General features: G+C 34.7%; 7 protein-coding genes across 10 annotated transcripts; 5 read left to right on the forward strand and 2 right to left on the reverse strand.

Annotated features, from left to right (window-relative positions):
• Positions 1-22884: 22884 nt before the first annotated feature.
• LOC140887003 (protein ABCI7, chloroplastic) lies at positions 22885-26889 on the forward strand. The gene is made up of 3 exons (XM_073293993.1): positions 22885-23945; positions 25949-26208; positions 26480-26889. Exons 1-3 carry the CDS (start codon positions 23061-23063, stop codon positions 26793-26795), a joined length of 1461 nt encoding a protein of 486 aa, XP_073150094.1. The 5' UTR covers positions 22885-23060; the 3' UTR covers positions 26796-26889.
• Positions 26890-28755: 1866 nt separating this feature from the next.
• On the forward strand, positions 28756-31198 carry LOC140888984 (pentatricopeptide repeat-containing protein At5g46580, chloroplastic). The gene has a single exon (XM_073296682.1). It carries the CDS (start codon positions 28949-28951, stop codon positions 31064-31066), a length of 2118 nt encoding a protein of 705 aa, XP_073152783.1. The 5' UTR covers positions 28756-28948; the 3' UTR covers positions 31067-31198.
• Positions 31199-31734: 536 nt separating this feature from the next.
• Positions 31735-35410, forward strand: LOC140880801 (DEAD-box ATP-dependent RNA helicase 47, mitochondrial). 2 transcript variants are annotated; one of them, XM_073285580.1, is made up of 3 exons: positions 31735-31827; positions 32147-33956; positions 34794-35410. In XM_073285580.1, exons 2-3 carry the CDS (start codon positions 32305-32307, stop codon positions 34873-34875), a joined length of 1734 nt encoding a protein of 577 aa, XP_073141681.1. In that variant the 5' UTR covers positions 31735-31827; positions 32147-32304; the 3' UTR covers positions 34876-35410. The 2 variants fall into 2 exon arrangements, with proteins under 2 accessions (XP_073141681.1, XP_073141690.1); XM_073285589.1 differs by having other exon boundaries at positions 31775-31827; positions 32228-33956.
• On the reverse strand, positions 34172-35795 carry LOC140880810 (CASP-like protein 4A4). The gene is made up of 3 exons (XM_073285602.1): positions 35291-35795; positions 34872-35007; positions 34172-34461 (listed from the first exon to the last, which is right to left on the reverse strand). The coding sequence occupies exons 1-3, from the start codon at positions 35542-35544 to the stop codon at positions 34276-34278; spliced, it is 576 nt and encodes a 191-aa protein (XP_073141703.1). The 5' UTR covers positions 35545-35795; the 3' UTR covers positions 34172-34275.
• A 2043-nt stretch (positions 35796-37838) lies between these two features.
• LOC140875284 (uncharacterized) lies at positions 37839-43039 on the reverse strand. Of its 3 annotated transcripts, none has more exons than XM_073278936.1 (9): positions 42930-43039; positions 41992-42144; positions 41431-41494; positions 40975-41032; positions 40316-40410; positions 40117-40220; positions 39892-40020; positions 38496-39677; positions 37839-38192 (listed from the first exon to the last, which is right to left on the reverse strand). In XM_073278936.1, exons 2-8 carry the CDS (start codon positions 42114-42116, stop codon positions 38501-38503), a joined length of 1752 nt encoding a protein of 583 aa, XP_073135037.1. In that variant the 5' UTR covers positions 42117-42144; positions 42930-43039; the 3' UTR covers positions 37839-38192; positions 38496-38500. The 3 variants fall into 3 exon arrangements, with proteins under 3 accessions (XP_073135037.1, XP_073135039.1, XP_073135038.1); XM_073278938.1 differs by having other exon boundaries at positions 37839-38202; XM_073278937.1 differs by having other exon boundaries at positions 37839-38205.
• Positions 43040-57516: 14477 nt separating this feature from the next.
• Positions 57517-58466, forward strand: LOC140875007 (protein P21-like). Its single transcript, XM_073278516.1, has one exon. The coding sequence runs from the start codon at positions 57603-57605 to the stop codon at positions 58305-58307; it is 705 nt and encodes a 234-aa protein (XP_073134617.1). The 5' UTR covers positions 57517-57602; the 3' UTR covers positions 58308-58466.
• A 3063-nt stretch (positions 58467-61529) lies between these two features.
• Positions 61530-62572, forward strand: LOC140888387 (protein P21-like). Its single transcript, XM_073296068.1, has one exon. It carries the CDS (start codon positions 61601-61603, stop codon positions 62279-62281), a length of 681 nt encoding a protein of 226 aa, XP_073152169.1. The 5' UTR covers positions 61530-61600; the 3' UTR covers positions 62282-62572.
• Positions 62573-72089: the final 9517 nt, after the last annotated feature.

Below are 72089 nucleotides of genomic sequence, written 5' to 3' on the forward strand. Positions count from 1 at the left end.
AATGTATTCATCGACTTGGACAAAAAACAAACTCGTATCCAATTTTCTTCAAAAAAATTTTAAAAAATGGATTATAAAATGAAATCAAAACTTAATTTCTTAAATGATAGTTACATATTATTTCTTTAATTCTTTTGATTATATATATAAATAAACATTTTTAGAATTTAGTTTAAGACTCTCGCTTAACATGTCTTTACTAACTATACAGAAAAATTGATTTAATGAGACAATAACATCTAATTGCTACAACAATATTATTTGATACTTCATCAGGTATATTTTGTAAAAAAAAAATATTGATCTTTATCTTTTGGTAATATAGTAATATTAACATACTGTCAAAAAAAATATTAATATTAACTTTATATATTATATTTATTTTTATTTATTGTATTCTTATTATTGAGAGTTATAAGTTTCAAAAAAAAAATTATTGAGAGTTATATAAAAACATATAATAATTATTTTTAATATTGTAAATACTGATTGACCCCTCCTAATGTAAACTCCTGGATCCGCCCTTGTTTGCACCCCTAACTTCAATAGAATATTTGACGATGATCAATTATATTGTGTCTACATTAAAAAAGAATAAAAGTTCATAACATCAAAAATTCGGTGAATTTGAATTGACTTCCGGTTGTTTGAAGACATATATAAGGTATCGGAGGTTCTGAACAAGATACAAATAGTTCATCGTGTGTTCCAATGTTTTACGATAATTGTAAAAATTTAATATAATACTATGAATTGTAAACTTATTAATTTAACTTAATAGATTTAAATTGTATATATTATTTCATATTAAATAAATTAAAAAAATAATTTGATATATATATATATATATATATATATATATATATATATATATATTGGCGTACATTTGATATATATATATAATTATTAAAAATTTTACCCATTAATTAACACAAATTCGAAGAAGAGTATATAAAATTATTAATTACATTTGAATTTAACAAAAAATTAAAATTACTTAAGTTAACATAATTAATTTCTTAAATGCCTAAAATCAAGAAATATCCATAAATAAGTCCCACATCACCAAATGCTGTGGAAGGAGCACAGTAGAGGATCTCTATCTCATAAATTACTAACTAATTTTGGCACGAGTTACATGCATTTATGTGGAAAAAAAATCACAAAATTCAAAATTTTGGATAACGATTAAAGAAAATATTTTAGAAGTTTTTAAAAATTTGGAAAGTAGATATGACATGACAGTGAGAAAATAGTGCACAATTATATTTTTTTATTCAACGAGGATAAAGTATATATATTATTCTATACTATTAATAAAGTAAGAAGGGTGTTATAAATCATAATAGAAATAGAGAGATGAGTAGAGAGAATTAATTAGAGAAGAGATAATTCATATAAGTCAATACTCAGGTGCAAATTTCATTGAACTCAATCACCCCTATTTATAGGAAAAGATTGCAAGATACAAATCTGTATAAATATTATTTTTACATATTTATCTTGATCACATATCTTTAATAAGATAATCATCTATAATAATAATATATTTATAACACTCCCCCTTAGATGATTATTTGCACAATCAATCAATTATTCAAAATCTCCATTTGGCAAGATGTATGTTTGGGAACTTCATCGGGACTCAAGTGCTGCCTCGTTAAAACCTTGACAGTAAAACCCCGTGGAAAAAATCTGAACGAAGGAAAAGAGTACATCAACATATACTTTCTTTAGATGTCTTTCCGATAATAGATACGCCTCGTTAAAACTTTGTCAGGAAAAACCCAGTGGAACAAAATCCTAATGAAGGAAAAAGAGTACGACATCTCGCGATATATGTTAATTGTCTCATTATAAACTTTGTTATGAAAAACCACGTGAGAAAAATCATAGACAAGGGAAAAAAAGTACAATTTTAATTGATCCCCCTCTTGCAAGCATCACTTTCAATTATTAACTCTTAATATTTCAATCTTATGCACTGTTTTGCCAAAAATTGATTCAGATGCTGATTTTTCCATAGGTATGGTACTTCAAGACCAAATATTTTTTCTTATTCTTTAAGTTGGCAAAAATAATATTTTGAGCATCGAATCTTTCGAGGATGTTTCTATATGTATCACCATCAAATCAATACATTCATGACAAGTGCAAATATTTTCTCATAATCCGCTTGAAATATTTTGAGAAACTTTGCTAATAGCAAAACGGGCTAATTGCATCCACACCCCTTGTGAAAAGTCTAAAAGACATAAAACACCCTGTGTAAAATTAATAGCATGTTAGACCCTATGTTTTAAAAAAATTAGCATAAAAACCCCTATGAGAGGGTATAAATGTGCCCGAGTTTGTATAACATAGGGGTGAAATATGCTACATTTTAAAAAACTGAGGGATGCATTAGCCTATTAATATTTTTTAGGGGGTTTTATGATTTTTAGACTTTTCATATGGGAGATTAATGCAATTAGCCCTAGCAAAACACACAAATGATTAAATCATTTCGATCCCAAATAATTTGTGAAATATCATATTTTAATATACTTGTAATTCTTTAGGAATAACATAATCCAAATTGGATTCATTGAAATAATTGGTCGTTCACACTTCTAGCGTCCTTTTTCATTTACTTGCAAGTAATATAAAATATGGTCCTGCAGGACGTCGATTTATTTCATTACGATCAGTCTCCATTGTTTTTTTTTTTCACATTGAGATGTTCACTCATTTTTTATATAATCACTAAAGACGATTTATATATATTGTTCAACTTGAACATAAATGAAGCTAAACGATCTTATACACAAGATTAAATAATGTATTTGAGATTTAAAATTTGAACATCATGTTCACTTTATATTTCATTTGGATCGATCTCAAATATTCTTGTAGCTTTTATTTCCTCCTCCTCAATGTTGAAAACATTATTTTACAAGAATAATAAATGAGAATTTCGCGTTATAAAGTCTCATTTCTCAAGATAATTGATCATAAGATTCAATTTATTTCCAACATATTTACAATCTCTTCAAGAGATTTATTGTAGTGCATTGCTCGCACAAACATTAACTTTCAGTACATGAGCATTTGACATAATATTTATAATATATCTTTCAGATATCCCCAAATATGACGCATTTATTTTCATGGTTTAATAGTTGATTGGAGGCAAAAGAAATCAACTAAACCAACATATTTATAATCATAAAATTGATATACATATCCTCTTTTGATCAAGCTTGTCTTGATTATATATTCTGAAAGTTTTTCTCCATACGTATTTTCGCAAACATCAAGTTGCGCTTCATGGGCCCACACTATTTATTCATTCCAGATAATATGGGGATTCTCTACCAATTTGAGCTAATGATAGTGATATCAAATTTGATAAGCCAATAAAAATTCATAAAATCTTCTGGATCTTTGATTCAAAAGCATCCATATTTATCGATCCAGTAACTTTTGGCTTATTTATTAACAACTTTGTGCACTATCAATAGTTTTTCAACTATTTATATAATTTGAATGCTCAATTCAATCCATTATGCCAAACTCTGAAAGTATTTGTATCAATGATATTTTTGGAGCTCTTTAGCTCTTCTAGAAATATTTATTTATAATATACTATTTAAACAAAATCAATATCTACTAGATTCAAAAATCTATATACGTCAATATCGTATATCACTATTTTATAATATCAAGCACATCATATCAATTTTTTTTCATCGTCAATCATGCGATCTTATAGATCTTTCAAACATACGATGAAACATATGATTTGGATAGACATCAACGGTCTCCACAAACTTTATATCTTGCTTGATAGATAACAATAAATTTTTTACGTACTTCATGTATGATAGTGATATGAGATACCGATGTACGTTTAATACAATATTTGATTATGACGTATATCTCAATATTTTGTGCCGAATTTATGATTTATACATCGCTTCATACAAGATGACATATTCTTCCTTGAAGAATTAAACTACAGTATATCAAGTGTATTAATTGGCACTGTCACATTCACTTAAAAGAATGGACCACATTAACCAGACAACTTTCATAATTGTCTTTCCTTGAACAAAATACTATAAATAAGATATTATAATAAAAAAATTGAAATTAAAAAATCGAACGTACCTTTCAAATACTTATATGCATCAAGTAGATCTTTTACCTTCAACAGTAACATTCGATCTATCACGAATATCATTTCACATTGAATTTGTATTCCTTTTCAAATTCTTGTACGCAACAAGTAGATCTTTTACCTTCAATAATGATATTCAGTCTATCACAAATGTCATTTTACATTAAATTTATTTTCCTACATGTAATATAATAACATGTGATAAAAATACTCTATCATTCATTTAAAAAATGATAGCTTAATCAAATGATTGAAAAAATTTAAAATTTATATCCACAATCAAAATTGAGGAATTTAAAATCCATAATCAAAATTTATGGCATAAATATTTAACAACCCAATATATCCTTAAACTATAAAAAAAAAATCAAATTAGAAATTTTTTTACCAAATTGCATATTCAGTTAATGCAATAACTCATGAAATATATTGATAGAATTTATAAACTATAATCAAAAGTTTATATAATATCTAAAATATATATAATCAATACATTAGGATTCATACTTCGAATACAAACATGAATCAACCAAATAATAAAATCAAATATGGAATATAAGATATAAACACGATCCATTTATGACATGATATATATAATTATTATCATTGAATATCAAATCATGATCACTTTTCATAAAAAGTGTGACAAATAATAGATAATGTTTCTTCTAGAACATTAACAAATATATGATTTGAATTGATATTTATTCAATATCTTTTGATATATATCACACATATATCTTTAATAATATTTTCTTTTGGATATTGACAATTTTAGATCATATATCGATATTCTTTGAGAAATTGTACTAAATTTCTCAATTCATAAGATTTTCAACAACCAAAAGGACATTATATTCTTCGAGAATATTTTCAAATCTTGGATCTTATATTAATATTCTTCATGAATATTATCAAATCTAGCATCTTTTTTATCAATATTTCAATATTGATACAATCTTCCATCCTTTTATCAATACTAGTATTCCACATGTGCGATGCACAATGTGTTATTTTTATGTAATTTTTGGCAAAATTAATAAATATGTTTGTTTGAATAAATAATTAAAATACAAATAAATTAAGGTTGAATTGGATTAAATAATTTAAAATTTATCAATATAAATGTGTCTTCATTGTTTAGATAACTTTTTAAAAATAAAATAAAATTTATCTTAATATTTATTACTCTACAATTGAGATGATCACAACGGATTTCAAATCCTTAGAGTATTGGAATCAATTTAAATTCATTATGGTTGGAGGGGTGTTTGACGGAGTTTATAAGTTTAATAATTTATTTGAAAAACTATTAGAAAACAGTTTTAAACAGTTGATCGAGTAATTGAGATAAGCTATTTGACATCCTTTAAAATGTTTTTATATATATAAAATATTTTTACACCCCTATTTTTTTAGAAATGTCTTATTTTAATATCTTAATTCTTCATATTACCTTTGTATATTTAAAATTTTATTATTTCCTAAGTAATTTATTAATCAAACAATTATAAATTTGATTCATGCAATATTTGTATTCTATACAAAAACAAAATAGAAATTTTTTAAATTTTAAAAATTTTAAATTTGAAATATCAAAATAGAAAAAAATAAAAAAATAAAAAAATAAAAAAAAATATAGATACATAATATTTGGATTAGATAAGTTACATTAAACTCTGTAAAATTAGTATAAAATATTCTTTATATTAACAAAAATTAATATATAAAGTATGTTGAATCCGACATTTTGGTGATAACAAACAACAACTCATTGTATAGGAATGTGCTGCCAATCTTTTGTATTTCAGGAATCTACTACAACTCCTACCGCAACCGTCTAAACCCTTCAAGTTATCTACCGGAAGCTTGTCAACCGCCTTTGTCTCTCGACCGGTTGCAGTCACAAGCCTATCGACTGGTTATTCAAACCAGCAGAGGATAAATCTATCTACCGGTAGAATGTCAACTGCTTATCAAGATATCTCAAGACAAATACTTGTGACAAGACGTTCATTGCAAGATCTTTTATCAAAAGCAGAACCGGCGTATCAGAAGATCTATTGACTCTTGCATCGAGACAACAGGTTGCACTAAAATGGCAAAAACGCAGAATGGCTACAGATAAAGCATTCGACCGTTTATACCAGTTTTGGACCCTGGAAGTTGTCTGCATTTAAAGAAGTGTACGATCTTCATGCAGAATCATCAATGCATGTATGAAGCATTAAATGTGCATTCAATGCAGCATCAAAACGTTCAAAATAAAGACGTTGATGATTGACCTATATAAAGGGAAGATTGCTCAAGAAGTGACAAGAAGACAAGCAACACGAAAAATCTCAATCAACTCAATCACTTGAATACTATCAGAAGTCCTCATCTGATATACTGAAGCAATACTTGAGCACACTTACAAGATCATTCACTTGCTGCTCAAATAAACCCTCGCCTACAGTTTACATATCTGATCTTCAAGGATCATCCTAGGGTTTCCAAGCCTCTCGACCGCTCTGCAGTTTGAGAAGCTCAACCGGACTGTATTCATTATTGAAGAGACCTGAAGCTACTCTGAAAGCTTCCACCAGTCTGATAAGAACTGAGAATCTTATCTGTGTAAATCTAGGAGTTTCGGATTAGGCATTGGATAAGTCCTAAGTCTGAAGTGGGTGTATTGCAAGACGTTGTAATAACCAAAGTCTTCTAGTGAATTCCTTCCTACGTGGAAGAAGGGGAGACGTAGAAGGATTAAGCCTTCGAACTTCCATAAATCGTGCCTTAGTCTTTACTGCATATTTATCTTATATATTGCTCATACATCGTGTTATAACTTGCCTTTGCATCACTAAAACCTCTGAACTATTTCCGCACTATTTAAGTTGTTCAAACCGTTTTAGAAGTTGAGAAAACAGATTAAGTGAACTAAACTTCACTTGATCATTTTGAAAAGAAAGAAAATAAGTTTCAGAGTGTATTCACCCCCCCTCTACCCTCTGAACCGATCCCAACAAGTGGTATCAGAGCGGGTTCCTTTCTCAACTGTTGATCTAAAGTTTTAAAATCATGACTTCTTTCAAATAAATTCCTATGTTTTCTAAAGAAGATTATGATGACTGGAAAATTCGCATGCAGGCACATCTTGTAGCACAGGACGATGACATGCTATATGTCATAACAGACGGTCCTATCAAAATCATGAAGGTCAACCCAGCTCTAACCGATGGTGCAGGACAAATGATTGAGAAACCAAGAGCTGAGTGGACTACTGAGGACAAAAAGAAGGCCAATCTTGACAATGTGGCCCGGGACATCCTATACAAAACACTGGACAAGAACATGTTCAGCAAAATCAAGTCATGCTCCACAACAAAGGAGATTTGGGAGAAGCTCACTCAGCTGTGTGAAGGAAATGACCAGACCAAGGAAAACAAGCTCACCATGGCCATTCAAAAATATGACAATGCCAAAATGAAGCCAGGGGAAACCATGGCTGAATTTGATGAACGGTTCAGTAGTATCATTTGTGATCTTATTGCTTTAGGAAAAACTTATACTAACCGTGAAATTGCTGTGAAGGTTATGAGAGCTTTGCCCAAAGAATGGGAGATCAAGACAGTGGCCATGAGGGAGTCAAAAGACTTAAGCAAGGTTGAACTGCATGATCTCTTTGCAGATCTCAAAGCCTACGAGTTCGAGCTCAACATGAGGACAGAAGATGAACCATCTACCTCTCAACCAACCAAGGCCTTAACCTCAACGGTGATGCGTCCACCAGTCGAGGAAGCTCCAAAGAGATCAGCTGAGCAAATCAGCAACGAAGCCATGACACTCTTTGTCAAGAAATTTGGTAGATTTATGCGTAAAAACAATTATAAATTTAAAAATTATCATAAATCGGACCATACAGACGATGGTCCTACTTGTTTTAACTGTGGCAAGCCAGACCACTTCATTGCAGATTGCACCAAGCCTAAGAGCAATGATCAGAAGCAATTCTTCGAAAGAAGAAGGGGCAAGGAGGACAAGAGGACGTTTAGAAAAGGAAGAGACCAAAGGGTTCTAGTAGCAGACGAAAGCAAAAGCAAGTGGGCTGAGTCTGACTCTGACAACCCCAATACCGGAAGCTCTTCAGATGACAGCGATGATGAAAAGGTGGAATGCCTTATGGCTGACATCGAAGAAGAAGCTGAGGAGGTATTTGACTTTGGTTCATTTGAATTTACTCACAGTGATCTAGTTACTGCTTTACACGAAATGGCTAATGAATACAAAGCATTATCCAAGGAATTCGAGGAGGTAAAGGCAGAAAGAGCTGACCTAAAAGATAAGTCAAGCGAATCAAGCTGCATGCAGCGAAAAGAGCTTGATGGTCTTAAGGTCAAGCTAAGTCTGCTGGCTACTGAGAATGACACCTTGAAAAGAGTGTTCCAAGCAACCTTGACTGAGAACAAAAAACTACTTGAAACAATTAAGGCTTGGAATAAATCTTCTGTAACCATTGACAAGATTCAAGAAATCCAAAGACCGACACATGACAAAACCGGTCTAGGGTTTGGAACAAATGAACAGTCTATGGAATCTTGTATTCAGTCAAGCCTGGACAAAGGCAATCTTAACAAAATAAGATTTGTCAGGTCCAGCACGATATATGAACATGATGAGTGCAGCTTTGACAAAAATCAGAAAGTATCTAACGAACGAAGCTCTAAGCATAGAGGGCTGGGATATGTGGATCCCCAGATCTCTAATCAAAGAGGAACTTGGATTAAACCAAAACCTAATGAAAGAAGAAAGGGAAACCAATCTAATTTCAAAAGGCCATGGAATGAGTCTAACTACTCTAAGAGAAGATGGTCAAAGGAGAAGCCTTACCAGTACTTTAATTGCAGGCCAGTTCAAAAGAGGTACAGGCTAACTGATAAAGATCAAAAAGGCAAGCAGCACACAGCAACCTCACAAGCACACACATTTACTGCTTATCGACCGCACAGATTTCTGGACACACACACGGGCAAACCTGTAAGGGTGTTCCAGGTGTGGGTCCTGAAAGGGCTAATCCGACCTGGACCCTACTAGATATGGGTACCAAAAGTTCTTCACTTTTTGCAGGTACTAAAAGTCCAAACGGGCGAGAAGACCACTTCTATCAAGGACACTACCTGGTACTTAGATAGTGGTTGCTCACGGCACATGACAGGGAATCCAGAACTTCTAACAGAAGTTGTGCTGTGCAAAGGACCAAAGATCAGCTTTGGAGACAACTCCAAAGGTAAAACCGTGGGTAAGGGTAAGATTATCCATAGTAACATCATTATTAAAGATGTGTTGCTTGTTGACAAACTGTGCTATAATTTGATAAGTATTAGTCAACTATGTGACAATGATCATTTGGTCGAGTTTCACAAACACACTTGCATCATCAAAAATGACAAAGGTGAGACTCTTATGACCGGTGTAAGAGACCTAAACACCTACAAGGTAAACTGGTCTTGCTCACATATTTCTTCACATACTTGTCTTACTGCTCATCATGATAAACATTGGTTGTGGCATAAGCGGTTAAATCATCTAAATTTTAAGTCCATCTCTAACTTGAGGAAGCATGATTTGGTTTCTGGTCTGCCTGAAGGAGATTTTATAAAAGACAAAGTTTGTCCTGCTTGTCAACTAGGAAAGCAGGTTAGAGCAACCTTTAAAAATAAAGGGTGTATGTCTTCTTCCAAATGCTTAGATTTACTTCACATGGACCTATTTGGTCCTATACCAGTAAGAAGCATAGGGGGAATGAGATATGCTCTTGTTGTTATAGATGACTTTTCTCGATTTACTTGGGTCATCTTTCTCTCTTCAAAAGATCAAACTGCACCTCACCTGATTAAGCTTTTTAAACGCTTGCAAAATGAACAATCTACTGTGATAGATAGAATCAGGAGTGATAGAGGGACTGAATTTTTAAACACCACTCTTATGACTTATCTAGATGATCAGGGAATCAAGCATGAGTTGTCAGCTGCTAGATCCCCACAGCAAAATGGGATGGCTGAAAGAAGGAACCGTACTTTAAAAGAAGCAGCCAGAACTATGATTGCTGATTCAAATGTTTCTCAAAGGCTTTGGGCAGAAGCAGTTAACACAGCTTGCTATACTCAAAACAGATCTATGATTAATAAACGATTTAACAAAACTCCATATGAGATCTGGAATGGCACAAAACCTGATATTTCATACTTCAAAATTTTTGGGTGCAAATGCTTTATCCACAACAATGGCAAAAATCATTTGACAGCCTTCGATGCCAAAGCAGACGAAGGAACTTTTATTGGTTACTCAGCCGTTAGCAGAGCTTATCGAGTGTTCAATCAAAGATCACTAACGGTCGAGGAAACCATTCATGTTATTTTTGATGAATCTACTCTTTGTACAGAACAAACTCAAGGGAGCATAAATAATCTGAGTCATAGACTGAAAAACACAAATCTACAGGAAGAGAGTAACAGTGATCCATATCCTCCAAAGAAGGATGATCCAGTTCCCTCTACCGTGTGTGATCAAACAAGGCCAGAAGAGGATCCACCGGTTGATAACGATCCTCCTGCCAATGATGATCCAGTAAACGAGGACGTTCGTCAACCAATTGATGACAACCCTTTAGGGAATTATTTTAGGTGGAACAAAGATCATCCACCTGGGTTGGTCATAGGTGACCCTTCTGCTCCTCGAAAAATACGTGGTCAAATGATTAATGAATTCTTGCATGCAGCTTTCATATCTCAGGTAGAGCCCAAGAAGATAGATGAAGCTCTATCAGATGCCAGCTGGATTGAAGCTATGCAAGAAGAGTTGAATCAATTCACCCGCAACAATGTTTGGCATCTAGTTCCTCGACCGAAAAATCAAAATGTGATTGGAACTAGATGGGTGTTTCGTAACAAGCTCGATGAACATGGCACTGTTGTGCGTAACAAAGCTCGGCTTGTTGCACAAGGATTCAGACAAGAAGAAGGCATAGACTTTGAGGAATCCTTCGCGCCAGTTGCAAGACTAGAAGCAATCCGCATCTTTCTTGCCTATGCAGCTTTCAAGGACTTTAAAGTTTATCAAATGGATGTCAAGTCTGCATTCCTCAATGGTCTACTTCAAGAAGATGTGTACGTTGAACAACCACCAGGTTTTGTCAATCCTACTCATCCTCAATATATCTATAAACTTGACAAAGCCCTCTATGGATTAAAACAAGCACCGCGTACATGGTATGATACATTACTAAAATTTTTACTGGAACATGATTTTCAAATTGGAACGGTCGATAAGACCTTGTTTAAATTTGTAAAAGGTGATCATGTGTTACTAGTACAAATTTATGTTGATGACATTATATTTGGGTCAACTAACCCCAAGTTGTGCTCAAAGTTCTCTAAGATGATGCAGGAGAAATTTGAAATGAGCATGATGGGCGAGCTAAATTTCTTTCTCGGATTGCAAGTGAAGCAACTTGAAACTGGAATATTTATCAATCAATCCAAGTATGCCAAGGAATTGGTAAAGAAGTTTGGAATGGAACAGTGCTCAACTGTATCTACCCCCATGAGTGCACCAATCAAGCTTGATAAAGATGAAAGGGGAATCCCGATCGAGGTAACAATGTATCGAGGCCTTATTGGCTCATTGCTTTATTTGACTGCCAGTCGACCGGATATCATGTATTCAGTTTGTTTATGTGCTAGATTTCAAGCAGCACCTAAGCAATCTCATTTCATTGCCGCCAAACGAATAATTAAATATATTAAAGGAACTACTAATGTGGGTCTTTGGTATCCCAAAGATTCAAATCTTAATCTTATTGGCTATTCAGATGCAGATTATGCAGTTTGTAGAATTGATCGCAAAAGTACAAGTGGCACATGTCAATTCCTTGGAGATAGAATAATTTCGTGGTCAAGTAAGAAGCAGACATCAATTGCTACCTCGATTGCCGAAGCAAAATACCTTGCTGCTGGCAGCTGTTGTGCTCAAATACTCTGGATTCAACAGCAGCTTAATGATTATGGAATCCGGTCGAGTGAAGCTCCAATCTACTGTGACAATACAAGTGTCATAGCCATCACTCACAATCCAGTGATGTACTCTAGGACAAAGCACATTGATGTCAGGCATCACTTTATCCGAGATCATGTCTTAAAGAAGGAAATCAGGCTGGAATTCATCTCTACCGATCAGCAAGCAGCAGACATATTCACCAAGCCTTTACCGGACGCTAAGTTTTCATATTTTCGAAATATTCTTGGCTTAGTAGATCTAAGTTAGTATGCATGCTTTTAGGGGGAATGATTGCTAGTATGACTTTAATAGCTTAACTGTTACATTGCCATAAATGTTGGCATATCATCCGCCTTTAGCCAGTCTCTGACAGGCTCCGTACTAGCAGCTTTGTGCTTTGAACCAAATGACATTGATTGGGCGCGGTGATTATACTCTTCAAAACTTTTTGAATTTCAAAAATACTTTTCATGACATCACCATATGGCCCATAGGTTCCTATATATACTTCTTTACACTCGTATATCAACCTTTCACCGTTGCTAAAGCTTTCATATTGCATTAAAAGTTCTATCGTATTACTATCAAGATTTTGCTTACTTTCTGCTCGAGTTCTTATCTACAGCTATCATGTCGATCCAGAAGACTTGCCTTGCAATCAACTTTGATTCCGTTATTGAGGCAAACAATGCAGGAATCACTGAGGTCTTCACCATGCTTGAAGCCTATGGACTGAAGAAGTTTTTGGGAAGCAGCGCCATCTGCGATCTGCCTGTCTTGAAGGAGTTCTTTGCAACCGCTCAAATCGAGCATGGGACTGTCAAATGCTTGATCCGGACAGAGTCCTACTCCTTCAATCAAAAGTTCTTCGCCAGCACATTTGATCTGCCCTCCAGGGGTTTGACAAAATGCACGGATCTTCCCGATGGTAACTGCTCATACTGGTTGAAGGAATTCTCAACCACTGATGCTCCGATCAAACTGCCGGCTCAGAAGACATCTCTTAAAGCTCCATTCAGGCTATTGACCAACATCGTGGCCAAAAATCTTCTTGCCAAGGCTGGATCGTACGACAAGGTGACGATGGAGAAATTCCAATACATGGCTTGTATCGCCTCCAAAATCAACATCAACTGGTCATACATATTGTTCACTACTTTATGTGAAATGATCAAGGGAAAAGGGCAATCCGAGGGGTTTGCTCTGCAAATTTGCCACATCTTGAGCGTCCTTGGAGTAGAATTCTCCAAGACTGAGCCTCTGCATCCCACCAAATGGCTCAACAAGTCTACCATCTTCAAATTTCTGAACAAGAAAGAGGTTGCGGTCGACACTCTGCCTTCAACCGCAAGTGTAGTTGCTGTCACTCAACCGCTTTCAACAGTCCCGGTAGCGGCCAAACCAGCCCATACCAAGAAATCTGCCAAGCGTCAACTTATCATAGAGTCTGACTCTGAAGAAGAATCATGTGAGAACGTTCCACTGATTCAAGCCTTCAGCAAGTCATCTCCTTCTGTCTCCAAAGCAGCTGTGCCATCCACGCCTGCAGGCGAGAAGAAGAGGCAGCACAAGAGGTTAAAGTCCCTTTCTGGACTTGCTCATACCATTCCAACACCAATTCTGCCAACGGTCGAGACTACTACCACTACTGCTACCACTGCTCCACGTCCTACCAAGGGTGTGATAATCAGGGAAGGTGCCTCATCAACTCCAAAGGTCACTCTCGCTGATCCCAAGGACAAAGGGAAAGGTGTGATGATCTACTCACCTAAGGCTCAACCAGCAGCTACTGTAGAGCTCAACTTGATCATCTCTCACGTTCTCCGCACTGTCAAGCGTCACCTACAGCGCTTTGACAGATGGCATCATTCCCGTACTCACCTGACGCTTGCTCAAATATTTCCTAAGTGGAAAGCTCTGAACGTTATTGAGCAGAAGATGCTTCTTTTTGCTGACACTGAAGACATCGTGGAGGCTCTGGGAAGAAGACATCTCATTGACTTGAAGCTTCGAGGAAGCCTGATATCTCTGTTGATTACTGAGCGTGTCAATAACTTCAAATCCAAGAGTCCTACCGCCGCCGATGACTTTGTGATTTTGACTGGACTACAGAATAGTCTACGTCAAATCACTCAACTACTTCAGCACTTCCAAGCTCTTAACAACGTAAAGACGACAGCTTCAGCAGCTTGTTTAAAGGCTTATGGACTGGAAGCACAGGTGATGATGAAGACTTTTCTTACCCAAGATCAGGGTGAAGAAGACGTCTCTGCTATTACTCTTTCAGATGGGATTCTGACCGGTCTCATCACTGCTGACCTGTTTCAATCATCCGCTCTAAGATCGAGTGTGGCAGCATCTTCATCGGTCGACCCCGCCTCAACCGCAGTCCAAGCAGTAATTCAACCGGAAGCAGCTGTGACTGCTCACTCATCTCCAGCGGCGACCGCTCACACCTCTCCCAGTCGTCTACAAGATTTTTTAGAAGTGATTGAACAAGAAATTCCTGTCACCTCTGTGACAGAGGCTCCTTGCAGCAGTGAAGCAGTAGTGCCCCCAACAGAGATACCAAGCACTATTGTATCACTTGCACCTCCCGAACAGCCAGTGACTGATGCTGGCCCAGCACTTCAACCGTCTCCATCTACTAAAAAGTTTGTGGAAGATCTCCTAATGGATGAACCGAGTGCTGATCCTGCTACTCCACCAACCATCTTGGCTGCAGTCGAGACCCCTACATCTCCAACTGTATCACTATTGGAAGGTACATCAGCTAGCTCACCAGCCAGATCACCAGCACCACCTCATCTTGAGTCTGGCCCGGCTTCACCAAGGAATGACACACAGAGTCAAATGCTTCAGACTGATGACTCATATATTGAAGCCATGGCAGCAGCTCTGGATCACACATTGATAAATAGGCTTCATGGGCTCATGCAAACAGTTCGATCCTTTTCACAAGACATCACAAACACATCCTCATGGGTTGACAATTCACGCAAGACGATGATTCGGCATTTTGAGACCGTGTCTAGAGACCTTGCTCATCTGTCCAAAGAGATCACTGCCCATCATCGCACTCAAATCCAAACGCTCTCTACCGTCTCCGAACAAGTTGTCAGATCCGAAAACCGCCTTCATAGGCAGTTGAATGATCGGATGGACACTATGCAAGCTACTCTAATTGCTCAACTAGATGCAAAAATTGATACTATGCAAGCCTGCCTTGACACTCAACTCACTGAGATCATCCTTCGACTCAACCAAGGTGATGCCAAAAAGGGGGAAGAAGAGCAATGAAGATCAGCAGAGGCAAGAAGACGTGAAGAAGAATCCAGAAGAAAGGAAGAAGCCGACAGAAGAAGAAGAGAAGGCGATAGGTCAGGAGGAGCCAGTTGGTTCAAAAGATGAACAACTTGTCTCTTCTTTACTTATCGCAGCTGTATCTCATTTTGTTTTTCTTCAGTAGGTGTAATAAGAATGCTTATTGTAATTAATGAAATTCATTCTCTTAATGAAGTTCATTTTAATGCTTTCATATTGTTTTCGGAGCACTTAAGTTTTGTCATCACCAAAAAGGGGGAAATTGTTGAATCCGACATTTTGGTGATAACAAACAACAACTCATTGTATAGGAATATGCTGCCAATCTTTTGTATTTCAGGAATCTACTACAACTCCTACCGCAACCGTCTAAACCCTTCAAGTTATCTACCGGAAGCTTGTCAACCGCCTTTGTCTCTCGACCGGTTGCAGTCACAAGCCTATCGACTGGTTATTCAAACCAGCAGAGGATAAATCTATCTACCGGTAGAATGTCAACTGCTTATCAAGATATCTCAAGACAAATACTTGTGACAAGACGTTCATTGCAAGATCTTTTATCAAAAGCAGAACCGGCGTATCAGAAGATCTATTGACTCTTGCATCGAGACAACAGGTTGCACTAAAATGGCAAAAACGCAGAATGGCTACAGATAAAGCATTCGACCGTTTATACCAGTTTTGGACCCTGGAAGTTGTCTGCATTTAAAGAAGTGTACGATCTTCATGCAGAATCATCAATGCATGTATGAAGCATTAAATGTGCATTCAATGCAGCATCAAAACGTTCAAAATAAAGACGTTGATGATTGACCTATATAAAGGGAAGATTGCTCAAGAAGTGACAAGAAGACAAGCAACACGAAAAATCTCAATCAACTCAATCACTTGAATACTATCAGAAGTCCTCATCTGATATACTGAAGCAATACTTGAGCACACTTACAAGATCATTCACTTGCTGCTCAAATAAACCCTCGCCTACAGTTTACATATCTGATCTTCAAGGATCATCCTAGGGTTTCCAAGCCTCTCGACCGCTCTGCAGTTTGAGAAGCTCAACCGGACTGTATTCATTATTGAAGAGACCTGAAGCTACTCTGAAAGCTTCCACCAGTCTGATAAGAACTGAGAATCTTATCTGTGTAAATCTAGGAGTTTCGGATTAGGCATTGGATAAGTCCTAAGTCTGAAGTGGGTGTATTGCAAGACGTTGTAATAACCAAAGTCTTCTAGTGAATTCCTTCCTACGTGGAAGAAGGGGAGACGTAGAAGGATTAAGCCTTCGAACTTCCATAAATCGTGCCTTAGTCTTTACTGCATATTTATCTTATATATTGCTCATACATCGTGTTATAACTTGCCTTTGCATCACTAAAACCTCTGAACTATTTCCGCACTATTTAAGTTGTTCAAACCGTTTTAGAAGTTGAGAAAACAGATTAAGTGAACTAAACTTCACTTGATCATTTTGAAAAGAAAGAAAATAAGTTTCAGAGTGTATTCACCCCCCCTCTACCCTCTGAACCGATCCCAACAAAGTATATAAAATTAAATAAACAAAAACAACTATAAGTATGATAATGAAAAAAAAATTTAAAAATTAAATTTTATATTTATCTATATTTTAAAAAAATTTAGATCAACAATTATATCACTTAAATCATATATTATATTTTCTTGAATATCCTATGTTATCTCTATCTATATTTTTGAATTTCAATAATATCTTATTTGAATTTTAAATTTGATGATAATAATATCTTCACTATTTTCAGAAATTATTTTTCGATTGAAATATATATATATATATATATATATATATTATATTTTTTAGATAAAATAATATTATATTTTGTTGAATATTCAATGTTATATCTATTTAAAATTTAAATTCGATCACATATTATTGTATTTTTAAATTTAATGATAATTTTTTATTATTTTCCGAAAACATTTTTGAACGGAAAAGTTTCATGTTTCTATTCTTAGTACATTTCTCTACTTATATATATATATATTTATATTTTAAATTCAATCGTACTTTTATCTATATTCTAAAATTTTTATATTAAATAATATATCGCTCGTAATATCATCGTTTTTTGAATATTTGTTGCGTATATCTATATATGCATATAGAGAAACCAATCATCCTATTAAAAGTAAATGTTAAATTTTACTTGATGAAAAAAAACTATTTAAATTTTTTACAATCTTATTTTTAAGTATATTTAAAAATTTTGAATTAAATAGCATATCACTAATAATATTATTATTTTTTAAAATATTTGTTTACTGTTATATATATATATATATATATATATATATATATAAAAGAAACAAAAAACCTTTAAATTAACTTTTGTTTTCATAATGAAAAATAATTTTTTTTAAAAAAACTCTATCTTATTTTTATAAAAAAGTTTTTTAAAAAATTAATTTTGTAAAAAGATATTTTTTTATTTTTGTTTTTAATTCAATTATATTTTTTTATTTGTATTTTCAAAACTTTAGTTTAACTATTTGTAGCTGAGTTTTATGTTTTTATATATAAAAATGTTAAATGTATAACAAATATCATGTACAATGATATTTACAACAATAATATCCTGATATTTTGATATTTTATCGCGATATTTTGTATTTAATTTATCATGATATTTTGATATATTAAACTCTTGTATTTATTTTTTGGCTTGTAAAATTTGATCGACAAATTTTGTTGTATTAGGCAAAACAACCAAAGATAAAAGCAAAAATTAAATAGTATTTTTATCTATATTTTAAAATTTTAGATCAAAGATTTCATCGTTTATAATATCATCATATTTTTTTGAATATTCAATATTATCTCTATCCATAGTTTTGAATTAAATAATATATTATTTGTATTTTTTAATTTTATGATATCTTTACTATTTTTGAAAATGTTTTTTTTATTTCTATTTATGAAACTTTTTGTTTATATATATATATATTTAGATTCAATAAGTCTATTATGCATAATATTATTTTTTAAATATGTGACACATATATGTATATATGCAAAACAATCACCCTATTAACCAAAAACTAAAATTTTTTATCATGAGAATATTATTTTAATTTTTTTAAAATTCAACCCATATTTTTATATATAATTTAAATAAAAATTATTTTTCATCATAAAAAAATTATTTTAAATTTTTATAAATTTAATCGTATATTTACACGTGTTTTAAAATATTTAGATAAAAATTTCTATCATTTACTCATAATATAATCTTTTTTTTTGAATCTATCTATATCTGTGAATTTAAATTCAATATTATCTTTATTTGTAATTTTTTTATGCATTTACTATTTTTGGAATAAAACTTTAGGCGGAAAAAGTTTATTTTTCTTTTTTTAGTATATTTTTTTGTTTATGTATATATATATATATATATATATATATATATATATATATATATACAGAGATTTGATCCCCCGCACCCTAGGGTGCAGGGAATCCGTGCACACCCGTGCTCAAAACAATTTCGATTGAATTGAAATTTTCATGGTAGGATCGTTTCAAAAATACGAATCCAACGATATATCATATGCTACAAATTTCAATCTCGATGGCCGGAATCGTGAAGATGGCCGGAAATGGGGTTAAATATGCAGTTTTTGGTCATCTTCACGATTCCGGCCATTGAGATTGAAATTTGTAGCATATGATATATCGCTGGATTCGTATTTTTGAAACGATCCTACCGTGAAAATTTCAAGTCAATCGAAATTGTTTTGAGCACGGGTGTGCACGGATTTCCTGCACCCTAGGGTGCGGGGGATCAAATCTCTCTCTATGTATATATATATATATATATATATATAGATGTCAATATTGATATATTTTGACATGAGATCAATTTTTTCAATGATATTTATAGATTTTGGATATCATATCAGATATCAATCATGATTTCTTCACTTTCTTAATATACGAAATCATATATCACACCCGTGCTCAAAACAATATCTTTTGATATATCAAAATTGTAATCATGAATCTCTCAAAATTTTCAATATATTATATCATGATCATGAATTTCTTCAAATTCTCAATATAAAATCATGTTGTGCTATTTTATAGCCATCAACATATTCATGGTATTTAATGGGCACCAATATATCAATTATTTCATTGTGCTACTTCTAGAGCACCAATGAACATCTCTCATAAAATCGAGTATTGACAACACGTTGTGCTATTCCAATAGCATCAATAAAATGAGAATTATTTTTATTCTCAATTGGTTACAACATCCGCAATAAAATGAGAATTATTTTTATTCTCAATTGGTTACAACATCCGTGCTGATAACATGTTATAAATCCTAATAAAAATAGAGAGATGAGTAGAGAGAATTAATGAGAGAAGAGAGAATTTATATGAGTCAATACCTAGGTGCAAATTTCATTGAACTCAATCACCTCTATTTATAGGAAAATATTGCAAGATACAAATCTGTACAAATATTATATTTACATATTTATCTTGATCACATATCTTTAATAAGATAATCATATATAATAATAATATATTTATAACAAGGGGTGAATAATAACTTTTTTTTATGAAGCTTTTTTTCTTAATTTCAAACCTACCATTTTATATATTAACTCCTAAATATATTTAATTTTGTAAAGATGCTCAATTTCTCATATTTTATATAAAGAATTATCTTACTAAATCTTATATCATATTTATTTTTGTACAATATGGTAATTAAATTGAAATTTTAAAAAAAATATGCAAACATATTATGTTTCACACACAATGTGTGTGCCCAGTTTCTAGTTTGTATAATTATAAAGGGGTATCGTTGATATTTCCAAAAATTCCAGTATAGATAGTATAGATAATAGATATTAGTACTCACGTGCACGCGTTGCGTGCTTATTTAGTCCGTTTTTTTTTAACAAAAAACCAAAAAATAAAAGTAGAGAATGATTTTAAAAAATGTTTTTTTTTTTGTATATTAATTTTATAAAAGTGATATTTTCGTAAATTAGTAGTTATAATTGGACAAAAATAAAATGATACTTTGGATCGAAAAACAACAAATCCTCACAATATCTTCAGACTGAAGCAGGCAAATTCGTGGGCCGAATTTAGAGAACAAGAACAAACGAATTTCGTGGGCTTTCCAAGTTTGGTTAAGATCCGGAACAGGCCCAATCGTACTTGTACATTAATTTTATTCGGAATAACATTTGCCCATATTTGATTAAAAAAAAAAGAAATAATAATAATAATAATAATAATAATAATAATAATAATAATAATAATAATAATAATAATAATAATAATAATAATAATAATAATAGTAGTAGTAGTAGACTAGTAGTAGTAGTAGTTGCAGCAGCAGCAGCAGCAGCAGCATTAGCATTAGCCCATATGGAATGTGGTTCTAGTAATTGGGGAAAAAATGATTGTTTTTATTTAACTTTTTTTTTTGAGTGAAAGAAATGGTTGTTTTTAAACACAAGCGAATCAAATGAATTGAAAGCTACATGACCACTTAATTTCAAATTTTTGAAGAAATGTTCATAGTGTGTTTAGATGACTCGTGAGTTTTAACTCTTGGTTTTAGACTTGTAATATATGATTTCACTCGATAAAATTACAAAATTTTACCTAAAAAAAACACGCTTTATATCAAAAATATTTCCTATTTAGTCACCCGTTAAAAAATATTAGTTTTTAAATCAAAAATATTAATTTTTATGATAAATATATATGTGCAATGTGATTCATTTTACGGATAAAGATCCATAAGAGTTGTGATAGTATCACAAAAGACTTATACTCGTTTAAAAATATGAATTTAAGTCTTTTGTGAATTTGTGATATAACAGTAAAAAAAATATTGTATTAGTAAACACTAGTTATAAATAAGAAGTAAATTTACTAAAATATGTTTAAATGATACTTTTTATTGAATATAAATTTTTGTAATTTGAGAAAAATGGTATTTTTGGTTAAACAAAAGTTTCAAAATTAGTTACTCTAAAACCTCAATTTTAATAACATAATATAGATATATATTTATATGTTGTATATAATAAAAACTATAATCCAAGATACATTTTTTCCCAAATTAATGCACTAAAACACCGTCTTGGTGTGTTTTTCTTTTATAAAAACAAACGCGCGTGCACACAAATTTGTGTGTGGAAGTGTTCGCTTGATTATTGTGATTTGGAGACTACGGCTTAGAGTTCATACTAGTGTAACAATAGTATCATAATATTAAATCTAATTGTCCAAAATCCTTTTGGACATTTGAGATCGATGAAAAGATATGAATGAATATACACACATATTCAAATTAAAAATAAATTATTAGAAATATCGTGAGAGTATTACTTTTATATCAACCATCACATCAACCCTATATCAACGTAAAGTATACCGAGTTGAGTACGTGATAATGACTGTCTCAAATTCACCGTAATAAGAATTTTTTTTTAAAAAAATGATTTGATTATTTTTTCTCTATTAATTGTATTTATTATTTTTGTAAAATGTCGAGATTGCTGAAACATTCAATGAAATTATTGTTTGTCTGATAACTTATGATTTTGTAATTTTGATTGCACTTTTTTTTTTATCTATATGTATTTTCAAAAGTAACATGTCGTATGTTCAAAATTTGAAAATACAGATAATCACGTATAATCAATCGATAAATTTTTTCTCATGATATTTGGAACTGAAATTGGAATTGGAATTCTTGAATTTAAATTCCATTGTAGTGTTTGACTAATGTTATTTAGGAATTTAATTCGATAATTAAAATTAATCTAATTTTATATTTATAAATTTTTGTTTTACTTATTATAAAATATCTTTCTTATTAATAATATTTAATAGTCACATCTATTTTTTATACATGATATTTAATAAAAATAATTTATAAATATAAGGAAAATATTTATTTTTTATTAAATTAAATTTTTTAATAATGAAAAAATTCATCAAAATAAAATTGAGATAATATCATCAAATTTGATAAATTAAGTTTTTAACATTAAAAATAATCGAAATTCATCGTAAAAAGAAAGAATTTACATAATTTTTAAAATATATAAATATTTTAAAATGATTTCAAAATAATTTTTTCAATTTTATGATAAAATATTTATGAATTAAATATTTCTGCAAAGACATGATATTTTTAGTTATTTTGAAAAGAATTTTTTTTTTATCTGTATAAATCAAATCCCACGAAATTACATGAAATTTTTTATTTTTACTAAGGTTTCATTTAATTACTCAAATTACACCATACCCTACCAATTCATGATATCCACGGAAACACAGTACAGACTGTTATGCAATTTTTTCCTTGTTTATTTATTTTTTTCGGCCTTTTTTTATTGACTATCTTGCATTCCAAGAGCTGGTGGGCGAGCTCCGGCGAACATAACCGGTGGCGTAACCTCTTCCGACGGTGGCGGCCTTCGTTTCTGCGGCGAGAGTGATCAAATTCTAAGAACTGAAATGATGGTAACTGCCCTTTCGATGTCCATATCTAGCCTGGGCTCTTACCTTCCCAAATTATCATCGCCATCGCGAGCCACCAGAGCTAGAGTATGCACTCAGTCTCGAACACTTGCAATCCTCTCGGACCCACACGTTCTGCGGCTGGCAGAGACTCTAGAAGACTCCTTTCCTTCAACCTCTTCCACTTCCCCTCCGCCGCCTCTGCAGAAGCTCAGAGACATATCATCTGAGTCCCTTCTTTCTACCCCCTGGCCCTCTCGGAAGGACGAGGCTTTTAGATTCACTGACACTTCGTTTATCAAGAATTCCGATGTCCAACCGGTACAACCTTCCTCTTTGCAATCCCTGGCTTCCTTAAACGTTTTGGGCGATACCCTTTTGCCCAATCTTGCCATAGTTGATGGTTATTTGGTAGATTCTTTGTCACAATTTTCTGAATTGCCCGATGGGGTGTTTGTTGGTGCTTTGTCGAGTGTGAATTCTCAAATGATCATGAATAGGGTGTCTGAATATGCGTCCAGTTTTCAGGGGGATTTGTTTTGGTCACTTAATGGTGTGGGTGCTCCAGATATTATTGTTCTCTATGTACCTGAAGGGTGCAAGGTTGAGAGTACATTGCATTTGAGGTTTCTTTCATTGAAAGCGGACAAGAGTGATTCGAAAATGCTGCCTATTTCGAATCCAAGGGTGCTAGTTTTGGTAGAGAAGGGAGGAGAGATCAGTCTAGTTGAGGAGTATATGGGTGCCGATGGGGATGAAAAGTGTTATTGGACCAATTCAGTTATGGAAGTTGTCATTGGGGATGGGGGCAAGGTTACCCATTCTTACATTCAAAGACAGTCCAAGGAAGCAGTGCATGTGAAATGGACTTCAGTTCGCCAGGTTTGATTTTTTACCATCTAGTTTTTAGGGCAAACATTATGTTCATTCTTAACTGATAAATTTCTTTGATGTGCTGTTATCGTCCTTGTTACATAAATTTGGTGTAGATGAACTGCTTGATGCTTAGTATACAGTGGTCCCAATAGAATTCCCATTATGTCCCGTGTATTCATTCCATTTTGCATGATTGAGTTACCGAGTCTTTTCATGGAGTAAGCGAAGGGGTTTTTTATACTTTAGAGCTGTGGAGTCAGGGGGTTATCTTTCTTGGCTTCGTAATTGTATCTGACCATATTCTATTGCCTACCTCCATCAGAGATAGAGCGTATATTACTTCTCTTCTAAAGATTAGAAAGCTGATATTGGAAATACAATAAGTTTATTAATAACGACTAGTTACTGCACAACTTCTTTTGTGAAGATTAAAAACTGGGTATTGGAAATACGACGACTTTATCCATCGCGACTAGTTATTGTGCCAGCAAAAGTATGGAACTGCCCCATATAGTTTCTAGCTTCGGTATATTCTCCAACTCAATGTATTGTTTCCTATTCAAGCTAGGGTGGGCTTCACTAAAGAATGACTATTTGGGAGAACAAAAACTACAAAGATCGGGGAAAATAAGAGGCCAATACATTCTGTATAGGGAGACTTGATACTCCTAGAATTCCAAACTGGTTCGGCACATTGAAAAACATTGATTCCTGAACCTACATGTTATGGATTAAGGAAAGCAAGTGAATTGGGACTTTAAATTCTTGCTTGCTATTCAAGTGATAAGACATGTAGTACATTGCTCATCAATCAACTATTTCTTTCGAGTCAATAGATATACCATGAAAGTTAACTGTAAAAAACTGCTCGCCAAGTTAAAAATAGAATGCTGTGTGGATATTGTGGAATTGTGTTCTTCATTTTGTACAACTATTATTGGCCGAGCAGGAGGAAATAGGCGATGCTTTATGTGTTCTTGGGTGCTACGGAAGAATAGGTGGAATTTCAAATTGATTTAGCTATTGATTTTCACCTTAGAAGTAAAAAACGTATTCTGTAATCCATATAATATAACCATAAAAGAACTAAAGAAGTGTGTCCCTGCCCCGTCTTTTCCATTTTATTGCTCTTATAACTCTTTATATGCCAAAAGTGCATGAGAGACAACAGTGTGGATGCAACAGTTTGTTGTTGAAATGACTTAAAACAAAAAGAATGCATGCACGCACAAAACTTGATGTGGAGAGTATGCTATGTTCTTACATCAGTAGGCTTTTTGACTCTTATATAACCTTTGAAAAAACTGTCTTTTTTTATTGCTTTTGTTCACCAGTGGGTTCCCTAGACCGGAAAGTGCAATAATCTTTACAATTTTCTTCTTCTCCTTCCTCCGCTCGAAGATCACAATTGTATCCCAGTATTCACCGCTCTCTTGAAAAGTTATAATATCTTTAGTTCATTTTATTTGTACTTTTATGCCGAAAAATGGTAACAATAGTTTATTTCGTGTTACAAACTAAAACTATAACCATCAATGAAAAATTTGAAGATCACAGTACCAGATAAGTTGCTAATCCTTTTTTGCTGAGGTTGGTTACCAAGATGGTTTTTTTTTTATGGTGAAAAACCTTCACCTCACATAACGATGAAAGACTTGATATAAAGGGATGTTTTGAAGCCTTCCATTTGAGAGTTGCAAGTTTTTGCATAATCTACTGGATGGACCAATAGTTACTTAAAATCGAATTGTTTATTTTTAAGAAACCTGAAACTTATGTGACAAAACAACAGTCATATTCATTACCCAACAGCTGGCTAAGCCGACTTGTGCTAGATTCTAATTTTTAACCATTCTGCAACCTTCCCTACGATTGATAGAAATTCTCACTAGACGAGACTAACACTCTTGTCGATGATTTTGTACCTGATTACTTGAATCTATCTATCTATATATATATTGCTCAAGTTTCTGATCAATTGATGTTCCAAACTGAGATCTAATATACAGGAATCAACAAGCGTTTATGAGCTTACAGAAGTCAGCACTGGTGGAAAATTAAGCAGGCACAATGTCCATGTGCAGCAGGTCGGCGCGGATACTACAACAGAGTTGTCAACATTTCATTTGTCAATTGGCGATCAGTTACAAGATTTGCATAGTAAACTAGTGTTGGACTATCCACGTGGTTTTTCTAGGCAACTTCACAAGTGTATTGTTGCTCATTCACTAGGGCAGGCTGTTTTCGATGGCAATGTTCAAGTCAATAGGTATTGAAGCTTCTTCTCATTTGTTTTTGATAATTTGGTGCAACAAAATTATCTGGGCTAAAAATTATTGGGACCGCATATATAGGTTCTGTCACTTGCTGTGAGTTATAAAGCTTTGGAATAAAATATTTGAGATAGTTGCAGGAGTTTGGTAAGAAATCATTAGAGGTAGCTCAAAACATTAGGAAGCGGCTTGGTTTGTTTGCCTCTTGCTATTTATGCCATTGCATGAGTTTCATACACCTATTATAATTGCTGCTATATGTTGCAGAGATGCTCAGCAAACAGATGCAGGACAACTAACGAGGACCCTCCTTCTGAAACCTCGTGCGACCGTAAATGTCAAACCTAATCTCCAGATCATAGCCGATGATGTCAAATGCTCCCATGGAGCCGCAATTAGTGATTTGGAAGAGAACCAGCTCTTCTACTTCCAAGCACGGGGAATTGACATTGAAACTGCAAGAAAAGCTCTCATCTTTTCATTTGCAGGTGAGGTTATACAACGTTTTCCTGACTCTTGTATTCAAAAAACTGCCGAGAATTTGATAAGGGGATTGCTAGATCCTACGCCACCTTCAAGGTAATCACGGATTCATCGTGACCAATTTGCAAAATTTAATTTTGGATAAATTTGTTATGTGAAACTCCTAAGTTAATCTTGTAGATTTATTGCTGGTTTAGATGCGAGTTTACCTCATGAGGCATTAAACTTTTGGTATTTATTTCTCAAGAGAGAATCGTATAAATTATTTTTTCTCCAATATGCATCATTATAATAATAATCTTATGTGATATAGATGCAAAGTTAATTGTATGGATTAACACTTTTTCCCTCGGAATATATTGAAATAATTTTTGATTGGATTCAGGTATTGTGTAACATTGTAAGAACTGATATTGGTATCCCAGTTGATTTTTTACTAGTAGTATGATTAGTTTCTTCACAAAATAAAAAAATAACAACAATAATAATTATTATTATTAGTTTTTAAGACACTGTTTGATTCTTAAAATGAGATGACTAAGGATGAGATAATAGTTTGGAAGATGAGGATAACATAATTATTTTTTAAATCTAATTATTGTACAAGAATATTGAATCTGCAACACAGTTTCTAAATATATTTTAGTTTAAAAATTGTTTATGAATAATAAATGAGGAAAAAAAAACTCAGACAAGATGAAAAGTGTTCAAGGTACACAAGGCAAATGATTGATCGATGTCTGGACTCTGGAGTGTCTTTGACTCGTTCTTGCTCCAGGCCATATTGGGAAAATTACAATTATCCCATCTTCGAGAAGTATAGATTTTATAACATTAAAATATGAACATATTCAATCAAGCTTTCTAACAATTTGTCGTTCGCTGCTTGATTCGTGAGATGAAGGATATGAATGAATAACAAGAGTGGTTAAAAAATGATAGACTTAAGAAATTTATGTTGTATAATTATTCATTGTAGTGTTTGGTGCATGTGTTAATAATTGTTAGTATAATGTTGAACAATCCATACTTGTCTTGTCAACATCATCAAATAATACCTAAGCAATGAAATATGTGACAGTCGAAACATAAGCTCCGTTCAACTTTACGAAAAATCGGGGGGAAATCTAATTTTTATGTAAAAGATTATATTATAATTAAAGAAATTTAAATATGATATTTATAGTATTTCATTATTACTAATTAAAATAAATATTTAAAAATATATTTTTTAAGAAAAAAAAAGTATGAAGTTTTATCTTTTACTATTTAATAAAGCAAGAGGAGCTCATAGAAATCATATTAGGTATTTTTGTGTGATTTGCCTAATATATATCATTCGTATCAATAATAAAAAAAATAACTTTTTTGGATTATTATGTAAATTCGAAGACCCTTCAACTTCCAATACACACGTTTTTTCTCATCAACTTCTCAATCAAATTATTTCTCACTCCATGTACGTGCATTTCATCGCTCCTTCTCAACTTCTCAACCAAATTCACTCTCTGTACGTGTATTTCATTATATGATGATAGAACACAATTAGTGAGAGATAACGCTAATACTAATAATTTCTTAGATTGAGGATAATATTGTCATTTTATAACTCCATAATAAATTTGCATAATTGCATATACTATTAATATAGTAACGATAAGTCAATTTAATTTTTCTTTAAAAAAATTGGATATTTTTACCCAAATTTTGTTCTTATTATTATTTTTTAAAAATATTTTTCTAATTATATGGAATAAATAAATTGTTATAATTGAATTTCGAACTAAAAATTTTGTCCAATACTTGAAACCTTGATAACAAATAAACCCGATTTTTCTTTTCATTTTTGAAACCAGTCTAGTTAGGTACATTACAGTGGACAAGCGGTGTACAACAAATTTATACAAAAATCCAAAGAAAATGTTGGCAACATGAAATTGTTGGTAAGACAATCGAACGTCTGATCACCGATCAAATGCTTACTTACCATACTAATTTGTACACCTCTCGTGGCTTTTTCTTCTCATTTTTTTAAAGACACACAAGGCTACTCTTATTACTCCATCAGTACCATGGTTTGGACCTTGGGTGGTCGGGTGCCTTCACTGTGTTCATATATTTGCTTCGTTTCATTTGAATGCAGATAAGGTAAGGTGCTTGCAAAAATATCTCGCAGAACAAACATATCCTTAAGCATGGGGAGATAGGTATTCTCACCAATAACATTTCCAAAACCCCCATTCTTCCATCCCCATGGCAGCAAAAATCTCTCTATCACCTTACTACCACTCTTCCGCGGCGAACCACCGCCAGCCGCCTCCCTTCACCACCCCTGCTCAACTTCCCAACAAGAAAAGATTCACAGTTTTCTGCAGCTCAAGCAAGAGAGCACCTTCGCCACCTTCCGCCGTTGCCGAAGACCAAAAGAAGCAATCTTTGGCTGAGCAGCTTTTGCCCTTATCCGCCACACTTCTTTCTGATAATGCAAATAACACCCAGCTTTTGTCCAAGCCCAAATCCACATGGGTTAACCCCACCAAGCCTAAGCCTTCCGTTCTTTCTCTCAATCGCCATAAACGCTCTACTTATTCATACAATCCACAGATCAAAGACTTGAGAGAATTTTCCAAGAAACTCAATGAATGTGAGGAATCTGAATTCTTGGCTGTTGTTGAGGGAATTCCAACTGCACCCAGTAGGGAAAATACGCTTTTAGTGCTGAATGGCTTGAGGCCCTGGCAAAAGTCGCTTCTTTTCTTCAATTGGGTGAAAGCCCAGAATTTGTTTCCCATGGAGACAATATTTTACAATGTTACTATGAAGTCTTTGAGGTTTGGCAGACAGTTTCAGCATATCGAGGATCTTGCACTTGAAATGATCGAGAAAGGAATTGATCTTGATAACATTACCTATTCCACTATTATTACTTGTGCGAAAAGATGTAATATTTTCGATAAGGCCGTGGAATGGTTTGAGAGGATGTACAAGACGGGGCTGATGCCTGATGAAGTTACTTATTCTGCTGTTTTGGATGTGTATGCGAAATTGGGTAAGGTTGAGGAGGTGCTGAGTTTGTATGAGAAAGGGAGAGCTAGTGGGTGGAAGCCTGATCCCATTGCTTTTGCTGTTCTTGGTAAGATGTTTGGCGAGGCAGGGGATTATGATGGGATTCGGTATGTTTTGCAAGAAATGAAGTCTCTTGAAGTGCAACCAAATTTGGTTGTGTACAACACACTGTTGGAGGCATTGGGTAAGGTTGGAAAGCCCGGCTTGGCTAGAAGCTTGTTTGATGAAATGGTGGAATTGGGAGTCACCCCTAATGAGAAGACGTTGACTGCACTGATAAAGATTTATGGTAGGGCTAGGTGGGCCAGAGATGCATTGGAGCTTTGGGAACGAATGAAGTCGAATGGATGGCCTGTGGATTTCATTTTGTACAATACATTGTTGAGTATGTGTGCCGATCTTGGGTTGGTGGAAGAGGGCGAGAGACTGTTCGAGGACATGAAAGGTTCCCAGAAAAGCAAGCCGGATATTTGGAGCTACACAGCGATGCTTAATATTTATGGGAGTGGAGGAAAAGTGGATAAGGCCATGCTTTTGTTCAAGGAAATGTCCGAGGCTGGTGTGAATCTCAATGTCATGGGGTGCACTTGTTTGATCCAATGCTTGGGACGTGCAAAGAAAATTGATGATTTGGTTAAGGTGTTCAATACCTCAGTAGACTCGGGCGTGAAGCCAGATGATAGGTTGTTTGGATGCTTGCTATCTGTTGTCTCATACTGCGACGGGGACGATGCCAACAAAGTTCTCTCTTGTCTAGAGCTAGCAAACCCGAAATTGGTTGCTTTAGTCAAGCTACTATCAAATGAAAAGAACACAAACTTAGAGATTATCAGAGAAGAGTTCAAGGCCATACTGAGCAGCACATCTGTTGAAGCTAGGAGACCATTCTGCAACTGTTTGATTGATATATGCCGAAACAGAGATCTCCACGCACGAGCTCACGAGCTTTTGTATATCGGATCCATGTATGGACTCTATCCTGGTCTGCATACCAAAACCGAAGAAGAGTGGCGATTGAACGTTCGATCTCTCTCTGTTGGCGCAGCTCATACAGCATTCGAAGAATGGATGGGCACTTTGGCTAAAAGTATAGAACAACAAGAAACTTTGCCTGCTTTATTCTCGGCCAACACGGGAGCCGGAACTCATAAGTTTTCTCAAGGTTTAGGGAGTGCTTTTGCTTCCCATGCGGAGAAACTCGCAGTCCCTTTTAGGGAAAGTGAAGAGAAAGCTGGTTTCTTTTTCGCCACTCGAGAAGATTTGGTGGAATGGGTTCGATCAAAGGCTTCTGCTGCTGCGGCTTAAGCCCTCAACAAACAGAATGTTACTGCCAATGCAATTTTAGCTTGAGATTTCTATTCTGAATACTGTAAACACCCAAACTATAACAAATTATGTCGTTGCATATCAACTTATATTTATTTTTTGAGTCTCGAATCTTATATTTCATTTTAAATTTGAAATCTTGGTGTCAATGCAACTGATTTACGCAAGACCAAACTCTTTGAACCAAAGTAGCCAAAATAATCGAACTGGCAATCCACAGAAACAAAAAAAATCTCTGAAAAAATAAATTTTCTTTTGAGTTTAACCTTATTAGCTGAGTTTATTATGAAGGAAAAAAACCAAAATCAAGTCGCATAAATTAAAATATTGTCATAGTCCTTGTATTGTTTTGCTTTTTAAAATAAGAATAACTGAATAAGGAATCTGAATTTTAAACAAATATATGAATTTTGTTTCTTCTTGTATTTTGTGAAAAAGGTAATGACAACATTTTTTAGGGGAAAACAAAAGGGACAAAATCTCAATTTGAAAATTGGGGGGAACAATTGTTATTGAGTTCAATGGAATTTTCTTCAAAAAGACAGTTTTTTTTTTTTTTTTTCCTTTTTTTAAAAATATATATATATATTTGGGGCTTTATATAAAAATATCTCGAAGTTGAGGGGTTGAGATATAATTATCTATTTGCCAAAATTTGGGGTTTTATAATTCTGCATTCTTCAGCTTTTATCGGGCTGCCATTGACGGTTGATGTTATCTTGAGTCCATCATCTTCTGAGGTATTTGTCTCTCACACAAACATATAATTATGCATGTACGTAGGTTTGTGCGAGCTTGAGTGCACCAGAAAATAAACAAATGAATTATGTTGTTGAAATATGAGGAACTATGGGTAGCATTCAAGCTGTTTGATAGAATGACTCAATTGTTTTGTCATGGACTTTCCATTCCATCAAAGCTATTTGAGCTCATTCATTCTTTTTAGTTCACATAAATTGTTTTTCATGGCGTATTCGTTGGTTCGATCTAATGTTTTGTTCGTTTCTTTCTTTCTTTCTTTCTTTCTTTCCTTCATTTATTTTATTTTTTTATGGTTAGTTGACAGAATGCCCAGAAATTGAATCGATACGAACGCGATTGTAAGAATTGGGCTTGCAACTTTATTGTGCAAATTTACAGGAATTGTTGCATCTTTGGGGCTGTACTGCAACGTTGAGTAGATTGCGTTGCTACTGGTCAATTTGTTACGAAGAACAATGCATTCTTTATCAGCCACGAGGGTGCTTCTTTTTTGTGGTGATTCTTTATCTCTTAGAAAATTTTCGAGATTTTCGCGGGCAAAACCGTTGTACAGCAGCGTGCGCTTCGTTTGTCGGGTTGGTAATGGGAATGAGCCTCTCACTCTTGAAACTCTTGGCTTGAGTGATGAAGTGGAGACAACCATGGGAAATGAGAAAAATAAACTGAATCTTGGGATTTCCACAATTGAAGTCCCCAAAAGGAGAGAAAAGAAAGTTAGTCATAGAGAATATAATGCGGTGCAGATGAAAAGGAAAGTTGATACAGAGGCATTGGCTCCCTTTGCTGCAAAGTCTTTCTCGGAACTTGGCCTTCCGTCTTTATTAGTTGAGAGGCTAGAAAATGAAGGTTATAAAGTTCCCACAGATGTTCAGGCTGCAGCTATTCCCACAATCCTTAACAATCATGATGCTGTGATTCAGTCTTACACAGGTTCAGGAAAAACACTGGCATATCTTCTTCCTATACTTTCTAAAGTGGGGCCACTAAATAAGGATGATGAACCTAAGAACAAGATGAATATTGAAGCAGTGATTGTGGCGCCATCTAGGGAGCTTGGAATGCAGATTGTGAGAGAAGTTGAGAAGCTACTTGGACCTGCAGATAAGAGATTGGTTCAACAGCTTGTAGGAGGTGCAAACAAGTCGAGACAGGAAGAGGCACTTAAGAAGAACAAGCCATTCATTGTTGTTGGGACACCAGGTAGGATTGCAGAAGTAAGTGCAGGAGGAAAGCTTCATACACATAGTTGCCGTTACTTAGTTTTAGACGAGGTGGATGAACTTCTTGCATTCAATTTTAGGGAGGACATGCATCGTATACTAGAGCATGTTGGTCGAAAATCTAGTGCTGGTCAACATGCTGCGAATGGTTCTGAAGCAAGGCGAGTGGAGCGTCAGACTCTAATGGTATCTGCAACAGTACCCGTTTCAGTGATTAGGGCAGCTCGAAGTTGGGGGTGCGATCCACTTCTTATCCGGGCTAAAAGTGTAGTACCTCTTGAATCGTCACCAGTTGAATTGTCAGGAATGCCTTCTGATTCCAGTCCAGGTACAAACTTGCAAGCTCAAGCTTCAGTTCAGAGTCTACCACCTTCACTAAAACACTATTATACTGTCACAAGGATACAGCACAAGGTGGACATGTTAAGAAGATGTATACATGCACTTGACGCGAAATGTGTGATCGCTTTCATGAACCACACTAGACAACTAAAAGATGCCGTATTCAAGTTAGAGGCTCGTGGAATGAAAGCAGCAGAGCTTCATGGAGATCTTGGAAAGCTCGCAAGGTCATCCATCTTGAAAAGGTTCAGGCATGGGGATGTGAGGGTGTTGTTGACGAATGAACTTTCTGCTAGAGGATTAGATATACCAGAATGTGATCTTGTAGTTAATCTAGGGTTGCCAACCGACTCAATTCATTATGCGCATCGGGCTGGTCGCACCGGACGCCTAGGCAGGAAAGGCACTGTAGTCACCATATGCGAGGAGCCAGAAGTCTTCGTAGTGAAAAAGATGCAGAAGCAGCTTGGGGTTACAATCCAGTCTTGTGAGTTCACAGAGGGAAAACTTATTACTGAAGTTGATAACACGGTAAATGTTTCAAGGTAATGTTATTGTTTTGTTTAAATCTTGTGATTTATGGTGGCTTTGAAGTTTATTTCTAGCCAGGCCACTGTTTTGGGTTTGATTATCACTGCAACTCGGGAATCTTCCGATAGTTCAGCGAAGAATGTAAACCTTTTTATAGTTGACAGCTTGCAAACTTGGCTTGGTAAATTTTCGTTCCATGTTATTGTTTTTAGATCATTCTGAAAGGGGGTGAAATTGAAACTCATTTCCTGCACTGTTCAACCACTAAACATTTTAATTAGCATACATAATGTAGAAAATCATACTTGGCTCCCTGCATTAATTAATGCCGAATCACCATATAATCCTCTTGCAAAATTTGTAGCCTGATAGGAGTGCATTGGCTGCAATAATTAAGAATGAAGCAAAAGACATGGAGATAGAGACAACAGCTGCGTTCTTTAGTGAATTCCCATTTTCCATCTGTTGTATGGCTGGTACGGCTACAGAAGACGATGAAATAAGGAGATACCCTGCCAACTGTTACATGATTGATAAGAAAACTATTTTGAACGCTCCTCTATAAAAAGGGAGAGAATTCGGAGTTTGGGTGGTTTCTGTTCACAAAAGGTTTCCAGTTCTAGCTATTTTTTGCAGAACTCTGGACTAGTAGTCCAACTTCTGAAAAGACGCTTACAAGTCATAAAAAATGGACAACATTAGGGTACTTACCTGCATTTATTTTGAGGTGACATTAGTCCTGAAAAGGAGTTTTTCTATTCTGAAAATATTTGTTGTCCACTGATATATTTCCTTGGTTTGAGATGTTCCAACATAAACTTTGAATTTAGTGAGTTCTTTTCTTTGTGCAGGCGCACAATTAAGGAGGCAGAGGCGGAGACTAATGAATGTGTAGATGAAGATATGGTCCTCACTGAGAGTACACTTACTTGATCAAAAATGAAGCTGATGTAGTCAGATACCATATCCGAGATGAAAATGCCTCTATGGGCTATATCACAAATGCATTTGAAGAGCTGATAGGCTGCGTAAAGAAATGAAAGGACGTTCACACTGAAGCAGTACCTGCCCATAGTTAACCAAAGAACCGTTAAAACTTATACCATAGGACTTTACGCTGTCCCTTGTTCATATGTTTAGTATTTTTATTTTCCAATTACTGTCATCCAAATGGCTTGCATTTAATACATGAATAAAGACTTTAGCCTATAGTTTTGATATCGATGTCATTTATGTTCATCTATGTAGTGAATGATAACACGATGAATAGGATATTGCCTATGTGTGTGCAAGTTGTGTAAGTTTGTATGTGTCATGTGTGCCTGTGTGGTTAATTGTTGATGCTTACAGTAATTCAGGATGACTGCAGAATCTGAAGGATTGATTCTTTAGCTTAGAATTTCTTGGTGATATTGCTACTAGTGAGAGAGCAGAGCCGAAGGCCAAAACAAGTGCCAGAAACCGAAGAACGAGATTGACGACCTGAATCGGAGGCCTTGAGCTCCATCTGATCGAAGCGACTGAGAATGAATAAGGTGACGGTGTTGGCAGCTGTGGCTGTGGCGATGTATAGGCGGAAACAGAAGCTGTGGCATTAGACATAACTCTTCCACAGACCAGTTAGCTATCTCTGCTACTGCTGACAGTCTTTTGTCCAATTTTTTTCATTTCTGTAACATACATACCCTTTTCTTGCCAGGAAGATTCGTAAGCAATTTTCTAATTTTTCATGTTCAACAAACTCTATTTTTAAGGATGGGCTGGCTGAACAATTGTGGGCTTTTTCGCCATAATTGCAGTCAACGATGTCGAAACATTTAATTTTAAATTTCCTTTGTCTTGTGAGAATTGAAACTAATAAGTTATTAATAGCCCGACTTTGTTTTGTTGTCCGCCATTCTTTTGTTCAAATGTGGGGGATGATGACTCAGTGATGTCACCTTTCTATAAAAATTATTATTGAGTGGTGTATTCAGTTAGCTAACACTTCAAAAATGCTAAGAATATTAGGTGAGGATGTTGAAAATTCGCCGCAGTTGCAATCCAGAAAACGTTAACTATTGCTCCAGTTGCACCCCTCCAATACTTCATACTAAAAGCAGGATGGGGTAATCATTTTTTTGTTCATTTACATGTTTGTTATTATGATATGATGATATATCAAGGCTAGCTCCCTAGAGATTAATTGCGATCTCCAGTAAAAATTTAAGCTTGGTAAAATATATATGTTCTATAAATGACGTATTAATTTATCTATTTGCTTTATATTTTTATTTCCTAGAATATGTCTTCATGTTATTTTAACTATATCATCTTATATTAATATTTGATGCTAAATATTTCCTTTTGATAATGTGAGAACTTGCGACCGTTATATTTCTATTCGCAATGGATAAACTCTTGTGTTAAATCAATAGTTTGTCAATTACGCTAGTTAAGTAAACCGTATTGGACAAGTTCTATATGACAAGAAGCACGCTAGACAGGTTAACTTTCTCGGCCACGTTTTGTGCGAAAAACTGATATGAGAAAGTGTTGGTCGAGTAAAATATACTTTATTATATAATCGATTCAATCACATACATAGTTTGTGGGATCGGTCTATGCTATATCAAGTGTATTATACTTGTCCAATATCATATCGTGTGTGTTACACCTGTTATAGCATGAAATGAAACATAGTTTGTGTTATTTCCAATATCAAATGTGAAGTTATTCGGATAAATTATGTGATCCACCAAATCAAATGAACTGTTAATAAACCTAAAGTTGGCGGCGAGACACGTAATAAAATTATCTGCTATATTATAATAGTTCTAGCCCTTATGCTAACCGTAAAATCACACCAAAAATTCACACCTCTCTTTTATATTATATCTTAAATGACTAAATTATCCTCATTTTTCTCTAATATCCTTATCTCTTTTTATCTCTATTTCATTTTTCAAATTTAATCATTTATCAATTCTTATTAAATTATCTACATAATTTTTTACAACTTTTCTCTACTTTATATCAAAATTTCCAAATTTTTTCACCGTTATAATTTTTTACATTTTTTAAAAATAATTAAATTGTCGAGCAAGTGAAAATCACGTGCCACGGTCGCTAGTTAAAATAATCGATGTCCATAGACATACTAACCCGATAATATTGAAGATCTCTCAAAGAGGTAATTTATCCAAAAAAATTTCTTTAAAAAAAACCATTTCACTCAATACGTACGTCACTCCAATTGTAGACTTTTTAGTTGCGCTTTAGTCTTGATAAAGTCGTTTTTTTTCCCCAACAAACACTCAATTTCAAAATTGATTACAGTATATTCATTCAAATCTGAGTAAACTAAACATAATGAATTCAACTCAATATCATACTCAAAAAAACACTATTTGGTTGGTGGATATAGATGAGATGATAGAATATATATACAAGAATAATAATATAATAACAAAATAATCTACAACTATTTATATTTTATACTACTCAAGTAAAACATGAGATGAAAACGATTATACATAGTTATTTCTCGTTTGCACCAAACATAATATCACATATCAACATTAAACTAAAATCGAGCTTTTAGTATTTTCTTTTTTAAGTGTAAAAAAGGAGGTTTTAGCGAACCACCAAGTCAAATTAATTCTTTTTTTTATTAGGTCCTTGTTTGTAATTTGGAATCCAAACTACGCAGAAGGCCCATTATGCTTGCGCACTAATCCGCTGGGTTTTCGCATCTTTTCTTTACAATATTCTATTCAAAAGTTGATTTCCTTGCAAGGGCAAAAACATAAGATAAAATTTTTTCTCCAAACAAATTTGCTTTAGCAATCTGCACCGGCAAAAATGGCATCAACTTTCAGAAAATATAATTATTTATATCTTCAAATGACTTTCCTTCAAAATCTTTAGATCTATTGATCAGTACCCCACCATCTCGAGCCAGATATTATTTGTTATTTACAATCAAGACTCCAAATATCAACATGCTTCCCACAAGTTTCTTAATGCAAATATACCCAAGCACGAAAAATCAAGACTTGATCCTAGATGTCTAGCTGTTGAAAATATTGGCAACGAACAGGTGAAGTCTCTAGCCTGTATTATTGTTTCCTTTGTAAGGATGAAAAATATTATATAATAGACGAACTAAACTGCGCCGTGATGAACAAAATCAAGGCATGGCAGATAATTCCTTGGCGAAGTTACCGTAGGTAGTTCTGTAGCTGAATCATATTTCACTTGGAAATGAGCTTTGACATCCTGCTGATAAAGGATAATTACAGAGGTCAGGTACGTGGAGGCCGAGTAAACCAAACAGGAGACTTTAAAGCCAATTGACAATAACTGAAGACACAGAATACAGGCTTAATATGCATATCCATGAATACGTAAATAATAGTACTCCCTTAAAACCTATTTGGAACCCGAGTATGTTTGTTGAAGGTCCATGTAGGATAAATTGAATCAGTATGCAAAACAGATCGAGGTTGGATGAAGTAATATTCCTTTTGGAAAAATACTTATGAACATTAAAAAGAAGCATTTAAACTCACTTGTTTCATGGAGGCAACCCAATATCTGCACCAGATTTATGATCCGAGGATGGAGTTGTAGAATTAGAGACACGTTGTCCAGCAGTGGTTGAATCCCACTCCAAATCAAATGCATACTCTAGACGTCTTCCCAAAGCTTGTCCAAGAACTAATTTTCCGGATGCAGATACCATAGATTGCACAGAATCCTTCTCAGTAACTGAGTCAGCACCATTCGCATCATTACTTAAGGAAGCACTAGAAACTATATGAGCTGGAGCGCTGAAGCAATTTGCATATTGAATTTCCTTCAATGTTCTCTTCCTTATGATTGAAGGTGTGCCTTCATAAGTAATTGCTGACTTCATAAGCATACAATCTGGACAACTAGTGCCACTATAGATACTTAATGAGAGGTTCGCAAGGCAGGAATGACCATGCTCAATGCTGTTTTCAAGACCAATGCTCTTGCCAGGTGACTTCGAAACAACTAAATCATTCACCTGCGATGGCTGGCAACCCAAGTCATTCTCCATGTGATGAGCCAATTGAGATCTTTCACAGGCTCTGTTTCTTTTTCCAGCCCTTCGATTCACTTCTCCAGAGCCACGGATAGACAGACTTAAAATGGTATCGAGTGCAGATTCTTCAGACCTCATATCTGTTACACATGGGCTAAACCTAGGTCTTTTAGGAGGTCCAAACATCCTTTCAGATTTGTTTGCACGATCAACCTCAAGACTAGCATGACAATTCTCTGTCTGATGAAATGGATCCATGATACTGTTCAACGAGTTGGTTGACAGAGAATCCAATGATTGTCTCACGGAATTGACACTTCCACTGCATGGTTTACCAGATTTGTCACTGTTAACATTTGTTAACAAATCAAATTCAACGTAATTTTGGGGTGTTAAAATTCTAATCCCCTCCGAAGATGAGCAATGCCCCTGGAAATTGGGTCTAGCCTCTGATGTATCCGTGCAAAAATTAGGATTTCCAGCTTTCCTCTGGACAAAGTGACCGTGTTTACCAAGACTTTGGGCTACTCTAGAATAACTTTTGGATCCTGGCATTTCTTCATGATTGTCGCTCTTCGGAGATGTGGTCTCGAGCAATTCCAGGACAGAGAAACTATGAAAATTTAAATCCTGTCTTTTTTTGACAGAGCAGTTCCAGTGATTTTTAATAGCATTATCAGTCCTGAGCAGATAAACAATTGATAAAGAAACAATTGAGAATAAAGAGATGAAAGCTATAAGCAAATTAAAAAAATCAGCAGACATCCTTAGTTTTATTAAGATGACAATCAAGACAGTGTGAGAAAGATTAGAGCCACAAGGTTCAACATACTGGAAGCAAAATCTGCTAAGAAAGTTGCAAATATTCCATACTGAGTTTTACGGAAAAATGATACCTTCCTGGTAGAAACCTTGAAATTTCTGCCCATTTATTACCATACAGTCGGTGGCAACAAACAAGAATTGCTTCCTCTTCTTCAGTCCATGGATCTTTTCTTATTGTTGGGTCCAGATGATTGTGCCACCTTACAATCAAGTTGAGCGAAAGAGTTTCATATTCACCATCAGAACGAAGATGACTAGAAATAGAAGGAAATAAAAAGAGAAAAAGTGACACTCACCTTTCCCGGCACTGCTTGCCAATACGACCTGGTAAACAGTTTGCAACAGCTGACCATTTCTTAATGCCATACTTCCCAACCAACTCAATAATGAGATCATCCTCCTGATGTTTCAGATAATGGACATAATGATAAAATGAGCACAGGGTTTAGGGTTCACCAGTACACTCATAATCAACCAGTCAAGAGACTTGTTTACCTCCTTTGTCCATGTGCCTTTGACAAGATCAGGATTAAGAACCTTCTGCCAGCGATGCAAACACTGAACATCTGTCCTTCCGGAGATACATTCCGCTGCAAAAGAGAAAGGTCAATCAGTCAACTAGGAATGTTGGGAGCAACAACTGAATAAATTGCATATAGATATATCTTCGTCAGATGAATATACTATTAGGACTTAACTACTGGCAAGAGACTGTAACCAGAGTCATGGAAGCTAGCGCATCGAAACACCCAAGAAAAGGGCATTGTCCAAGTAGATCAGACACTTGCTGCTGAATTTTCCCAGCAGATAGCATTTGTTTTAATCCCTAAAAGCCAATTATGTAGTAACTAACATCCACATTGTAAAACATAACAGTCAAGAAATTAAAAATTAACCAAACATTTTTTTATTTTTATTTTTATTTTTATTTTTGGAATAACCATACATTTCTCTTCTGACAATTAAGGGAAAAACCCAAACCCAAGCAGGAAAGACAATAATTCAATGGTCACATATTACAATAAACAACCAGCTTTAATAAATAACAAATAAAAATTTAAAAAATCTCAAATCAGTTTACAAAAGCCAGGCGTATGGATTAGTACCACAAATACACAGGAAAAAAAACTGAAAAAAAATAGATGAAAACCCACCAATTCTTTTCCAATTTCTCCCATTGTACTTTTTTACTACTTCGGCTAGTAGCTTATCCTGTCAAAATATGAAGTCACGTTAGCTGCTTGCGAGCATAATTCTTCCGTACCTGCACCAAATTTTTAATTATGTGTGCATATATTCCTTTCTCTGGATATTTCCTGTCGTTTGACTCCAAACTCACTTGTCAGACACTATAGTGACATCAACAATCTTAGAGAGCAGCACAAAATGAAAAATCATATATTTCTATCACAGTGGTTAGAAGAAAGAGAGAGTTCATGTTCATTTCCTAATCCCTCTAGCTAAGGATCCATGATTAGTGGCTTTCAGATACTTTTGCTTCGCGCAACCACAACCAATAATCCTTGGCCAAAACTATCTAAAAATTCAAATATTTGGGCACTTATAAAACAATTATTTAAATGTTGAAACTCGAGAGTCTAGATGCAAACCTCATCAGTTGTCCAGCCTGCAGGTGAGAAACGCCGTGTAGTCAAACCAGAACTCCTTCGACTGCTGCACCATGTGAAAACAAAAGAAAAAATGAATGATGCCAAAAGATCAACCAATGGATTTGTAGCACTTCGATGGCAATCGACCTTTTCAGGATCAAATTTCTCCATGTACCAGATCAACAGAATTACAGAGTAATGCACAATGGTTTATTGATCTGAGCATATTGTAACCAAGGTCTTGACTCTTGAGTATTGAAATCACCAGCCAGCCAATACTGACTGACGCTCGATAAGGACAGATAGTTGCTCTAAAGGTTATTATGGTACTGCCTCAATCACCTCCTTATAAATAAGGATTTCAACAGCTATAAACCTTTCTATGCAGATAAATTGGGCAAAAATAAAATTTAAACTATGTGGCATGTGCAAAGCCAACAATATAAGGCAACAGAAGAACAGAGAATGAGTAAAAACCAATCATATCCATAATTTGATTAATCTACCACAGATGTAGCATCAGAGAACAATAATGCATAAAAAAACTACAAAATTACCTACCAAGATTCAGAGGAAGATCTTGGAGTAACTGTATCACAACTGCTCTCAGAGATCGAAGAAATTGAGGGTATTCGAACTTCTTTAGTTGAATCCAGGAAACATGATTCATCCTTGACCTGAAACATGGTTTCCTCTTCTACTGTGCTCACCAATCTACGATAAATTAATGCTAGGATATTAATCAACAAACGACTTATACCCCCAAGTTCAGAATCGAACAATGGATAGCTTCCAATGGTTCCATTCAAGTATTCAAAGTAATTTCGAACAATAAAATCAACAGAAGCAGATTTTACCTAAAGACAGATCAAGGAATAAAAGATACATAGTTATCTTGGGTGTATGTTCTCAGTTATGAGAAAATATTATTCCACCTAAATAACTCCTCAATACCATCATTTTATTACACAAGCCAACATAAACAATCACTCTTGAATGCAAGCGGAGACCAAAAAAAAAAAAAAGTTCCAAATACATCCTTATCAGCCGCAGCTAGATGTATTTTCCAATTCCATGAGAGATGAGAACATAAATGGGAAAAAAACCAACATAAATTCGAGTTCTTCAATTCATTTCACGTGAAAACCAAAGAAAGGCCAAAACTTTATAAAAATTCACGACATCCTCATTCAAATTTCCGCAATACAATCCATCAGCCGCAATCAGATCACCCGAATTCGCACCATCCAGTTGACGCAATCCACAAAAGCAAAGGAAAGTAGGAAACAATCAAGCTTTCTCATTCCATAAAAAATCAACAAACGCACACACATTAGTTTAGTAATAAATAATCCGAGCTGCTATCACTCCACTTTAATTCATTGAATTCCAATCCGTAACCGCCAATTCAATTAAATTAAATAACCAAAAAAAGTATCGGTTCACCGAAACTAAAAAACAAAAACAAAAAATGCAGCTACAAATCCACATATACGTACCATATACACATCGAGAGAGCGAGAGAAAACAACGGAGCTTTGGCGTTAGGGTTTGATGAACGGAGAAGCTTAATAAACTGAGAGAGGCAGAGGAGAAGAGTTAAAAAGAGTGAGTGATTGACACGGAGTAGCGGGAAACCAAGATTTAACAGACAGCTAAGAGAGAGAATTATCAAGCAACGGATTTTTTTTTATTTCATTTCATTTCATTTATTTTAACCAATAATAATAATAATCCCATATCTTTCCTTTATTTTCTCCCATCAATTAATGTAACGTCACATAATTTGTGAAATCTATTAGCCGGATACCATGCAACATGTGTGAATAATTATTAAAGCCTTTTTTAATTCAAAAAAAAAAACTATTAAAGTTTTTTTAAAAATAATTCTCTTATAAGAAGTTATATACATGATTCGATTCATATCTATAATTAAAATAATACTTTCGACGTAAAAATAATAAATTTTCATGAGTCGAATCAATTAGGATATCTATTTCATAGAACTGATTTACGAGACCGTCACATAAAAGTTTTTTTGTGTGTGTATTTTTATGATTTACTGAGGTAGTGTTTGAAAATACTATAAAAAATTGTAAATTTTTTTTGTCAAAATGAGTTTTGATCTTATCTCATTATATGTTTATCTATTTACGATTTTAGTCATTTCTTCACGTGTGAATCTGATGTTGATCTAAAATTGTTAAAAATAAAATAAAAGACTAAAACTGAAGATTTTCAATATATATAGAAGACCAAAATCGCAGTTAGATAAACATTTTGGATCCAAAAATTACAAATTTACTTTGTTATTATTATTTTTATATTGTTTAAGATTTAATTAACTTGAATTAGTTTAAATCAAATTATCATGGAATTTTTGGCTTTGGTGCATATATAATACATGATTGAAATATAATTTTTATATCAGGGATTTGTGCGTTAGGCTTTTGATTAACGTAACTATGATATTTTTAGATAACTTATCATTAATGGTAAGTTAGATCCAATCTCTCAGCCAGTCAACATTGAGTCCTTGTGTTATGCGATAAATGAGGCGAAAAAAGTATTCGAAATATTACCATAATTTTTTCAAATGGTAACCCAAAATTTTTCATGCTTTTCTCCCAACTTATATATTATTTAGGATAATTTGAGAGTTTATAAGTCCTAAAAAGTTTTTGACAGGAAAATTGAAGTTATTATAATCAGATGGGAAATAATTCATTAGACGATTGATTAGTATAATAATTAGAAACTTGCAAAGGAATTGGATAACTCTAGCTTATTTTCAAAATCTGATTTGATATTCTTGAGAAGGCCTAATGATGGTAAGACTATTCAGATTCCATGAGTTTAGGAAAACAGATAATAATACCATTGGAAGAATTTTATGATAAATATTTGTAAATGTTGTAAAAGGAGTTTTGAAACCCCAACTTCATCACCGTAATTCTTTCCTCCACATTTTATTTTGGACAAAAACTTCTATGAAACGGTGTCATTTTTTTAGACGGATTTTTAATATGGGTTATCCATTAAAAAGTATTACATTTTGTGTCAAAAATATTATTTATTATTATAAATATGAGTAGAATTGACCTGTTTCAAGGATGAAATCGTTTCACGGGAGTATTACTCTTTATTTATTGTTTAAAAAAAAACCCTAACACCAAATACTCTAGTAACACATTCATTCTCCCATAATCAACCCTAGTCCATCTCCAATATCATGTAGCAACATTACCAGCACTGTGGTGCGTTTAAGGGGTGTTTGATGTGAGGGCCTGACTAATGGTAGGGACTCGGGAGCAATAGCAGAGTCGGGATTTAAAAAATACCCGGACTAAAATTTTAAATTCTGAAATCTTTTAATTTTTTGAATTGATCCACTCGAGCTAATATCAAATTAATCCAAAATTTTATTAAATTAATATATAAAAAAGTTTTTAAAAAAATTGGGTCACCCGAGCTTTGTGGCTCCACTACTACTCTGGAGTTCGATTCTCTCTACCTACACTTTCTCCAATTGTCCAATGTGGTTTATTTGTCTAGCGTGATTTGTTAAATTATATTACCCTATTAGTTCGGTAGTTTACCCGATACACATCAAAACGTTGCGCATGTGAATTCCTATACAAATATATCAACGGCAATGTTGTTACAAAAAAAAAAATCACTTTGATTCGATACAAACAGTATTGTTTTTCATAGTTTTGAAGTCATTAGCCCTCATTAGTTTATATTTTAGTGGCCTTAATTATAATTAAGAGTCTGTGAGACGGTCTCATCTATGAGACCGTCTCAATCATACCCATATTTATAATAATATATAAGCAATACTTTTGACATAAAATATAGTAATTTTTAATGAATAACTCATATAAGAGACCCGACTCAAAAAAATGACCCTTGAGACCATCTCATAAGACTTTTTGTCTATTATTAATCAGTTGATCGAAAAGAAGTTCATGTAGCGACCCGACCCGGATCCACTACCTAATCAGAGTTAAGAGCATAATTAAGCATGCATTAAATAAAATCGCTGCGAAAGACTTAAATACAAGCAGACCGGCAGAATATAACCGGCTAATCAAACTCGATTTATACAACCCAATCGAATTACTTAGAAAAAAACCTACAGCCAAATACTGCTGTCTTCAAGGTCGCTGGTTCCTCCAGGCTCCTGGTGCTCAATCCTGCACCTACACCTGCCCCGTCGAATAGGGTATCCAGATACACAGAAAATACTGGACGTGAGCTCTAAGCTCAATACGAAAGCACGGATAAACAAACAAATATGATGCATGCAAATGACAGGGTATCCATATCTGGGATAACTATATACAAACTGCTCAGACTAGCGCCTGAGATATAAGCTCGTCACATCGGGGTAGTTAACCACTGTGTGCGACCACTCATTCCCGAATCACGGACGCGGACCACGGAGTCCTCGAGGTATCAGTACCTAAGGGTACTCGATATCAAACGTCCTAACAGGGTTGAGCAACCCTAACTGGCTCATCTCGAAAGATATACAGACGTACAGGCACAAGATGATATGCACATGCCGCATAACAATAATAACATGCAAACACATAAATGCAACATATAAGCATGCATATCCGCTGGCAATCTCAGTCAGTACTTACGTACCTTTCTAAGGCAGTCCTAGTAGTCCCACTCTAGGTTTCAAGCCTATCATCAAGTCTACAATGCAAATACCCATGCATCATTCAATAAGCTCTAAAAGCCTTAACTAAGCTATTGCATACTCCTAAATAATTTAAGGAGACCATAGCTATACCTGCGTCCATGTCAGCCCACTGATGGCGACTATCCCGCAACTAGGGGCACACCCCTGCTGCAGCTCCACAGCCTCGAGCACCGCTCCGCTACACGAGCACTGCTCTGTTACTGTGTCAGACACTGTATGACTATACTAAAATATGTTTCCTACTCCAACTCTAAAATAAGAGTATCCAAAGCACTAAAATAGAGCCACGTAGGCATAGGATAGGAACTCGGAATTCGCACCAAATGAGGAGCTCGGACCTCATATTTATAGAGCACGTTTGGATCGTCCGATCCTGACTTCGGATCGTCCGAACTGATTCGGGCCGTCCGATCGTCTCATCGGATCGTCCGATCTCCGCCACGCGTCCAACCAATCGCATGCAACCATACACCTGTCCAATACACTGTTCGGGTCGTCCGAACTGGCTCTTCGGATCGTCCGAACATCTCCCGGATGACGTCACCAATGACGTATTATTTTGGGACAGCTGGCCGCATGAGTTCGGATCGTCCGAACCCACTTCGGACCGTCCGAAGTCTTCAGAGCCTCCGAAGCCTGGCTCCGTCCATGTTCGGATCGTCCGAACTCAAGTTCGGAGCGTTCGAACCTGCCGAACCATATCCACCATTTTTGAGTGTCCTGGATCCATTTCTGGACTCCGTTAATTTATCTGAAATTTTCTTAATCATGTTTTACTTAATCTCAACATGAATATACGATTAATTACTCATTAATCGTTAGTTTTGGATACGGGTCACTACATACCCACCACCTTAAAAGGATTTCGTCCTCGAAATCTAGAGTAAACCCCGGGAATATAGTATAAACCATTCGTCCAATTCATTAATAGTTTCTAAAACATCTACTACTAATAAATGTGGAAAATTTTTTTTTATAACTAAGAATAATACTATACATATATGCCCATACATATATGTATAAACATTAAAAATACTGCTAATAAATAAAATTCTTTAAAATAAAAGCTTAAATAAATAATAATATTAAACCACTGAAAATCTCTCGTCGTGCTAAATAAAAATAATAAAATTAATTCGTTCAACCACTGGAAACTGAAAATACGAAACATGTTTTTATAAAATCTCAAAGGTACTCAAACATGCAAGACTCAATGCGACGGTCACGGGGCCACTGCCATGCTTGCTCATACATCCTCGCCACCGGTAGGAGCTACAAAGGAATCATCACACTCACCTGCACCATATAAGCGTAGTGAGCCTAGGGGCTCAACATGTCTAATCCTTTATAACAAGGGTTAAAAATAATGTATCACATAATCATACTAATACATATAATATCATGAGTATGCATGCATGCTCTTAAAAATGTGCACTGTAAACTCTTGCATACCATATCTTATAACATAACATCCATCATACTAATCATATAATCCATACGTAAATAGAGCATGACTTAATCATAAGTAACTGTGAAGGTTATATCCGTATATGTGGCTCGTAAACATGAGCGACTGATTAGTCTGAGAACCATCGTACGTGGCGGTGGATAAATCCACCTCTATGCTGGTAGTAAACTACCTCTGTGTCAGTGGTAAAACCATTTCTATGCCGGTAGTAGAACTACCTCTGTGCTGGTGGTAAACCACCTCTGTGCCGCCACATAACTTCAATTTCCATAAAAATATTTTTCATGCTCAATTCTTAATCATAAACATATCATAAAACTCTTCATGTATGCATGCACTTAAAATATGTCCGTAATATATATTTAATTAAATTTTCATAATAAATATACTTTTACTTAAAATAGACTTCATGCATAAAAATAATTAAATATATATTCCGAACTTAGTTTATTTTCATGGGTTGGTCCAGACTGCTGATCACTCACTCTAAGTCCATTAAACTTAAATAAAAGCCCAATGGAAATAAATTCTTAATTAAATGTCATTATTCATAAATGGACCTAAATAAAAACATTTAAGTCCATTAACTTAAGCTAAGCCCAAAAATCATATTTTAGCCCAAATAACTTAATTAAACTTAATTGGGCCTAAATAAAAATATTTAAGCCAATTAACTTAATTAAACCCAATAAAACTCTAGACTGGCCCAAAAATCCATCGACGGGCCCAAAAATTCCCATGGGCTCCCAAGCCCGTGAAAATCATTGGGTTAACTTAAATAAATCATTTAAGGCCCAAATAAAATTATTTGGAGTCCCAAATAATTTTTTAATCATTAAACTGGCCCAAAAACCAATTAAACTCTTAATTACTTAAAAATTAAAATACCCGAGCCCGACCCACCTAACCAGACCCGGACCCTACTGACCCGATCCATGACACCCCAGACCCGACCCGAACCACCCAGCCCAAGCCCAGCTCAAAATAAAACCCAGAAGTTCAAAACTTAACCCAAGCATATTTCTGCTCACAACCAACTCTGTGCAGCTGTACTAATTCCTTTCGTTCTCTCTGATCAGACAATATTTGACCATGAAACCACTTCTATCACTTAGAAAACATCAAGACGTTTCCATCAAGCTAAAAATCAGCCCAAACAGTGGTTCGAGGAAGGAGAACAAAGCCTTGCAACAGGCTATTCCCCCAGCTCGCGTCTAGCCCTGAGCGGCTGCCGTAAATCCAATCGTTCTCCCTGCTCCGACCACCAATGACCGTGAAACCACTTTCCAATCCTAGAAAACATCTATAGGTTTCCAACAAGATAAAAATCAACCCAAACCATGCACTATAGGTGGAGAACGAACACAAACACCAGACATCATCTGTGCTCGCGTGCGCATATGAGCAGTGTTGCCAAATCCGTTCGTTCTCCCTACTCCGGCCATATTTTTCCCTTAAACCACTTCCCAATCCTAGAAAACATCGATATGGTTCAATCCCTTCAAACCTCACCCCAAACCGTGGCCTGAGAAAGGAGAACAAAGTCTTCTTCCTCAGAACACTAACCTGCGCGATCTGGTGCGTCCGAAAGAAGAGGCTTTGGTTCCAGCCTATGCCCGACCTACAACATGAACTAGGACGACTCTAAGGACCCTCACACATGCACCCAGATGTTGGACACCACCTTGGACCTTCCCATGCATAAAAAAACGTGATATGACCATGAACCAAGCAAACGTGAGCAAGAAAGGAAAAAGAAACATTCATGCTTCGAAAATTCAGAAATTTAAACGTGTGGATAATAGTGTTTCTGATAAAACAATGAAATAATAGCTTACATGGTGTAGAAACAAAAGAATTAGACATGCCTTTGATTTAAATCGAAGCTTCCACGTGCACGGCTCCGGGACGACGAATCTACGAAAAACTCTAAATTTTCTTGAAGAAATCGGCTATGGAGGTTGTTTGCTTCTGTTGAAACGTGAGGAAGGAGGTGGAGGAAAGGGGGTTGTCGGCTGAGTGGGGTTAGGGTAGGGTAGGATAGGTTTTAGTTTTAAAATTTTATAAATATGATTAAATTAGGATAAAAACTAATTTGAGATAATATCATACCTAAATAAATATTTAAAAACTCAATAATAACTTATTAATCTGATAATAAACCAAAAATCGCGAAATAATAATTTAGAGGATTTTTAAAATTTAATAAAAGTCATTAAAATGGCTTATTTTGGCTAAAAATCAACCCTTAAATAAATATATAAATAAATACTAAAATTTTCTTGACAAAATACTTTAAAATATTATTTTAAGGCTCATAAGACTCATAAAATATTTTTGGCTAAAAATATTGGTATCTCGTCCGTCCACGGTCCCGTCTACGTGCTCAAAATAATAAATTCCTTAAAAGTCTAAAATTTCCATAATTATGGGTTAAATACTAAAATAATTTAAAACATGCACATAATACACATAATAACACATAAGTAATATTTAACTTATATTTCTAAAAATTTAAATAATTAATTTTCCTAATTATGCATGTGAATTTACGTATAAAAATTTTTGGGTGTTACAGTTTCGGTTCAAAACATTGGGTCGAATAACCTTCGACAACCCCAATCCTTGCTAAAATTGTGTCACACTACTGACTACCGTCAGTTATCCATCGTTAACTGCAACGACACGACACATTCGGTCCAAATTACCGACTGTATCAGCCACACTGCCTACAAATCTTAGCGTTGACACTCCTGCTAAGATCGTAACTAGCCATCAGCTATTCTTTAGACATGCATGAACTCCATCGCTGTCCATTGAGAAAACAAGATACAACTCATTGTATCTCACTAGTGTAACGATAACATCGCATCCCTTGACGTAATCGCAAAGCTCTAAACAAATTTGATCTAGATTTGACTTTCGGTCAAATCCTAGATATTCTTCTTTCAAGAACTCATGTGAGTTACTCTTTATCACTAAGGATAAAATATTTCTTCCAAAACAGTACCTTATGCAAATAGAAATGACAACTAACGGCCACCAGCTCGTACAGCAATCGCACCACTGCACACGACTCTAACCATCTGAAACCCTCAGACTGATTGCAATAAACCTTGATCCGAATCTCACTATCGTAGATGGTATCTAATTTATCATCTTAATCATCCTATCATGGATAACCACCAAATCCTGACAATTCCTGGCGTCATAGTACGTACCTTCAGAACTTACTTTTCCCAATGAATGTTTCCCAAAGAGTACCAACTAAGTAAACAGATGACAAAATCTCTGCTTATTAACCCCAATTGCTACAAAATCCTTATACACAATTTCTTGTCTAAATGCATCCTTCGAGGTCGTCGCCTCGAAATTTACTATCATCCTGCTGAAATTCCCAGATGGACCAACACCATCCTCAGCAGTAGTCTATATCAGATGCTTACTTCTATCTCGGAACTAGAGATAGTATCGACGAAAACGATTCTGGTTAATCCTGTTCCAGGTAACCAAATCCTTGGCTCCCTAGCAGGGATAACCAAACGGATTCAACTAGATCCCGCACAAAATCTATCAATACTAGCGGCAATCCCGCTATCTCAACCTCTCAATGACACAGCATATCAGAACGCACTGGGATATCAGTGACAACAACCCTGCCAGACTCAGAAACACAAGTCTCAGCTGTTGTCTCATCCCATGAAACAACTAATGCTAACCTGCTAATGTTCATTGAAATCCATGAGCACTTGTCGAATCGCCTCTCAAGAACAACTCTTGAGACATATATTGGAAGCACCCCAAGCAAAACACTCTGACCAACAGTCTTCAAAATTCGTCCACTGACAAACCTGGGACAATCACTGAATCATATTTCCTCAAACCGGATCAATAATTGCTAACACCAAGCAATGCTCAGATCAAAATCCGTCACTGGTAGCCAAAGCAACGTTACCAACAACTACGATCACAAGAGCCAACTAATGGCCACTTTCGTGATCCGCAGAATCCAAAAGTCTCGATTCCTGCATTCCTGGAGATCCCTTAGCGACTAAAGAATTCCCTAAATGCACTTGAATCGCTATATCAAAGCATACCATACTTATAGTACTATTCCCAGTACCTCTTGATTCACTACATCCCATCTGTACCGATTGGAATAATCTGATCAATCAAATCGATATACTGTAGCTCTCGCCATGCCTGACGATATCAACCCAAATCAGACAATCACTGATCAATGAAACTCTCATGGCTCGATCAATATCAATTATCTCACTGCCACGTCCGCATATCCCAAATACTTGGAATCAAAAGAATCATAGCTGATTCAATCACTCATCTTTGACAGAGTCAGAAAACAGTTACAAGTAGTCACTAGTGCTAAACCTGCACCAGTCTGGACATACTATCCACTGTCTATATTCATTCAAGATGATCATAAGGACTTGTTCAACCCAAGCCGCAATACAAGTCCGAAATATTTCAACTATCGTTGAACATGCTTCTGATAACTATATCTCTTGCTAAGACTGCAACAAATCGAGACTGAGATTACTTGCCGCGGCGTCCCACCTGAAATCACCACCAAGTGTACACTGGCATAAATCACGCTATCCTCACGCCTCAAATAGTCATGTACAATCCTTAGCATTGGATATAATCTATCACTGAAGGAAACCATCAATGCTGAAAAATACTCATCCCCGAGTCAAATGTTTCAGGAATTTCACAAACCCATCTCCTGGATAACCCGTATCACAAGAGTATCCAAACACCGACTAGGTCCACTAGTCTAGCAGTATCCAATAGGCTAAAACTATCTGCTCAGAGTACGCACTCGTCAAGAAAAATCCCTCCAAGACTATTCCTTATGACAAAACTGCAAACCAATATCTCAGACGACAGTCAGACGATATCTAAACCGCCGATACCTAACCAGGCATCCAATCCAATGTCATACCCCATCGTGACTGTTACCAAAACTCTAGACTAAGTAGCCTTTCCACCGCCAAATCCTGAAGCACGAAGGCTTCCAGGCATTCTCCGAAGTATGAAAGACTCCCAGAGTAACATTGGCATAGGGTCGCGCTCCATCATGTCTAGTCATGGTCATAGTCCACAACTCTCGGCATATACTCGACTTGGTATCCCGATGAAATCCCATCATCACGAAGTCTCAACCTATGAAGGTCAATCAGACTACTGTCCTAAGAAAACAACTTAGAAAAAAAACTCAAAATTTCAAACAAGATCAATATTTCCATGCCCCCAGATGAATCACCTCATCAATGGCACTAACCCAGTCAAACGACTAATTAGGTCAGCCCTAGGAAGACACCTAGACTAACCCCATGTCAATTCATTACCGCTGGCTTACCCAAAATCCATGAGTTAATATAGTTGATCACCAATCAACTAATTCAAAGCCAAACTTAGTAAAATTACAGTTGTAATCAAACACGAATCTTTGAATAAGTAAAACATGTATCATTACTTCAAGTTATGTACAATTTCCTTTTATTACAATCCCATGTAATACATACAGTATTCAAAATACAACAAAATGTACATCCCATAACTTGAACTGATACAACCAAATTCTGATGATTCATTACAACTGAAATACTGTTTACAACTACAACAATACAGTATTTAAAATCATCGAACTTGTCTTCGCTCCTTGAGCATGAAGCTTCCCATCGACACACGCATTGATACAAGCATACTCTCGTCCAAGTCTCTCTACATGTCCTCCAGCGAAGAACTTCGAAGAAATGGCACGTGATAGCTAACCAGCTATGCTCTGCGTCAGTGCATGTCGGTCGACTTCTTTTGCTCGCGATCTACCATCAGCGTTCTTCTTGTATCCAAATCATGCTTTTGAACATGAAGTTTCCCGTATGCCTACCAAAAGCATCGATACAAGCATACCGGCAAAACCATGTTCTGCACGAGTTTACAGACCTTACGCTCGAAACCTGTCATGCCTTAGGCACTCAAGGTATCTCCAGTGAAGGTCTATCTGACAATCTCTCCAGCTACGAGTGGAGAATCTTCAAGGACTGGAACCACATGGATTTCTAAACACCATTCGTTCCAAAAAACCCTCAGAGGTATCTGACGTGATATACTTGATCTTCTCTTCCAATCTTCCCTGGTTGGAATCCATATATTCTTCGATCAGCATTCCAATGCATCAAATGATGAAATGTCCACAGCAATCAGTCTATCTATCAATATGCTACTACTGGAGTTCTCATTACTGTTGCATTCCTTATAGTAAATACTTATGCCGCAAACCTCGGCAATGAAGAACCAAATCTTCTTTCGCTATGCCTTAATAAATCCTACAAGAATAATCAAGAAGTCTTATTATCAATTTCTTAAGTCCCTTGCATGCAGCCCTGATACCAATAAATGTAGCGACCCGACCCGGATCCACTACCTAATCAGAGTTAAGAGCATAATTAAGCATGCATTAAATAAAATCGCTGCGGAAGACTTAAATACAAGCAGACCAGCAGAATACAACCGGCTAATCAAACTCGATTTATACAACCCAATCGAATTACTTAGAAAAAAACCTACAGCCAAATACTGCTGTCTTCAAGGTCGCTGGCTCCTCCAGGCTCCTGGTGCTCAATCCTGCACCTACATCTGCCCCGTCGAATAGGGTATCCAGATACACAGAAAATACTGGACGTGAGCTCTAAGCTCAATACGAAAGCACGGATAAACATACAAATATGATGCATGCAAATGACAGGGTATCCATATCTGGGATAACTATATACAAACTGCTCAGACTAGCGCCTGAGATATAAGCTCGTCACATCGGGGTAGCTAACCACTGTGTGCGACCACTCATTCCTGAATCACGGATGCGGACCACGGAGTCCTTGAGGTATCAGTACCTAAGGGTACTCGATATCAAACGTCCTAACAGGGCTGAGCAACCCTAACTGGCTCATCTCGAAAGATATACAGACGTACAGGCACAAGATGATATGCACATGCCGCATAACAATAATAACATGCAAACACATAAATGCAACATATAAGCATGCATATCCGCTGGCAATCTCAGTCAGTACTTACGTACCTTTCTAAGGTAGTCCTAGTAGTCCCACTCTAGGTTCCAAGCCTATCATCAAGTCTACAATGCAAATACCCATGCATCATTCAATAAGCTCTAAAAGCCTTAACTAAGCTATTGCATACTCCTAAATAATTTAAGGAGATCATAGCTATACCTGCGTCCGTCGTTAGCCCACTGATGGCGACTATCCCGCAACTAGGGGCACACCCCTGCTGCAGCTCCACAGCCTCGAGCACCGCTCCGCTACACGAGCGCTGCTCTGTTACTGTGTCAGACACTGTCTGACTATACTAAAATATGTTCCCTACTCCAACTCTAAAATAAGAGTACCCAAAGCACTAAAATAGAGTCACGTAGGCATAGGAGAGGAACTCGGAATTCGCACCAAATGAGGAGCTCGGACCTCATATTTATAGAGCACGTTCGGATCGTCCGATCTTGACTTCGGATCTTCTGAACTGCTTTGGGCCGTCCGATCGTCTCATCGGATCGTCCGATCTCCGCCACGCGTCCAACCAATCGCATGCAACCATACACCTGTCCAATACACTGTTCGGGTCGTTCGAACTGGCTCTTCGGATCGTTCGAACATCTCCCGGATGACATCACCAATGACGTATTATTTTGGGACAGCTGGCCGCATGAGTTCGGATCGTCCGAACCCACTTCGGACCGTCCGAAGTCTTCAGAGCCTCCGAAGCCTGGCTCCGTCCATGTTCGGATCGTCCGAACTCAAGTTCGGAGCGTCCGAACCTGCCGAACCATATCCATCATTTTTGAGTGTCCTGGATCCATTTCTGGACTCCGTTAATTCATCTGGAATTTCTTTAATCATGTTTTACTTAATCTCAACATGAATATACGATTAATTACTCATTAATCGTTAGTTTTGGATACGGGCCACTACAGTTCAAATAAGTGAAGACAAGGGGAACATATGTACGCTGCCTAAGCGCATGCTTGGTATGAGGGAATATATAAGCTGAAAATGAAATGGACATTCTCATCTCATTCTTTATATCCATGTTTGGTTTGACATTGGAATGTGAATTTTCATTCCCATTGAAATGACGATTCTCGCGAATATGAGAATAGTCATTCTTTTCCACATCTCATTTTCATGTTTATATACAAATCTTTTTCATATTAGATTATTTAAACTAATATTAACCTATATAATTATATATTATTATTATAATAAAATATTATTGATTATTATAAAAATGTAAATTTAGATTAGTTAAACTATATAATATAATAATTTTATAATAATTAATACATCATCAATAATAATAGTAATAATCTTATGAATAATTATTATTTTGACATGTGTAGTTAAAATATGATTTTATTATTACAAATAATTTCATTTCATTTTTTTTTTATTTCAACTGGTACCAAACGTTGTAATAAAATATAACAATCAAGGGCAGAGCTACAGTTCGGGTGGCCCAATTTTTTTTAAAAATTATATATATATATATATATATATATATATATATATATATATATATATATATTTGTGTATACTTTTTGGATCATTTTGAGATTAGTCCGGGCACGTAGCCCAAAACTAATACATAAAAAATTCAAATAAAATCATGCATCAGCCTACTAATATATCAACCAATGGATTGATTATAGAAGCCCAAAAAATCTATAATGTAAGTTATTAAAAAATAATTCCTAAGAGTAATTACTAAATGTTTTTTTTGGAAATCTTTTTTATATACATTTTTTTAAAAAAAAATCTAGCCCGGGCTGATTTTAATTTCTGGCTCCGCCATTGATAACAATCATTTCATTCACAATATTATTTTATTTTAAAATTGATTTCATTCTTACCTTATTCTTTTTCATCGTATCAATCATGCCTGAAATGTCCAGAGCCATCTAACCTAAGTCCTAAAGTGACCAGCGTTTGCCATTCGAGCGTAACCATTTGTCTTCTATCATTGTTATCAAATTATCATTCTTTTCATATACATGAAATTTAAATTCATGCGTGTTTTAAAATGATAAAGTCCAGAGGAGAGTCGATAACGTTTTCGGTTTATCTAGCCATAAGTGGTGTAAATTAAAGTTCTCATTAATTATTTATGTTTTATGTCACGTACAATCATCAAAGTCTATGCTATTTTTCGAGAATTACACCCTATCATTTTAAATCATTGAATTATGTATAGGTCCTATTTATTTTCCTAGAAGACTCACACATAATATTGAAATTAAATCTGTGTGATCGAAGATAGTATATATATCTGTACGTATCATGGGGATTGCATGGAGTTCATAAGCTTCTCATAATTATAATTATAAATTTCTCAAGAATTTTATTTAATTTGTTTCCGATCTCTCCTTGCATAACTAATTGACATATGAAATAGTACTAACCATGCATATTCGACATTCGACCAAAAAATTATCTAGAAGGGGAGACTTAACTTTCTTCAATTTTCCACCGGCCGGTCTGATTAATCTCCCCAAATATCAATACTTTTTTTGTCAATTCAAGCATTCCCTAATCAATTTTCTACAATCTTTTTTGTAAGTATATATGTATTCCATGATCTTGACCCTGTATGAAAGAATAAGTATTTTTCTCTGATCAAAACGGAAACAAATTTTCCACACACGATGAGATTAATTAATCAGAGATAACTTCTAGCAAAACTTGAAATGTTTACGTCTTTAGACACGTAGTGACACCAATTATTGACCAAAACTCCAAACCATTTGCTTTTCTATCAAACCAGCCTAACTTCGTCTTCATATATCTCGTCAATAATTTCAATAATATACATCGATCCATAATTTATAAATACTTGGCCATTTATTTCTTCACGAAATGTAACAATACTTATACATCACAAATTAAATTAATTATGGGACATGACTTGAGACCCTTCTCCTTGTTCACATTATTTGTCAATATCGCCCTTTTCCTCCAGTACCACACCAATGCAACCATATTCGACATTCGAAACAACTGTTCCTACACGGTCTGGGCTGCATCGGTGCCGGGTGGCGGCAGGCAGCTCGACCATGGCCAAACATGGACACTAGATGTCGGAAACAGCACCTCAGGCGGCGCCTACCGAATATGGGCGCGGACCGGCTGCTCTTTCGACGGTGCCGGTCGAGGCAAATGCCAGACCGGTGACTGCAACGGGCTCCTGCAATGCCAAGGGTACGGGACACCTCCCAACACCTTAGCCGAATTCGCCCTCAACCAGTTCAATAACATGGACTTTTTCGACTTATCTCTAATCGACGGTTTCAACGTGCCGATGGGATTTAGTTCAAACTCGGGAAGTACTTGTAGTGGTACTCGAGGTGTTAGATGCACCGGGGACATCAACGGAGAGTGCCCGAGTGAGTTGCGGGTGCCGGGAGGTTGTAACCACCCGTGCACGGTGTTCGGGACGAACCAATATTGTTGCTTTTCGGGTCCGTGCGTGCCCACTGGCTACTTGAGGTTCTTTAGGGATAAGTGTCCCGATGCGTACAGTTATCCAACGGATGGTGGAACCAGCACGCTTACTTGCCCTGGAGGAACCAACTATAGGGTTGTGTTTTGCCCTTCATGAGTTTGATGCTTCGTTTTAAATTTGTCTTGTTTTGTATATATATAAAGTTTGAATAAGTTAACTCTTTGCATTTCGTTGTATACTACGCAAATGCAATGAATCTTGAGAATATGCATGTGCAATCAATAAAATGTACTCCAATTATGAAAATATTGTCTTTCCTTGTGTAATTTGATCAAGGTATAGATTTGGCAATAAAAGTTTCAAATATTTCAAATCTTTTAGCTAGTTACAATGATATAACAAAACATCTCATGATTTATCGATTAATTATGTGAAACAAACATTTTATTCAATTTGATTCATAAAAAAAATATTATTTTTCAATCTATATAAAACTGATATTATTATATGGAAAAATAAGTTTTTTGGTCCATTAACTTATCCATGTTTTGGTTTTTGTTCATTAACTTTTTCGACGTGGGTTTTGTGGTACACTAACTTTGCATTTTCAGTGTTTTTTGTCCAACTGCATACATGTCAACTTCTGATTGGTCCAAGATGATGACGTGGACCAATGAGAAGCTGACACGTATGCAGTTGGACCAAAAAACACTGAAAATGTAAAGTTAGTGTACCAAAACCAACATCGAAAAAGTTAATGGACCAAAACCCAAAAGGGATAAAACTACTGGACAAAAAAAATTATTTTTCCTATATATATATATATATATATATATATATTCATTGTGTTACTGACATACTTAGAAATTTATTCTTTTTCTTCATTTCATTTTTCCAATCAAATCATTTGATCCAAACACAACTTGTCGTGTCTTTCTTCTAGTCATACAAGTTACAACACACGGTGTCCGTATCAAACAAATGGGTTTGAAAGGAGCTGGTATGGAATGCAATTTGGTTTCGAGATATATTATCCAAGAAACAAGGTTATGTTTTTTTTTTAATTAAAAAAATTGGAATATTTGATTAATTATGAACTACTAGCCTACTAGCTACCAGTTATTATGTTTTTTTTAATTAAAAAAATTGGAATATTTGATTAATTATGAACTACTAGCCTACTAGCTACCAGTTAGTCTCGTGTGCTCATAAAATCTTTACTTTACATTCATTCTCAAAGTACTTTAAAGTATAAACCAATTAATTCAGTATATAACACAAAATTGCATATTTTTTCAAACATTTTCTCTTTAATTAATTAATTAATTTCAAATTGTATGAAGTGTTAGAAAATGTAAATGCCCAAGAATTATTTGTTCTAATCGTGGCCAGACTTCAATCACACATTGGTCCGCGGACTTCTGATGCGGTTTCTGTTTTTCCAATTCAGCGATTAATCGTTTTCCTTAAGAATGTGGCATTAAATAATGATGGAACTTGGACTTTAAAGAAAGAAAAAACGTTGCGTTCTCACAATAGGAAAATTGGGAAAAAGAATTGGTCAATTTTTTATTTTTTTTTAAAAATGACATTGCATAATATTATTTTTTAAAAAAAATATTTGATCGAAGTTAGATAATAAAATATTCTCGATTGATGCTTGAGTTTAAAATATATATTATGTCACATCTGGACATTCGGTTTTTCCTAGGAAAAATAACAAAATTGGTGTTGTGAGTTTGTATAATTTTGGTTTGAGTAGGTCTCTTGTGACTTGTGAGACGGATCAACTCATATTTACAATAAAAAATAATATTTTTTTATGGGTAACTCAAATAAAAAAATTGTCTCATAAAATTGAGATATGAGCTAGACCACAAGAGTTGGATTTTTGCTATCGGAGTCAAAATTGGGATTTATCGTAATATTTACATCAACATTTAATTCACATAATAAATGTCTAATCTAAATTTTTAAAAGGAAAAACTTTATCGAACGAAACTGAAATTTGATCCAATAGAGGAGCAAACGAAAATCATTAATCGTGCTGATGTGTTGGATCAAAATTGTAATTTTTCGTCTTTTTTTTAAAAAAAATATATTAGATAACTTATGGCTTACAAACACACTTTGCACGTGTTTGGTTTTAGAAATAGTACTCATTGTATATCGAAACACAAAAACTCATGTGAGACGTTTTCACGGGTAAATTATGAGACAGATGTCTTAATTGAGCCTTCGATAAAAAAAAATGACTTATCATATCAAAAAAATATTATATTTTATTGTAAATAAAGATAACTTTGAATCATTTCACAAAAGACATACTCATATTAAAATATATGGGGTGGTAATGATGCATTATCATCTGCAAACATTTTCTATTACATTAAAAATATTGTCATACGATAAAAAGTTTATCGGTGTGACAAATTTATGAATATATATGATATAATTACAAAAGCAACTAAATTACAATTTAATGCATGCCAAAATTGTTTATTAATTATATATCAATGTAACATGGAATGTTCCACAAAAAATTAGGCCTTTTAACGAAACTGGCACGTATTGATGAGATCAGTCTTTTCTAGCTTTCTAAGTCTTCTTTTTTATATAAGTTTCTAAGTTCTACTAACTATTAGTTTCAAGAAAAAAAAAAAGGTTATAATAAGTAATAACTGTGACCATATGTGCAGAAAATGCAGTATTCATTATTTAATTAATTTGAATCTGACCATCAATTAATTAATGAACTTATATTTACAACAAAAGATGGTTAATTGATTCACTCAACTAAAATATTTCGAAGTCCTGTCCAGACACAACACAACACAACAAGACGCTGCCATTAATCAATGACACGTGGTTGCCAAATTATAGCCAAAATTCCTCCAATGATTTTCTCGATTTTCTCCGTGTTCATTTAAAAACAAATTAAGTTTAATAACCAATAAATTTATGGTTACCATTTTTAACCCAAAAAACTTTTATTTTTTCTACCATAAATTTATTATATATTTATTGAAATTAAGTTTAATAAAAACAAATCAATTTTTCGTTTGTGCAAATATATGCTAGCAAACAATAATGTTTTCAAGTGCAACATAAAATCATTCATTAAATTCCCGTAGAGGAAATCACAAAAAGAAACGTATAACACAATAGTTTCCTATTTTTAATATGATCAGTGCATGCCAAACTTGAAAAGTATACCACAAATTGTTGACCAAAACTCCCAATGCTTATCCGATCAAAAATATTAATCTACGTACTTAGTCATCAACTATTCAAGAATTCCACACCCAACCCATTGTAAGAAAAAAAAAAATCAACTATAAATACCCATCATCATTTCCTTCACAACAATATTATATAACAGTAGATTTTATAATAATAATAAGAAGAAGCTATATATATATATTTCAACAGTGTTTCCTATCGAAAACATGGCATTAATATCCCTAAACTCTTTCTCCTTTTGCATTGCCTTCCTTCTCATCGCCCTCTCGTACGCAAACGCGGCCACATTCCTCGTCCGAAACAACTGCCCCTACACCGTCTGGGCCGCGGCCGTGCCCGGTGGCGGCAGGCAGCTCAACAGCGGCGACTCCTGGACCATAAACGTCGCTGCTGGAACCGCGGGAGCCCGAATCTGGGGCCGAACCGGCTGCTCCTTCAACTCGGCCGGTCGAGGCAGCTGCCAGACCGGAGACTGCGGCGGGCTGCTACAATGCCAAGCCTACGGCGCTCCCCCAAACACCCTAGCGGAATACGCGCTGAACCAATTCAACAACCTGGATTTCTTCGACATCTCTCTGGTGGACGGATTCAACGTGCCGCTGGAGTTCGTGCCTACCTCGGGAGGCTGCAGCAGAGGCCCCAGATGCACGGCGGACGTCAACGGGCAATGCCCCGCCGTGCTGCGGGCGCCGGGGGGATGCAACAACCCATGCACCGTCTTCAAAACTGACCAGTACTGTTGCAATTCCGGGAGCTGTACCGCCACGGATTATTCGAGGTATTTCAAGGGTAAGTGCCCCGATGCTTATAGTTACCCCAAGGATGATGCAACCAGCACTTTCACTTGCCCCGGAGGAACCAACTACAGGGTGGTCTTTTGCCCTTAATTGAGAGATCCAATTATATATATATATATATTGGCAAATATTAATAAAAGTATGGGGAGCTCCAATAATTAGTTGGTGAAATAATCTTTATTTGCATTTTGTTAATTGGGTATTCAAAATGCATTGAAACTTTACAAATATATACATGCATGTAACACAAATAAATTTCCACAGGGGAATATATATGTGATTGAGACGTACGTATGTTCCTTGTAACCTCAAGCTTACATATGTAATCTTTTGATGAGTAGTTGAATAAATAAAGTAAAGGAAGTGACATGTTAGACATTATTTATGCAGTTTTTGTTTATTATGCTTCATATCCATTATTAATTAAGATTATTAAAGTTAAGGATCTAATATATAATACTAACCAACTTTTGGTATGTTGGTGAAATTTTTTCATAATACCCAAAATATCTTTAATCAACTCTTTTAATTCTATCTCTCATTTTCTATCATTTAATATTCAAATTTTGATAATTTTAGTTTCCAACTGTAATTTAATTTTGCATCAAAAAAGAAATAAGATTTTTATATAATTTTTTAGAATAAATTATATAAAGGAATTTAATCATTTTTTTGGAATTTGATTTGACTATATCGTCGGCCTATATTTTCCATATGTTTTCAACTCTAGTTTGAACTTGTATATTTTTATTTTTGTTTTTGTTTTTGTTTTTGTTTTTGTTTTGTTTTTTTCAAAAAAACCTAAAAAAAAAACTCGGCGAATATTCGAATTAGACGCCGACAAACTCAGCTTGACTGAATTTTGGTTCTGATAAAATTTTACGGCCCTACAAAATCTCATGATATGATGGATGGCGGGGGAATGGGGCCGATTGGCCTAACTGCATATATACCAAACAATGTTTTCATAATTGAATTGGTGATCGAATCGGTCTACCTAAAAAAACGATCCAACCGGTCGAACCGTTTATATAATATAATATAATAAATAATATATTTTTAATTTTAAAAACTCAAAAATATATTAAATAGACAAAAAAATATATATTTGTCATAATTTGAAAGCTAAATAAAGATGTTAATATATTCAAAATATCAATTATAGTTATAAATTATTTAAATAATGAAATATTTAATTTTAAAAAAACAAATAACTATTAAAATAAATTTTTTTAATGAAGTAAAAATTTTAAATAATAATGTATATACATAAAAAAAATTAAATTTAAAGTTTTAAAAATAAAAATTTAAATTTTCAAAAAAAAAATAAAAAAAATCGGTTGAACCGGTTTTCCGGTTATTGACCGGTCCAACCGGTTCTTGACCGGTTTTGACCGGTTGGACCGATTTTCCGGTTCTTAGGAGAGAACCGGACCGGACCGGCGATCGGTTCCTGGTCGAACCGGCCGGTTCGGTCCGGTTTTAATAACACTGATACCAAATATATATATAATATTTTAAATTAAAAAAAAACTAGATTAGCCAATGATCATATATATCTAATCATATATATATATATATATATATATATATATATATATTATGTACTTTGATAATTATGCTCCATATGCTTGCAAACTAATTACAAAGGGATCCACGCGCTGTCTTTCATGGTGAAGCTTGATTACGAGTTTTTAGGTTTGAACTTATAATTAGGGTTGAGATATCTTATCAAAATATCGAATTATCGAGATATCGTATTGAAATTTTTTCGATATACAAATATTTTTTCGTAGATCAAATTTTATTTCGGTATCTGTACGATATATGCGGATGATAAAATTATGTTGTTTGATGCAAAAAAAAAATTATTATTTCTAGTTTAGATGAAGATTGTGAAACAACGAGAAGGTATAAGATGACATCGAATTGAATGGTACGATTAACTCGAACTTAGATTGGTTCGAGTGTCCTAAGAGAAAATCACATACTTGCATGTTTGAGTGATTATTTGAATTTATGATAGAATGTATTAGATTTCATATGCATTCATATTGAGCCTATTGATTGTTTTAGTTTGAATTAGACGATCAGTATAAATTTTTTTATACCAAAATTTTGAAATTTCGGTATCGGTATCGGTGTCGGTATGAATTTTTTTCATGCCGATATTTTTGGTACGATATACTGAAAACTCACCCATTTTTATATAAAACATATACCCCGTGGTGAGCCATGCTAAAATTGCGATTTAACAACAAAGTTTAAGGTTTGTCTTGGGTAAAATTATATTAATTTAAAAAATTAACTACTTTGAACTATTATTATTATTTTATTTGTAATGAGTTACTTAGAAATTTTGATAGCCAGAACGAATTGCCGTATTGGTAAGAATTATCCACGAGATCCATTAACTTGACGTCTTGACTACGGGATTGACAAATGACAATAAGCGCCTTCGTGGTCACACAAATTTTCCACAAGGTGGCCAACGTCAATCAATTAACTGAAATTATATGATTTGTTTTATTTAAAATAATGATCGAATTAAATCAAAATAATTGGAAAAACAAATGTATTCATCCAATTTAATTAATTAATATAAGAAAATAGGGTATCAAATCAAACTAATTTGTGTAATAATCATTTAAAGCAAATCGGCAGAACCTATCATTGATCATTTAGTCATCTAGTCAGATTTAATGTTATTTCTGTATTCCCAAGGTCAGATTTAAGTATTCTGTATTTCTGTAATAAGAAAAACATTGTCCGATCCTCTTTCAATATGTTTCTACCTGGATCTAGGTAAGAGAAAATGGGTAGAGTTATTGTTCTAACTTCTAACCGTGGATTTAATGATTCATGATTTATACCATCAAAAATAAAACATAATTAATTATATTTGTGTGTAAAGATATGAACAATTGGATATAATATCGTTGATCGATAAAATGATAAAATGATAATTATTTTTTTAGTCAAATCATGATTAAAATATGTAGTGAATATATGTTTTTGAACATTATATCTAACTTTACTCTTTTATTTTTACAATTCAAAATCCGATTTAATTAATTAAGAGTTATCATTGACTATTCAGTGCATCTAAAAGAAATGTTCGAGTTGGTGGTGTAAATGAACGTTTGGTCAACTAGGTCCAACAAAATACAAATGAAAGATTTGTTTCTTATATTGATGCAGTTTGATAAGTTTAATCATAAAAGAGAAATAATCAGTCTTAGTGGTTGCCCATAGAGAAGGTAGACGGCACTTTAGCCCTTCAATGGTGCAAAGTCAAATAATTGTTCATATATTTAAGTTTGGTGGATCAATCAAGAACCATTATTATTAATCAATCTAATTATGATGAAGTAAGAAGTGAATTGAGTGATTTTTTATAATCCTTCGTGGGTGTCTAACTGTTCAGATACGTGGCGAAACAATTTTCGATTGTACAAGTGAATACTCGTGGATATATGTTTTGGGTCATTGTTTGAAGCTTACAGTTGTGGACACTTGTTTATGGATAACTTTTAGGGCTGACATACCGTACAAAAATACCGAATTATATCGATATCATACCGAAATTTTTTCGATATACAAATATTTTTTTGGTATATCGAATTTTATTTTGTATCTATATAGTATCAATATAGATTTTTTTCATACTAAAATTTTAAAATTTCGGTATCGGTATCGGTATGAATTATTTTCATACCGATATTTTTGTTACGGTATACCGAAAAACGTCCACCACTAATAATTTGAATGAATATATTTTAGATCATATTTTTTTACTTAAAGACCATGTTGTTTGAGAAGTTCCGAGCAGCTGCCTGGAATACACAAGCGTAGCACTAGGGTGCCATGTTGCCGCTTGGAATTTCCAGGCAACGCTGGGGCGTCCTAGGCGTTGACATGCTGCTTTGTGACTAGTTGGAATATTTTTGATTTTTTTGATATATTTTTAATCTAAAGGTTATTTTTAATGGTTGATTGAAATAACATGGCACCCTAGAAATACAACATCAAAATAGAGGATAAAAGATCAATTTTCATAGACCTATTCATATTTTTACATTCACATTATGCATTCACATTGAATGTCTTCTTCTTTCAAAATAAAAAAAATTTATATTATTTTTTGTTATGAAACTTGTGATAAATTGTATTATTTGCATAAATTATAAGGTTATTGTATCTCAGATAAGGTTGAATATGATTTTCATACAAAAAAATTTTGTGAGATAGTCTTACGGGTCAATTAATTTTGTGATACATATCATTAATTTGGGTCACCCATAAAAAAATATTATTTTTTATGATTAAAGTATTACCTATTATTATAAATATGAGTTGAGTTGATCCGTCTCACAAAAAACCTACTCCAATTACACCAGGTGTGAAGCAAAATAAACACTGACCTCATCTTCAAATCATCATACCACACTTCATGAGTCATGACTCATGACCGACGACTTCAAAACAAAACAAAACAAAACAAAACAAAACAAAACAAAAAATTATTAGAATATATAGTTTTTCATTATTAATAAATAAATAAATAAATAAATAAATAAGAAGAATATATAGTTTTTCCTTATATATAATCACGACTTGACTTCAATCACATGATATTGGTCTGCGTAGGGGTGTAAACGAGTCGAGCTACTCGTGAGCAACTCGCGAGTAGCTCGGTCAAAGCTCGACTCGAGCTCGATTTGACCGAGCTCGAGCATACAATCGAGCTCGAGTCGAGCTTTGAAACTATGTGATCGAGTAGCTCGCGAGCTACTCGATAAGCCACATATATATATATTAAAAAATAATATAAATATATATAAATATAAATATAATATATATAATATAATATTATATTTATATATTAATTTATTTATAATATTTATATATTAATTTATTTATAATATTTAATTAATTTTATTATATTTATTATATTTATTTATTTTATAATATATATAATATAATATTATATTTATTTATTTATTAATATATTTTTAATTTATATATATATATATAATATAAAAGCTCGAGCTCGAGCTCGAGTACTCGAACTACAACCGAGCTCGAGCTCGAGCTCATATTTTACTACTCGATCGAGCTCGAGCTCGAGCTCGAGTAGTAGAATATGAGCTCGATCTCGAGCTCGAGTAGTGTGCTACTCGAGCTCGGCGCGGATTCCAAAACTAATTAATTCTATTTTTTTATTTTCCAATTCCACGAATATTACTCCGACATATTGTCTTGTCCTTAATTCCACCAATTTAATTTCTAAACGTGAAAGAGGGTAAATGATTTAAAAATCCCTACCAACCCTTCAAACTTTATCTTAACTCCCTAACTACAATTTTTTTTATTTCAACTCCCTAGTGGTCCCATTTTTGAATTAAATATTATTTAGCAACTAATCCTTTGTACGTGGCATTGTTAACTTATCGAACCAGTTCCGGCCATGCAAGACTATCAGTTACGCAAAGTTTCCAGCCGATATACTCCGAATTAGGGTCCAACATGCTTCCGTAAGATGAAATAAATTTAAATACCTCTTTGACCAAAATGTCGTCGGGTCATACCTGCCGAGTTTTACGAAGTGCTCCTCACACTCCAACTACGCAGTTGCAACAGATGGTTTCTGCACAAACTCCTTCAACGACATCCAGCACAACCTTAATTCATTTTCTACCTTAAGGCGTATGATATATAAATTTAATTATAAAATATGAGCATGAAAGAACAAGAGGCTTTAAAGAAATTATTCAGACATGATATTATTACATAAATCAACTCCTTTGAAGAGGAGAAAACAACTTGTTTAGCTACGCATAATAGCCTTGTTCTTGTAATACATAAAGAAAACTTAATACAATAGAGAGAGAAATATTACAACAATTAATATGTAAGAAAACTGAAGGGAATGATCGATGTCTTCAGCTTCCTTGAACGTTTGTATTTATAGCTGAGGTTCCACTCGTTTCACCGAGAAACTTCAGGGAATCTTACAGCTATCTTGTATTTCTTTATGCCATTGTTGATGACATCTTTTACTAGTGGAGGAGACAGCTGTCTTGTATTTTTTATGCCATTATTGATGGCATCTTTTACTAGTGAAGAAATCACATGCCTGCCACTTTCTTTTGGCTTTATTATCCTCACATGCCTGCTTTATTGTTGTCGGGGTATCTTTTGCTTTTGAAGTAGGCCCATGTGAAAACGCATCTTTGGTGGTCCTTGTCCACCTTTGCTTGTCTCGAAAATTTTTTTTCGATCCGTTCGGGGTCTGAATTTTTTTTCCGAATTCTGGTTCCTTCTGGTTGGGACACTCTGGGCAGATGTTCTCTGACCATCTTCCGATATGAGCCATGTTACAAAATTTTCGGCGAGTCTCTTTACTTCCCGGCAGCTTGTTGTTCCATAAAAAGTTTCTCTTCTTTTCGAAGAGTTCTTCCGCAAAAGCCGTAGTTTTTCCTGTCATTGTGTTTAACAGGAATGATCCGTTCACAGAATTCTGATAAAATTTGAACGAAAACTTGACCTTGTCCATCTCGGTGAGACAAACCCAAATACCCCATGCCCTTCTGGTTGAGATTTTATTTTCTCCAAAAGTGGACACTAATGGTATTTCCTCAGGAATAGGGTCCTTAATGAATCTTTGATTATTCATGTCAGGTCTCCTTAGCTTGATGAAATGAAAGGGTTCGTGTGATCTTTTCCCTGTTGGTTCTAGAGCTGCACTAAAAAAATATAATTCAAGCACATCTCCTCTGGACAAATGGTCGTTATTTGCCCATGTTTCTTGGACTGCTTCCTGAATCCATTTGGGTAACTGTGTTATCTCCGGGAAGCTTGGTGACGTTGTATAAACTGAGGCCAAGGCTCCAAATTCATACCAAAGCTTACATCCTTAGGATTGACATTGTTTTTTAGCCATACCCTTGGATATATCCCTGCAACATCAACCCTGCAAGTGTTAGTGTTAATTTCACTTCTTGTACTTAATTTCTCCCACCTCTGTTGATAAACCTGAAATGGAGAAATAATAGCTGGATTAGTATCGATCTTAGATTTGCCCTTGTCAGTGTTGGGCCTAAGATTGATCTCTTCCTCTTTTACCCCAGAGGCGGAGGGTTGACTTGATGAGGAATCCTCATCAATTGTTGCTTCATCTAAATCATCAAAAGCTGATGATAGATTAGCACTTGTTTCTTGAGTTTTAGCTTCCTCAACATCTTGTTTTCCAACCGGTGGTTGTATTTCTTGTTTTTGTAAAACCAATGGTTTTAGCATATCTTGTTTATGAGAAACCAACGGTTTCTCTATGGCCTTCACAATTGGCCCCTGAATAGCAGCCCATAGTTGTGTTTGAGCTTGCATACACCCTGTAATTCGATTAGATACTTTGATCCGATCAGCTTGTTGTAACTTGCCGGCCATTTCAGCATTAATGGCTAACTGGTTGAACTCGGTTTGAAGCAACCCAAGGTGTTCCCTAAGATGCCTCTGCATTTTCATGATGGAATCCACGTCACTGCCTTCCATCTCTTGTTAAGAAATCTGCAAGAATATTTTCATGATATTTAATAATAACAATATCAAAAATATAATTTTGACATAATGCTTGTCATCTTAATAACCTAGCTTTCTCAGGTTTAGATTCAATCTTATTTTTTTTAAGAAAGCTTTTACCTGGGTGTTATCAACCTTTAGCGTGAATTTTTTAGCAAGTAAAAATAATGGCAATTTTTCGAAAGCCCTTTTAACTGCATAAAATTTCTTTTCGTTGATATGCCATCTGATGGCCTCTGATTTTGAAAAAAGACCGCTACAGTATCTGCATGGTATTTCTCCATCCGGAGTGATCTTGGTAAGGACTGCTGCCCACCAATCGTCACTAGAATCCGTAAATAAAACCAGATCATCTTCATCTTCGGGTATAGCCATTTTTGGGAGATTCTTACATATCTCCTTTAATTGGTTTACCCCTTGAGTATGGTCTTCGGTCCATATAAACCTAGGATCCTTTTTTAACAAAGGACTGAACACCTTTCTATACATTTCTAGGTTGTTAATGAACATCCCTGCGAAATTAACTACTCCAAGAAAACTCTGGATTTGTTTTATGTCTTTGAGTTTATTTGAAAAATTCTTTACCTTTTCCACAATATGGGGTTGTAGAATTATTCCAGTTTCATCAATCTCAATACCAAGGAATTCAATTTTCCTTGTTGCTATGACTGCTTTCTTTTCAGATAAGACCAGTCCTTCTTGTTTACAAATTTTAGAGAAAATCTCTAAGTGTTTAACGTGTTCGTCTATATTTTTTGATGCTATAAGAATATCATCAATATAAACAAACATAAAGTTGAAATAATCTTTAAAAAGGTTATCCATATTTCTTTGAAATATCTGGGGTGCATTAGCCAATCCCATAGGCATAACTTCCCAAATATAGTGTCCTTGTGGAGTAGAGAAGGCTGTGAAATTCTTACTGCCTTCTTCCATTCGAATCTGGTAAAATCCAGACTTACAATCAAATTTTGAGAACACTCTAGCATTTCGTACACAACTAATTAGGTGTTCTCTACTCGGTATGAAGTACCTATAAAACTCTAGGATTTTATTAATACCTTGGTAGTTAATAACTAACCTGGGTTTCCCTCTTTTTATTTCACCATGATTTCTGACCAGAAATCCTGGGCTGCTATATGGTGAAACTCCTTCTTTGATTAGACCAAGGTCCAAATGTTCCTTGATAATTATTCTCATATCCCTTTGATCTGTTATGTTCATCGGGATAGGCTTATATATGACGAATTCATACTCTTTGCCTTCCTTTAGAGTAAGACTAGCTTTGAGTTGATTTCTATCCCACCATGCCAAAGGATGCTCGTTGTAACTTTCTTTGTGCCTCTTTTTGACATCTTCAAGGGATACCTTATTTTCTAACTCTATATCTCTGTGATTTAGAGTCACCTTGAGAAGCTCCATATCATATGTTTGGAGTTCTTGTTCTGTTGTTATTTTCAACATGGTTTCTCCAAACCTTCTTGTATCTTTCATTTTTGGGTGAAAAAGTTGTCCTTTATCACCACGCTGGCTGCGAAATATTATCGGCAATTGTCGATAAAAAGCAACTTTGAGTCTTTGAACGATAATTTTATGATCACAAATTGTAGTGAACATAAGTCTTCTTGACTCATTGTCTTGTGTGTACTTCTTAAACATTTGTAAGAAGTTATTTCCAAATAGGATATCAGCTCCTGTATCATGGAAATATATTGGTGGTGTCTTTACCTTGTACCAAGGTGTTTGACCTGCTCCTCCCATGAGGATTTTTGCTTGTTTTATTCCTTTGCAAATAATTAAAATTCTTCTAGAGAAATCCCGTCCAGCAATTTTTGGCAATTCTTCTTCACATTCTTCAGGGAAGACTCCTTTTTTTGCTGTACAAATTCCTGCTCCCGAGTCAATATAAGCTGCAAAGTATTCAGCCTTATATTGTTCATACAACATTCCTATTGGAATGTATATGAAGAAAGGACTTGTTGTCATTTTTTAAAGGGATTACTAAATGGTCCTGCCATTTTTAACAGACTGTGTTGCAACTCAGTAATCCGATTAATACTTTTCACCTTTAGTTTTCCTAAGGCTTCAGAAGGTAGAGTATGATTACTTCTTTCTACTTCTTCGATGCGTCCTAGTAAAGAATGTTCATGACTTACTAATTTCAATAGTTGCTTCTTCCTCTGTTTGTAAACAGAGTTTTCGAATCTGTTTAAGGGATTGTCCCTTATTCAATTCTCTTGGTTTTCCATCTCGTAGGATTTTTATTGAATCCTCCAAGTCTTCTCTTTTGCCATAAACTCTATTCTTTTTTCAAGGC

The sequence above is a fragment of the Henckelia pumila genome, chromosome 1, assembly GCF_033568475.1.
Source record: "Henckelia pumila isolate YLH828 chromosome 1, ASM3356847v2, whole genome shotgun sequence".
NCBI lineage: Eukaryota > Viridiplantae > Streptophyta > Magnoliopsida > Lamiales > Gesneriaceae > Henckelia > Henckelia pumila.

Excerpts from the sequence above, each read along its gene's own strand:
- LOC140887003 (XM_073293993.1), top strand. The coding sequence starts at position 23,061 with ATGATGGTAACTGCCCTTTCGATGTCCATATCTAGCCTGGGCTCTTAC. Across the intron at positions 23,946-25,948 it reads AATGGACTTCAGTTCGCCAG|GAATCAACAAGCGTTTATGA; the intron begins GTTTGATTTTTT and ends TCTAATATACAG. Across the intron at positions 26,209-26,479 it reads GGCAATGTTCAAGTCAATAG|AGATGCTCAGCAAACAGATG; the intron begins GTATTGAAGCTT and ends TATATGTTGCAG.
- LOC140888984 (XM_073296682.1), top strand. The coding sequence starts at position 28,949 with ATGGCAGCAAAAATCTCTCTATCACCTTACTACCACTCTTCCGCGGCG.
- LOC140880801 (XM_073285580.1), top strand. The coding sequence starts at position 32,305 with ATGCATTCTTTATCAGCCACGAGGGTGCTTCTTTTTTGTGGTGATTCT. Across the intron at positions 33,957-34,793 it reads AACACGGTAAATGTTTCAAG|GCGCACAATTAAGGAGGCAG; the intron begins GTAATGTTATTG and ends TTCTTTGTGCAG.
- LOC140880810 (XM_073285602.1), bottom strand. The coding sequence starts at position 35,544 with ATGTCTAATGCCACAGCTTCTGTTTCCGCCTATACATCGCCACAGCCA. Across the intron at positions 35,008-35,290 it reads TGCAGTCATCCTGAATTACT|GTACTGCTTCAGTGTGAACG; the intron begins GTAAGCATCAAC and ends AACTATGGGCAG. Across the intron at positions 34,462-34,871 it reads TCAGCTTCATTTTTGATCAA|TTGGCAGGGTATCTCCTTAT; the intron begins GTAAGTGTACTC and ends ATCATGTAACAG.
- LOC140875284 (XM_073278936.1), bottom strand. The coding sequence starts at position 42,116 with ATGTTTCAGGTCAAGGATGAATCATGTTTCCTGGATTCAACTAAAGAA. Across the intron at positions 41,033-41,430 it reads CAGGCTGGACAACTGATGAG|GATAAGCTACTAGCCGAAGT; the intron begins GTTTGCATCTAG and ends ATATTTTGACAG. Across the intron at positions 40,021-40,116 it reads GGCAAGCAGTGCCGGGAAAG|GTGGCACAATCATCTGGACC; the intron begins GTGAGTGTCACT and ends CTTGATTGTAAG.
- LOC140875007 (XM_073278516.1), top strand. The coding sequence starts at position 57,603 with ATGGGACATGACTTGAGACCCTTCTCCTTGTTCACATTATTTGTCAAT.
- LOC140888387 (XM_073296068.1), top strand. The coding sequence starts at position 61,601 with ATGGCATTAATATCCCTAAACTCTTTCTCCTTTTGCATTGCCTTCCTT.